This window comes from Notolepis coatsorum, assembly GCF_963971535.1.
Source record: "Notolepis coatsorum genome assembly, chromosome: 10".
NCBI classification, from domain to species: domain Eukaryota; kingdom Metazoa; phylum Chordata; class Actinopteri; order Aulopiformes; family Paralepididae; genus Notolepis; species Notolepis coatsorum.
In genome coordinates this window covers 31,541,898-31,613,986 of record NC_140174.1, presented here as the reverse complement: position 1 = coordinate 31,613,986, position 72,089 = coordinate 31,541,898, and the positions used below count along the sequence as shown (strand labels likewise).

The following is a 72,089-nucleotide window of genomic DNA, read 5'->3' as shown; positions in this document are numbered from 1 at the left end:
CAATTACATAATCCAACATATGTGTAAAGAAACAACATATTCCAGCCATATTAGACACATAGCCATAATTTAAGATATAGTTTATGCATTCACAAATATGAGAACTCTGTCATTGAAGGGGCTTGTCGCGGCTCATGCGCGGGCGTAAGCGATAACTAGCGGCGATGAGGGGTGTAACTGAGGGGTTACAAAACCCTGACTGTATTAAAGATTGTGATAGATTAAACCACTACTACATGTACTTATTATTACTTGCCAGATAGTACAGCTAATTATGGCAGACACTCAGAATAGACGGCACGGTGACAAGGAAATATCATTTATAGTATTTATTATTATGCAGCAATATACAAAATGGGAATTAATTGGTCGCGCTTTTATGGCGAAGAATATGATAAAGTCAGTGAGTAGCAAAGTCAGTTGGAATGAACAATTCCTAAGCTGGGTATACTAGATCAAACACCGCCTGGCGTGGGATGGCAATATAGGGGGGCAAACGAGGGTACCGCTGGAGACAGGGGATATCCTCCCAGAGTGGTAAGCTCTGGAGGAAGGAAGAAGGTTCGGATACTCAGTCTGTTGTGGTATAATATGTCCTCATGTAAATATATCCCCCTCCCCTGTGTCCCCAAACCTGTACCCCCCCCCCCCCATCTGACCTATCAAATGGGACCACACACCCCCTTTGTTGAACTATAAAGGGCTCTTCCCGACCACAATAGAGGCTTCTTACCTGGGTAATTTCAGCTGATCACCTGGGGCGAGAGCCTCAGCCATTCTCTCTATGTATTCTATCTGTTTGGTTAATAAACCTTGTTATTGTCCAAGCCTCGGTTGACTGAGACATTCTTCATCAGGATATCCACAAATATCCCACAATTGGCGTCTACGAACTTGTGACGGACTTTTTGCGTCCTCCCGGCGTGCTGTATCATTCAACTATACAGAGAAAAGTGAGTATAATAGGATGGTCGACAAAATGTATGGAAGGAATTAAAATCTTCCCGCTTTTCTCTGTGCCAGGTGAATATTACAGAATGTTGTCCAATATTGAGATCATGGCTGAGTAGAATAATGTGCATTAATATATCTGATCTGTATTGAGAATCGTTACCAGGGCGCGCATGCACCTGGGTCCTTTATCAGGCGGTTCTGAGAGGATGGGTTATAGTGCTATTCCCAAAAGTTTAGGCACAAAGGTTGAGGTGCTATTCCTGGTCGAGTCGGAGCCGACCGAAAGCTAAGGCACACACAGGTTGTTGGATTGCTACCCCTAGTCTAGCTGATGCAGACTAAAAATATAGGCAACAAAATAGATACGTGAGCTTATTATGATGTGATATCCTTGGAAAACGCTACTCTGTTAAAAACGTTCTGTGATTCCTTTGCAAAGAGGCGGGAAGTAGGACCGAGAAGCGGATAGAATCATAATTAGAAATTACCAGAGTAGCGTCATAATATTCATTGTTTCAACCTCAAACTAAGCCCACAATCTCATTCCTGAAAACGATGTATTTTGGATTAAATTAACCAATTGATCAATACAGATAGCGGGAAGATGATCACGCGATGTCCTATATAGTACATGATTACGCGATGTCCCGAGAGTACGTGAATGTACATTAAACGGGACATCAGTCGCGGAAAGTACATTAAACAGGACATTAATCGCGAGTTCAAGAGACCGAGAGTGTGATTAAAAGGTATATATAATCTAATATATCGCTGGTAAATTTCGAAGTCAGGTTCGGTCGTTATGATTTTAATAACGATGTGTAGTTATATATCAAGGGTATAAATGCCTTGTCGCAACAGATGTTGGAACAATACAGATGCTGGCCGACTAAACGAACAAGCGATCCAATACAGTCAGACATACACACACGTTAACTTATATGTATTATTGTTTGTTTGTCTGTTTAAGTCTCGTTTGTATGTGCACAAGTATTATAGGACCCGTCGCGTTGCTTTATTGAGTCAAGAACCGACTACGGATAGCGCGACGAGCATTGAGAGAAGAGTTACCGTTATACAAAGAATAACATTGAAGTGCAGTTCACGAGAACAAACTAGGATAGTAATTTCCGGATTCCGCAGAACACCGGCCCACGGGAACGGCCATTTGGGGAAGGATAGTTTTATCGTTTCAGTTTGTTTACGTTTCACATATGCACAGGCGCGTTCATTCGGTAACAAAACGCTGGTATAGGAATTCCAGGCTATTGAGAGCTCGTTGGAAAAATACTGTATGAATTGCAAAGCGTTATTTCCGAGGCGAATGAGAACGCACGAACGTCGCATGGAGCGATGACGTCACGCTATGCGCGCCGTGAAGTTATTATTTTATATTAAACTATCCATAAGCGAACGTAAAGTGTAATGTGCCCAAGGCCAAGGGTGCGTGAAATCCACGTGTAGTATATGTTTTATTTGTATATGTATGTGCGCGCTGCCATTGGAAAATGTTGAGTTGCAGTGACGAGATGCAGGTTGCACCATCCCAGACCACCGGAGAAACGAACCGAACATTGCAGCTTTCCCCGGTGAGTATGAGAATCATAAATATAGATGCTTTGATTGATTGATTGAAAACTTTATTAACAGATTGCAGAATGGGTACAATACAGTACAGCTCAATACACACAATTGTTAAGGGGATGCAGACCAGAGAGAGACTTTAGTCTTGTTTACATCAGGGTCCCCCATTTTCAATACCAGATTTGTTTACATCAGGGTCCCCCATTTTCTATTTATCAGGACATATTATGACATACATGACATACAGATAGTCAGTACTGCTACATCTGTACATTTATGACATACCAGATTTGCAAATTCAGTACTGTTTGTGGTACACAACTATCATCTCAGTTACAGTAAATTACAACTATCTCAGATCACTTGAGTGTTTATGTTGCTTTAATTTACACATTATAAGTCACATAAAGCTAATTACAATGTCTGTTTCAGAATTATAATACATCTGTGGGCGTACCTTGTAGTCCACATAAACAGCGTTAGATTAGACTTTATAAGCTTTCAATGTTAAAAAACTTGGGCACAAACAACATAGATCATGTTTAAAAGTAAGATGTTTAGGTTATATTCACTTAAGTTAATGTGTTTATCTAAAGAACCAATGAAAGATAACTAACCCTTTCCATTGTAAGACATTTTTAAACATGATTCAAAATGTGTGGGTCCACATTCATATGCTTGTGTACATATGCGATATGATTGATAAATGATAACACTATCATTACATCCAAGAACGGGATGGATGAGATCTAGCTAATGTTTGTTGAGCACACAGACAGTCAAAGAGGATTCACCCAGGTTTTAGAAAAGAGTGGAAAATTAACATGTGTTTGTATTTACAGATCTGGCTCTGAGGCGAGATGCAAAACAGTGAATGACTACACCCAAATTGTATCACAAAAGACAGAAAATCCAACAATTTGCATGTCAACCGAGAGACAGTGCAGAGCTGAGAGACAATCGATTGACCATTTGGAACAAATCTACATCCAAAACACCCACATGTAAATTTCTTCAGAGTGGGCACTTGGGAGACAAAGCAATGCAAATGCCTGCACTCGTGACCACAGACTTGATGAACTCACCTAGCGGTGGATGGCAACAGAGAACCACTTAATTAACATGAATTAGACACCGGTGATGAATTTGCAGTTATGAAAATCTACCTAACTCCCATACTAACAATAACTAACCAGTCGTTTTCATCATCTCTTTTCAAAAGACACATGAATTAGAGAAGTGCCCGAGATGAAAGATTAATGATGAAAACAACTACTTACAATCCCCTCCTTCTATTCTCTGTTCATAACCAATAACATGCATGACTTTCCTTAGACTATTCTTTTAACAACTAATACTCTCCATGATTGCAAAATTATCAACCACCAAAATTGCAGCACAATTATCTAAATGTACAAGATATCAACAACATTGATCATTTAGCTGACACTTTTATCCAAAGCGACTCACAGGTTCTGTACGACAGGACATCAGGCAAGGCACACCTCTATCAGCTGAGTAACAATGGTCATCAAAGTGTTGAGTGCTACAGTGTAGATTAGTTTATTAGGACAAATGCATGACAGTAAGGTTAGTTAAAACGTAGATGACAAAACAAATGATTGTTTTTCATGCAAAAAAAATTAACTGGCTACCTAGATTTTATGTTTTTTCCCCATGCTATGCTATGATGAGCCATACTGAGATGTGAAAAACGCCAGAGAAGTCGTGGCGAGGTAAGTATCCTGAGGCACACCCAACGCATCCTGAGGTAAGATCAACTTCAATTTAACACCACAGACTATTTTATCTGATTCAAGACTTTGGCCATTCATTTACAAATTTTATTTAAAGTGTAATGCTGGAAGATCTAGTTAGATACAAGATCTGATAAAATTGTAGTGAATGTGACCTTCTTGACGTAAGGAATCACTGCTAATGCAATTGGCTTGCATTTCCTATTGTCAATTAAGTGATTTTATTTAAAATGAATTGAATTAATCCCAAAATGATTTTCCACTTTAGCAGAAAGGCGTTGAATCATTTATGTGAGGAGTTTTCTAAGGCAGTGTTTATCACCCTCAGATCACGAATTGGTGAGAGGACAGGACGAGTGAGACGATGCGCGACCTGAACCACGAAGCTGCGGACACAACCAATGACGATTCGGACAATAAGAAGAGATCTAAAGACGATAAAGGGCGAGAATGTCTCCTTCACTATCGCAGCAAGCGGGCAGCCAGAGAGACGGTATAGGATTACTAATGCTTTCACCAGCCAAGAAATAGGCCTGTCGCAGTACACCTACCCCATCGCCAAGCTGATGGATAAATATGTGCACCTGCGTCAACTACCTATCCCGCTCATAGACGGTGCCACCCCGACCCTGCTGATAGGCTCCGACCATGCAGACCTCATAGTCCCGATAGACCGGGTCCACACAGGGCCCAGAGGCTGTCCTGCAGCAGTCGAGACCCGCCTAGGATGGACATTACAAGGCCCCCTCGCTAAGTCTCTTAACCGAACAGCAGCCACTAGCTGCCTCCACTCCAGAGTGACAGAAGAAGACACCACCCTCCTACAGCATGTCGAGAGGCTATGGACACTAGAGACAATGCCCTTTAAGAACGAAAAGAAAGACATTCGTTCTAAGGAAGACATTTACGCCATAGCACTCCTCGAGCAAGGGACAAAGAGAGTCAAAGTCAACGGAGTGATGAGATACGCAACTCCACTCTTGAGGCGAGAGGGTATGCCCACCTTCCACGCCCCAAAAGAAGCGACGGAGCGGTATCTATTGAACACAGAGCGGCACCTAGCCAGAGACCCCGCTCAAGAGACTGTGTACCGCGCTGAGATTAACAAGCTAATCACAGCGGGACACATAAAGAAAATTGACAACCAGAGGCGACGACAACAACCGTGAGAGAACCATCCAACCCAGCCCACAGACATCCCCAAGAAAGTGGAGCAGGGGACCACGAAGGAGACTGACCAAGGAGACACTGACGAAGAGGAGATCAACCTTTTGACAGCCTCCACCCCGGCACTGCAGACCAAACCCATCACCTGCAAACGGGAACTGAAGTCCCCGACCATCAAGGTGGATTCCCATGACAAGATTGTCATCCGTGTGAGAAAGAGCGTCCTACTGACTAGCCACTACACCGGCGGGCCCTCGCCCTCCATCAAGTGGTACCGCAATGACGAGGAGAGGACAGCGAAACCAGCACAACACATTCAAAAACGCCCTGACCACCATGTCTCTGGGCCTGATGGGGGCCAAGCGTGACCAAGTGGCAGACATGTGGTGGTGATGGAGAGCAGCGCAGACAAGTGACCCTTGACAGGGAATGGACGGCGACCAGTGAATATTCCCGACTGCATCGTCAAGAAGAGACACATAGCAAATGAGACATGTGGACCAAGAGACTTCTGAATACACATGGTCCAAAAATGTTATGTATGTATTTACTTTTTACTGTCTTACTGCCACACGACAGGCTCACATAAACATCAACTGAATGTACGATACGTTCAACACACAGCAGGTCACACAGAAGGACACATCCCCGACCGAGAACAGATGATCAACACTTCACAGCAACTGTCAGATTCACAAACAAGAACTGTAATTTTATAATGACAATGAGAAATGATCACAGAGTCACATTGCAAAATGGTATTGTTAAACAGGGCAGAACCAGTTGGATTGTTCCAAGACACCAAGTTTGTTTTGACCACAGAACAATGCATAACGATTATCATAATCACCTTTTATATTAACCACTAGGTTAACGGTTTTCAATTTTATTTTGACACATTAGCCACTAAGGTAATGTCTATTGTATGTATTTATTTAATTTTTATGTGTTACTGTTTGGCCCTGCCACACGACCGACAGAGAACACCTTGTCAACAACGACGCAACATCATTCAGATTAATACCTTCACAAGAAGGAAACTTTTCACACAATTGTATGTATCTGCAAAACGATGAACTAGGGATGTGATGAAAAGAAATCAATGAGAAAGCATTAACAATGGTTAGTAATAATGAGCTAAAATGTATTGCTGAAGGAAGAAGTGACCACATGATCACATTACATCACATTTGAATTACTTAGGTTACAAAATTGTATTGTCAGACAAGAAAGAATCAGTTGTTTTATTCTCTCATAGAAGAGGACATGTAACGTTGTTTTGCACCTATATGGTGAACCATTGATAGTATATGCACTAGAATTACATACAGAAGCGATGCATAAGACGTTTTATCTCCTCATTTATAGAGAAGAAATGGAGAAAATTGCCTGATTCTAAGTAAAGACCAACAAAGCTGAGGCAATCACTGATGAAAGTGACACTCAAACTCAGATTAAATACAACTGGATCCTAAGTAATTTCATCAAGAATCATCACAAAATATGCAAAAATATATATATATATTTGTGAACAGTTTCCCATAAGCAATCATGTTAGTTTTATTAACCACCAGGTTAACGGTTGTTAAAATGTTTTTGTACACATTAGCCTTATGTGTAAATCCTATTCCTAATAATTATGCAAACAATTTTGTTTTTTCACCCTGTGCACTCTGACCACACAGACAGTGCATGTATTTAATTGGTTTATTACGATGCCTGTATGCACAAACGATCACATTAGCTCCCCAGAGTCACGACATGAACGACTGAAGGTATGCCAAGATATTTGCACAGCGATAGCTTCAAATGATTATGTTAATTGTTGTTTGATATCAGAGATGAGGACCACTCATTGATATAGGTATTTTGAGCGATTAATAAAAGAAAAGGGTGATATCTAGTCCCACATCTCTGATATCAAAATAACACAGACCGCAGTCCAGTCGATCATGTCATGAATCATGTATGTAAATAATTCTATTAATCATGTATGTAAATAATTCTATTTTAAACTATTATCCCCACTTTTACCTGTTCCAAACAATCCTGGTATATTATACATTAATCTCACCCACATTATAAGAAAGAAAAGTGAGTATTGTGGTATAATATGTCCTCATGTAAATATATCCCCCTCCCCTGTGTCCCCAAACCTGTACCCCCCCCCCCCCCATCTGACCTATCAAATGGGACCACACACCCCCTTTGTTGAACTATAAAGGGCTCTTCCCGACCACAATAGAGGCTTCTTACCTGGGTAATTTCAGCTGATCACCTGGGGCGAGAGCCTCAGCCATTCTCTCTATGTATTCTATCTGTTTGGTTAATAAACCTTGTTATTGTCCAAGCCTCGGTTGACTGAGACATTCTTCATCAGGATATCCACAAATATCCCACACTGTTCACTTGAAGAAAAGGGGTTCTCATATGGATCCGGTCCTTATAATCCAAGTGCTCAGTAGCAAGGTAATAGCTGTAATCCAATGCTCGATAGCAATGATGATAGCCAGCCAGCTTCGGTCCTCGAAGCTAGCCCGAGGTAAGATCTTCAAGGTAGTTAATCCAAACGACAGTGGGTATTAACGATGCTCTTCTCCACGGTAGTACGTTCCACAATCACTATAATCCAACCAATACTGGTTCTATGATATCGCCGCTGTAGGTTCCAATATGCACATGTCCAGTAGTTCTGCGACTAGGCCCTCCTCGTGTGCTGGCACTAATTACTAAGTCCACACACACTTGCTAAGGTTTTACACTAGTTACTACACGAACGAACTGCTTGTTAATGCTGCACACCGAACGAACTGCTGTAATACGATTCACACTAAATGACGACTCTTTACTTCACATTAAGCTAGGTCGAACTTGACGTTACTGCATTAGATCTGACACTTTTACTTGTTCACTTCACAAACTCTAAGGACGAACTGCTTCACCGTTGTACTGATGAACTGCTACTGTTTGCGCCTTCCACAATATATACTTAGAGGGCTTTCTAGTGCGCAACCGAACCACTTGCCAGGAATCAATGCGCCCGCTACGGGCATGTCCGAACTTGTCTAAACACGTCTTTGAACCTGACTGAGGGCGAGACTGCCTGGCGCCGCCAACGTTAAGGGCATTATCCAATGAGGAGAGCGAATGATGCTAGGATTCAAAGAGGCTTAAAGGGATATAGCTTATATATATAAATAATATACAAGTTATATAAAACAATAAAACGTAGATTCTCAATGTTAATCTGGCCCTTCACAACAGCCGCCTCCTAATTAGTCCGCACCTAAATAGTTAAGGGAGCACAGATTAATATTAGGGTCCAGTCAACTTCTCCATACTTGTTGTGAGGAGTAGGGCAATCTACAAAGTCAGTGGGTCATGGTCGTCGTCAGGGGAGTCAGGGATCTCCGGCAACTCTATCAACTTCGCCACAGGTCGGGTGTAAGTCCGCCCTTGGACTATGATGTCTGCCGCTCTGACCTTCCCATCGGCACCAGTAATCACTCTGCTCACGCGGCCGGCCGGCCACGTAGCTCGGGGTAGTGACTGGTCTATTATCATGACGACTGTGTCCACCTTCAGGTTGTCCCTGTCCTTTACCCACTTCTGACGGGCTGGAAGGGATGGTAGGTAGCTTAGGAGGAAGCGGGCCCAAGACTGGTCGATCTGTGCTTGGTTGTGTCTCCACATCCTCCGTCCGTTCCTCTCGTTCTGTCTGTACACCGTCTGAGGAGGGGCCGGGTCCGGCCGCCCCATCAAGAGGTAGTTTGGGGTACTGGGTTCGAGGTCAGCTACGTCGCTTGGAGCGTAGCTGAGGGGGGTGGAGTTCGGAACTCCCTCTTCTTGAGCCCACGGTTCTCTCATGGTCATCTTCGTCCACTTCAAGAGTGGGGTTGCGTGTCGGAACACTCCGTCGACCTTGACTCTCGTAGTCTTTGGCTCTAGTAGAGCTATGGCGTACTTGTCCTCCTTGGAGCGAACGAGTTTACATTCGGCCTTGAATGGCATCGAGTCTAATGTCCATAGTCTCTCGACGTGCTGCAAGAGGGTAGTGTCTGTGTCGCTCACCTTTGTGTAAAGGCAGCGTGTGGACGTTGGTTGGCTGGCAGGCCCGGAGAGAGGGCCTTGGAGCGTCCAGCCCAGGCGGGTCTTGACCGCGGCTGGGCAGCCTCTGGGTCCGATGCGGACCGCGTCCGTTGGGACGATGAGGTCTGCGTGGTCGGAGCCTATGAGCAGGGTCGGTGTGGCGCCGTCGATGAGTGGTATAGGCAGTCGGCGTAGGTGCGCGTACTTCTCCATCAGCTGTGGGATGGGGTAGTCATAGCGTGACAGACCTATGTCGTGGCTTGTAAATGCCTTGGTGATGCTGTACCGCTTCTCGGGCTGCTCGACCGCTGCTATTGTGAATGAAATGTTTTCACCCTTTATTGTTTTTAGGTCTCGCTGAATAGTACGGATTGTCATTGTTTCCTCGGTACCCCGCAGGCCCAACTGGGCTGCGGCGGAAGCGAGGAGGAGAGTCTTTTCTGACCCGTCGTCGAGGACGGCGTAAGTGTCCAGGACCTTGTCCTCGTAGCTCAGGAGCACTCTGACCACCTTGATGAGTACTCTGGGGCTCCCACTATACACGGGGTCGATGTGGAGCACTTCTGTTGGTGAGTTGCCTTGTAGGGCTAATCTCCGCTTGGGGGCCTCGCACAGTGATTCACGGTAAGTGGCGTCTGGGGGGTCAGCCTCAATCCACTGGTCCATTTCGGCGATGGTCAGTCCCTTGAACGCGTCGCACTGTGCCAGCCAGTGTCCTCAGTGGCAGTAGTAACATGCGATCTTCCATTCCTCTTTGGCGGGGGGGTTGTGACTCTTCTGTGTCAGATAGATATTACATTCCTCTGTGGCGGGGGCGTTGTGACTCGTCTGTGGTGACACCGACTCAGCCTGGTACATCACCGTGATGGGCCTACTTTGGTTTCCTGGTGGGCGTTTATTGCTCTCGTGCAGTACTTCCAGGTGGGCGCCGTCACACTTGCCACACCGCTTCTTAAGGCGGCATTCTGCTGCCATGTGACCGTGCGTGCAGCGGAAGCAGCGGCGGTTATCCTTAAGCCACTGACTTATTTCGGCTGTAGTCAGTCCTTTGAAGGCGTCGCATTGTGACAGCCAGTGTTCACTGTCGCAGTACTGACAGGCAGCCTTCCATTTGTCCTTGGCGTGGGGGTTAGGGCTCGTCTGCCGTGACACCGCCTCGGCCTGGTGCATCACGGTGACGGACCGGCGGTTGTCGTTGAACCTTCTCGGTCTATCTTTAGGGTTAGAGCCACCCCACGTGAACGTGTCTATTCGTAGACTGCTGACCTCCCTGGCTAGGAAGTCAGCAAGGTCTAGGAGGGATGGTTCTGGGCCGTGGGGGCCACGGTGGTCTCTCTGCCGCCGAAAGCGCTCTTGACGGGCTGAGGGGAGCTTCTCCAGTATCTGCTCCACGTTGGAATTGGCATATAGTTCATATCTCCCCTTCTCCTTCTGTGACCCGAGCATCCCTACCAGGGATTGTACCTTGATAGCTAGGTCATCTAGGGCTCTATTGTCTTTAGCTGGGGGGAGGCGGTCGATCTCCCGTATTTCTTGAATTACATAATCCCATATGCGTCCATAGCGCGCGTCGAGGGCCACCAGAGCATCAGAATAGTGGGTTCTTGAGTTCGAATATGCCAGCGCTATGTTATGCGCTCTGGGTACTTTAAGGTGCTTGAGGAGGATGGCATATTTATAGGACTCGTCATGTACCTCGGACATAATAGTCTCTAAACACATGCGTAGTTCAGTATACTGTGCTCTGTCCTCACGCGTAAAGTCTGGGAATGTGGGTGTCCCAATGTAAGATGCCATGGATGGCTGTGACACCGATGCGCGTAGGGGGAGAGGCCTCCTTGGCGAGTCTCCCCGTACGTGGGGTCGTGGGTCAGTGCTGGGTGGGAACCAGAGGCCGGGCCCCCAGGTACTGCTCCTTGGTGCTGACTGTTGATTAAACTCACCCCTGGGTTGGGTCGGGGGCTCGTAACGCAGCGTCTCGGGGCTGAGGTCGGGGCTGTACTGTGCCTCCTGGTCCGAAATAGGTTCGTGCTGGGGGGCTTGAGGTTCTCCCTCGTCCTCCGCTAGGCCTTGAAGTTTCTTAGTCAGTTTCTCGGCGACGTAGGCGGGATCTTCCCGTTGGCTGGGTCCCGTATAGATTTGTCGGGGAGGGGTATGTGCCCTCGACCCGTGCCGTGATGATCTCCGGGAGCTCCGGGTGGAGGAGTGGGGAGTCGCCCTCTGGAGCAATTGCTCCATCATCTGCGCCTGCAGCCGGTCTCTTTCCATCTCGCGCTGTGCATTGGCGGCGTCGCGCTGTGCATTGGCGGCGTCGCGCTGTGCATCGCGTTGCGCGTTGGCGGTGTCTCGCTGCATGTTTTCTTCAGCCTGGAGGCGCCTCTCTTCCACTCGGATGTGTTCGCGCTCGCTCTATTGTTGCGCTTGGAGACGTTCTCTTTCCACTGCAGAATGTTCGCGCTCACTCTGTTGTTGCGCTTGGAGACGGTCGCGCTCACCCTGGATGCGGTCTCTTTCGGTTGAAGCTGTCAGCGTGGCGATCAGGGCTTGCGCTAGTCTCTGGTCGGCCTCGCTTGGGGATGATGCTGATGAGGGTGATCTGGAGTTGACAGGACTTGGCGTTGACCTGTTCTCTTTACGCGCTCCGAGGTCCATCTCGAGGGTGCTGCTTCTTCTCTTCTCCCGCGCTCCGAGGTCCATCTCTGAGACGCGGTACTCTTCTCTTTGGTGCGCGCTGAGGTCTATCTCGGGTGCGCGCTCTTCATCCTCTTGCGCTCCGAGGTCCATCTCGGGTGCGCTTTCTTTATCCTCTGGCGCGCCGAGGTCCATCTCGGTGGCGCTGTGGTCGTTGGGCATAGTCAAGTCATGTCCCGCTTGTACCCCCCGTGAGCTAAGTCGGTTTCGCTTAAACCCGCTTGGGTCTCTACTTGTGGGGCCGACAAGTCGATAAGGTTGGGCATACTTAAGCTATTAGTTTTATCCGTGCTTAACGTCTTTTTAGATAAGCTAGGAGGTAGAACGACAACGTAGTCCTCCAGGTGTGGAGGGGGCTGACGTGGGCGCTTAGTGCGCTCTAGTTTGGGAGAGCCGTTTGGAGAGTGTCCGCCGCTGGCCATATTACTATTAATATGATTAAGATTACTGATACGCTCCGGCTCGAAGGACCAATTGTAACTGAGGGGTTACAAAACCCTGACTGTATTAAAGATTGTGATAGATTAAACCACTACTACATGTACTTATTATTACTTGCCAGACAGTACAGCTAATTATGGCAGACACTCAGAATAGACGGCACGGTGACAAGGAAATATCATTTATAGTATTTATTATTATGCAGCAATATACAAAATGGGAATTAATTGGTCGCGCTTTTATGGCGAAGAATATGATAAAGTCAGTGAGTAGCAAAGTCAGTTGGAATGAACAATTCCTAAGCTGGGTATACTAGACCAAATGCCGCCTGGCGTGGGATGGCAATATAGGGGGGCAAACGAGGGTACCGCTGGAGACAGGGGATATCCTCCCAGAGTGGTAAGCTCTGGAGGAAGGAAGAAGGTTCGGATACTCAGTCTGTTCACTTGAAGAAAAGGGGTTCTCATATGGATCCGGTCCTTATAATCCAAGTGCTCAGTAGCAAGGTAATAGCTGTAATCCAATGCTCGATAGCAATGATGATAGCCAGCCAGCTTCGGTCCTCGAAGCTAGCCCGAGGTAAGATCTTCAAGGTAGTTAATCCAAACGACAGTGGGTATTAATGATGCTCTTCTCCACGGTAGTACGTTCCACAATCACTATAATCCAACCAATACTGGTTCTATGATATCGCCGCTGTAGGTTCCAATATGCACATGTCCAGTAGTTCTGCGACTAGGCCCTCCTCGTGTGCTGGCACTAATAACTAAGTCCACACACACTTGCTAAGGTTTTACACTAGTTACTACACGAACGAACTGCTTGTTAATGCTGCACACCGAACGAACTGCTGTAATACGATTCACACTAAATGACGACTCTTTACTTCACATTAAGCTAGGTCGAACTTGACGTTACTGCATTAGATCTGACACTTTTACTTGTTCACTTCACGAACTCTAAGGACGAACTGCTTCACTGTTGTACTGATGAACTGCTACTGTTTGCGCCTTCCACAATATATACTTAGAGGGCTTTCTAGTGCGCAACCGAACCACTTGCCAGGAATCAATGCGCCCGCTACGGGCATGTCCGAACTTGTCTAAACACGTCTTTGAACCTGACTGAGGGCGAGACTGCCTGGCGCCGCCAACGTTAAGGGCATTATCCAATGAGGAGAGCGAATGATGCTAGGATTCAAAGAGGCTTAAAGGGATATAGCTTATATATATAAATAATATACAAGTTATATAAAACAATAAAACGTAGATTCTAAACCGCAAACCGACACCAAAACCTGTGTTTAACTCAAAATACTACTCTAACAAGGAATTACTGGTACAAACTAAAGAACAAAGAATGAGAGAACGTGACAAGTCTCTGCTTCCACACTATTCTCCAGCCACAGTCAGGCTGCATGTGTGACTGAGAAACTAGCTTTAAGCTGCCAGGCATGTTTCCAATCAGCAGCAATCAGCTAATTAGCAGCCATCACCTGCCTGCAGTGACACAGGAGTAATCAAGCTCATGGTACATAACACCTCCCCCACCAAAATGGTTGCCCAAGAGGCAACCACTACACACCAAATCAATCAATCAATCAATCAAATTTATTTATAAAGCACATTTCACATGACGCGTGTCAACCAAAGTGCTGTACAGAGGGTAAATACACAAGATACATATAGACAACAATCACACTCTGTTTTATGGGAGGGCACACAGGCAAACACATAGAAAAACAGGGCATGAGTCAGTGAACGGGAAAGGCTAGTAGGTAGAAGTGGGTTTTGAGCCTCGATTTGAAGGCATCTATCGAGGGGGCGAGCCTAATGGAGGTGGGGATGCTGTTCCACAGTTCAGGGGCTGCGATAGCAAAGGCACGGCCCCCCCTGAGCTTGAGGTTAGACCTCCGGACTGTCAGGAGCCTCTGATCGGCTGACCTGAGGGACCTGGTGTTGGAATAGGGGGATAGGAGGTCTGAGATGTAGGAGGGTGTGTGACCATTAAGGGCTTTAAAAACAAATAGGAGAACCTTAAAATCTATCCTGTAGCGTACTGGGAGCCAATGAAGGGAGGCAAGGACAGGGGTGATGTGGTCTCTCTTGCGGGTTCCGGTCAACAGTCTGGCAGCAGCGTTTTGTACCAGTTGTAAGCGGGACAGGGAAGACTGGTTAATGCCTATATAGAGGGAGTTGCAGTAGTCTAATCTAGATGAAATGAAGGCGTGGATGACTCTCTGAAGGTCTGCAGGGGAGAGAAGGGCTTTGAGTTTGGCAATGGTGCGTAGTTGGAAAAAACATGCCTTTACCACTGAGTTTACTTGTCTGTCAAATTTAAATTGTGGATCAAAAATGACCCCTAGGTTCTTGACATACGGCTTGACCAGGGAGGACAGGTTGCCAAGGCTGTTGGTAAGGGTGGTGACCGCGTCTGGGGGACCGAAGAGGATTATTTCGGATTTGTTTTGATTTAGTTGTAGAGAGTTTTGTGCCATCCAACATTTAACATCATCCAGGCAGGATATGAGACTGTTAAGTAGAGACTGGTTGTTGGGTTTCAGGGAAACATAAAGCTGTGTGTCGTCAGCATAACAGTGAAAAGAGATGTTGTGCTTCTGAATGATTGGACCAAGGGGTAGCATGTAAAGGGAGAACAGGATCGGGCCAAGGATGGACCCTTGTGGGACCCCACAGGAGAGGGAGGTTGAGGGGGAGGAGCAGTTGGCGATGTTGACAGCAAAGCTTCTATTTGTGAGATAGGAGGAAAACCATGCTAATGCAGTGTCACTGACACCAACCCCATGTTGGAGACGATCTAATAAAATGGTGTGATCAACAGTGTCGAAGGCTGCACTGAGGTCAAGCAGCATTAAAATAGAGCAGTCACGGTTGTCAGCGGCGAGGAGTAGGTCATTTGACACTTTAAGGAGGGCTGATTCTGTGCTATGGCCAGTCCTGAACCCTGACTGAAATGTCTCCAGGATGCTGTTCTGGTGCAGGTAGGGAGACAATTGGCACAGAACAACCTTTTCAAGTATTTTTGACAGAAAAGGAAGCTTGGAAATGGGCCTGTAATTACTGTGCAGGGTGGGGTCAAGGTTTGGTTTTTTCAATAGGGGCTGGACTACTGCATGTTTAAAGCAGGATGGAACAGTACCAGTTGCCAGGGAGCTGTTAATAATGGAGAGGATGCTGGGACCGGTTGTGTGAAAAACCTGTTTCAGGAGAGCAGTGGGAACAGTGTCAAGGGGGCAGGTTGCAGGTTTCATAGAGGAAACTATCTCTGTGAGGGTGAGTAGACTGATGGGCTGAAAGCAGGTCAGTGTAGATGAGCAGACCAGAGGGACAGCTACATTACATGTGGGGGGTGAGATGTTCCTTCTGATATTTTCAACTTTGGTGGTGAAAAAATTTGAGAATTCCTCACACTTAGCTGGGGACACATCCAGGCAGGTGCTGGGGGGGGGGCTAATGAGAGTTGATGGTAGTGAACAGGGTCCTGGGGTTGTGGGAGTTGTTGATGAGGTCAGAAAAATATGTGATTCTCGCCGCTTTAACCGCTAGCTGGTAGTTAATGCGACTGTCCCTAAGCATTTCAAGTGAAACTTGAAGTTTGTCACGTTTCCACTTCCGCTCTGCCTTCCTATACTCTTTTCTCTGGGCTCTGGTAAAACCCGTAAACAAAACAAAAAAATATATATTGTGACCCATTAGTTGTCAGGGCCCCTACCACAACAGCGATAACGGGCACCACAATCCAGTGGCGGCTCGCCACTAGGGGCGCTCGGGCGCCGACCCCCCTGGTTAACCCCGGTTAAAAGAGAGATGAACAAGACATTTTTTTTTTTTTTTTTTTTAGCCATATAAATAATATAAACATGTTTAAAATGAATAATATTTACTCATTTTAAGTATGTTTGTGTTTCCAATGCACAATATAACGTTAATAATATCAAATATAAATAATCGTTTTCCTGAACAGGAAGTGACTCACGTTCCGTTACCATAGCCTCATTTCTCCTAGCCTTATTTCTCTCGTCTCGGGCTAGACGCAATAGCGCTCTGAGTGCGCGTGCATGCCGTGCACTGTTTCATCGCTGTATCCGTCGCAGCCAATCAGTGCGTAACGCGCTGTGCGTTGAAATATGATGTTTATGATGGAAGCCCGGCGCGATTTGAAGCGGTCTAATGGCGCTTTTCCACTGCATAGTACCTACTCGACTCTACTCTACTCTACTCTACTCGCTTTAGGTACCTGGTACCATGTTGCTTTTCCACTGCAGGTACTAAAATAAAGTACTCAGTTTGTCTCCGTGTGGGGAGGCGGGGCTGCTGGTGATCAGCATGAGAGCTCACTGAGTGAATCCACAGTCACTTGATCCTCAATAGGAAACCAACCTAGATTTACCCTGAAGGACTGGTTCTGGCCGAACTGTTCGTTATACAAGTATCACAGAGACATTTCAAATGTACTCACAGTTGCATGAGGGTTTCGGACAGAGATACGGGATGGTTTGAAAGCTCGGCGTTGCTAATAAACATTTTAAATATTTTTTATAAACTGCTCAAAACGGCATTATTTCCGGCGTTGGGTGCATGATGCGCATGCGCTGTGATCACACCAGGCAGCCAACGCCGGAAATAATGCAGTGTTGAGCAGTTTATAAAAAATATTTAAAATGTTTATTAGCAAGGCCGAGCTTTCAAACCATCCCGTATCTCTGTCCGAAATCCTCGTGCAACTGTGAGTACCTTTGAAATGTCTCTGTGATACTTGTATAACGAACGGTTCGGCCAGAACCAGTCCTTCATGGTAAATCTAGGTTGGTTTCCTATTAAGGAGCAAGTGACTGTGGATTCACTCGGTGCATCACAGTCACGAAAGGGGCTATGAGCTTGGCAAGCCAGAGTAAAACACAGTTTTCAATCAATCAATAACAACATTAACGACTCTCGTTGTGTCTATTCTGCTAACGCTAACGTTACCCCTCATTGTGTCTATTCTACAAGCGTTAACGTCAGCTAGGCTGTCTATATATGCTAACGTTAACGTTAGCATTAGGCTAACAACAACGCTGTAACGTTACCAGTCGCGTCTATTTGCTAACGTTAGCATTAGGTAATAACCGGTTTAAAATGGATGGTGATTACCTCGCGTTGTGTCTATTCTACTAGCATTAACGTTACTCATACAAACAATCAATAGCGAGTTATATTGATCCCGCTATGTACGATAGCCATGCTAAAACGCTAGCACAACAGAACATTCCTTCCACCGTTGTGGAGCTTAAGCCTTAACAAGTCAGCGATTTTTTTGCGAGACTAAACTCTCCGCTTGGTGGCAAATTGTGTTGATGTCGGTTTTGTTTAATCAATAAATGAGGCAGAATACACAGTGACTGTATCGTTTGTTTATTGAACTTGTGCCTGCTGCAACCATAATGAAATCCTATGCGAGACATTAAAGATGGCGGCGTTCTGTTTTCGTTCAGACCAGTTCATACTCTCCAACTAGTGACGCGTCTCTCTTCTGACCAATCAGTGGTCTGCAGTGTTTCACGTGACTTTTATAGTACCAGTTCTACCCGCTTGGCTCGCGCTTGGAACCAGACTCGAGCAGGGACTAAAAAAGTACCGAAAAAGTACCTGGTACCAGCCTGGTACCAGGTACTTTGGTAATGGAAAACCGAAAATACCGAGTAGAGTAGAGTAGAGTAGAGTAGAGTAGGTACCATGCAGTGGAAAAGCGCCATAAGCCAGCAGCCTTAGCAGCGTCTATAATTTCCGTAGCCGCATTTCGCGGAGACGCTCTCTGATTGGCCGACGTCAGTTTTTTTCGTAGCCGCATTTCGCGGAGACGCTCTCTGATTGGCCGACGCCAGTTTCTGTTGTGTAACTTGTGTTGTTGTGAGATGCAGCTATTTGTCATAGAGCGTGAAGGCAAGTTCTTTCGACGGTTAAGCTTAGGCACTCTTTCAAAGTTGGTTATGGTTAGAGTTTGTCTTAGAGCATGGCGATAGAACGCCAGGTAGTTTGCAGTCTGTTCGACACGGAAATGGGCAAAGAAATCATCACAGTACTTGTGTTGTGTGGTGCTAAGCTAACACTTGGCTAACAAGAAGCTATAATATGGCGGATGCAGTCTGGACAGTGGTCTGGATATACATCAACAGTCTGGGACTGTGGGACAGTGGATTATACACTTTATCAAGCCCTCCTGCCCTGGACGTTTCGACTAAACAGTCTCTCTCTCTCTCTCGCTCTCTCTCTCTCTCTCTCAACACAGCGATGCTGTGTTCCTGTGTCTCCGAGAAATGCAGCTACAGAAAGTATTGACGGTGCTGCCTTGCTGAGATGATAATAGCGCTTCAAAACGCGCTGCTGTGTTGTGAACTATAACATTAATTTCGCTGCTGCTGATGTATAATGAATGAATGGTGAGTTGTTTAAAATGACAACATATACATGTGTTAATTATTTTATTGGATTGATCCGAGAGACAGAGAGAGAGATTGCGCCAGAGCATTTATTATTATGTATTATGTAGTGACTGCTCTACATGCACCTCCGAGGCCTTGGATCAGTTATTCACCGTCGTCTGTCCGTGGTCCTGTCAACTGATTAACAGTATTAACAGACTGTTAACAGATTAACAGTCAACGCGGTTTCATTGCTGGGTTAAGTACTTCTATTCTATTCACATAATACGCTTACTTCATATATCTACTCCATTCACATATATGCCTACCACTTGTATCTATTGCTATGTCCGCCCACTACAATCTCATGAGCTGTCTAACGCCTGTCCCGTCTCCCTGTCCCCCTATGACTTGCTGTCCTGGAGTGTTGACCGGAGTGTTGGACGTCCCGTGATGAAGGCCGGGAGGTTGCGACCCCCTCTGCGTGCCCCCCTGTCTCCGGAGGTCTCGTAGTGGTGACCGGAGTGCCGGATGTCCCGCGATGATGTCGGGGAGTTCGCGACCCTCTCTGCGCCGCCCCCTATCTCCCTGTCTCCGGCTGTCCCTGAGCAATGACCGGAGTGTTGAATGTCCTGTGACTAAGACGGGGAGGATGTGACCCTCTTTGCGCCGCCCCTGTGCCTCAAATAGATCCGCTATCAGCTCTATCTTTAATCTTTCAAAATGTTCAGTTGCTATCGCTATTAGCTCTATCTTTAATCTTTCAAAATGTTCAGTTGCTATTGCATGCACTCATCTGTGTTTCACTACACACATGAGTGCATGCTTACCAACTGTCCGTCTGCAACACTACTATCACCAACATCTAAGAAGGGAGATCCCCCCTTGAATGGCCCTTCTAAGGTTTCTCTCCTCCACACTGCCTGTGGAGCTTTTTTCCCTATTGTTAGGTTTTAGTGAGTTTTTCCTTACCTTCGCGTGGGGTATGTCTGGGAGTGCTTGCATTCTTTCATTTATTTGCATTCATCTAAAAAAATGTGGACCTTATGGTGTTCTTGTTCTGTTCTTGACTTATTGTTATGTTTTCTTCTTGACTTGTTTAAAGAAGACCTGTACGGCCCATGGGGACATTAACGTGTGTTGTCGGGCCCTATAAATAAATTTGATTTGATTTGATTTGATTAACGTTACATTTTCAACTCGACCTAACGTGAACCCTGCGACCACCCAACAGTAGATAGTACGGGCCGCCACTGCCACAATCACCGGTACTATGACCGTGAGAGGGCGTCTGCCAGCACGTTGTCCCTCCCACGAATGTGGCGAATATCCAAGTTATACGCTTGGAGGAACAAACTCCATCGCATCAAACGATGGTTCGAGTTCACCATGCTGTGAAGAAAAACCAAAGGGTTATGGTCTGTATACACAACAAGGGGCAAACTGGATGATCCAACGTAAACATCAAAATGGTTCAAGGCAAGAACCAAAGCGAGCGCCTCCTTCTCTATAGTAGAGTAGTGCAGTTGATGCTTGTCAAACTTTTTAGAAAAGTAGCACACTGGATGCTCTACCTCTAATGCATCCTCTTGCAGGAGGACGGCTCCAGCACCGAGGTCACTAGCATCTACTGCTAACTTGAATGGCAGTTGAAAATCAGGAGCTGACAGAACTGGAGCACTAATCAGAATGCCCTTGATGCTCTCAAAAGACTGTTGACAGGTCTCAGTCCACACGAAAGGTACCTTAGGACTGAGCAGATTAGTCAGAGGGGCAGCAACAGAAGCAAAGTTCCTACAGAAACTCCTATAGTACCCTGCCATACCTAGGAAGCGCTTCAACTCCCGCCTGGTGATGGGAGCCGGGAAGCCCACTATAGCCGCCACCTTAGCTGCAATGGGGCACACATGCCCACGTCCAACCACCTTACCCAGGTAGGTAACCGTGGCTTGTCCAAACTCACATTTTGCAAGGTTAACCCAACCGCTTGAACACTTCCGCCAGATGCTCCACATGTTGTGACCAAGAGGAACTGTGGATAACCAGGTCATCCAGGTATGCTTCACAGAACGCTACCCCTGCCAGGACCTTGTTCACTAGCCGCTGAAACGTCGCTGGGGCATTTCGCATGCCAAAGGCCATCACCGTATACTGGCAGAAACTCTCTGGTGTGACAAAAGCGGATATCTCACGTGCACGCGGAGTAAGCGGAACCTGCCAGTATCCCTTTAGCAAATCCAATTTACTTACAAAGGCTGCTGAACCCACCCGATCGATACAGTCATCCATCCGAGGAAGAGGGTACGAGTCCGGCTTGGTTACTGCATTAACTTTACGGAAGTCAGTACAGAACCGATGAGTGCAGTCTGGCTTATCAACAAGCAGGCAGGGGGAGCTCCATGCACTAGAACTAGGCTCCGCAATGCCATGTCTCACCATATAGTCTACTTCCTTACTCAAGATCCGTCGTTTTTCCGGATTCACCCTGTAGGCATGTTGCTTAATTGGCCCTGCACTACCAACATCAATGTCATGCTCGAGTACATTAGTACGACTAGGGACATCAGAAAACAAACGTATATGCTGTCTAAGTAGGCGCACCACATCCGTACGCTCATTCAGGAAGTGGCAAGTACGACAGGTGGGAGTCCAAGTCACCTAGTATCTGAGTGTTTGGCAACCTGCCCTGAGAAATCTCCTTCGACACAGAACAGTCGGCTACAATAGGAGATGCAGAAATCGCTAGAACAGCCACAGGCTTGACCTCTGACTGGTCAATCTGAGCCCTATCATTGTACGCCTTCAACATATTGACATGACATAATCTACTCTTGCGCCTGCGGTCGGGAGTCTTAATCAAGTAGTCGACCTCACCAACTTTGCGCTCAATGGAGTATGGCCCACTGTATTTAGCCTGTAATGCAGAACCAAGAATAGGCGAGAGAACCAACACCTTGTCTCCCGGTGAGAACACCCTATCCTTGGGCTACCTTTAGGTTCTCTTTCGCTAGTTCACATGCTCTACTAAGCTTAAGCCTGAAGTTACACACATAGTCCAGCAAATTAGTAGAGGAAGGAGTCTGGTCAGCCAACCACTTTTCCTTCAGCAGTTTCAAAGGACCCCTCACTGTGTGGCCGAACACCAGCTCAGCCGGGCTGAATCCAAGAGACTCCTGGGTTACCTCCCTAGCAGCAAATAGAAGCAAAGGGATTCCATCATCCCAGTCTTTTTCAAACTCCGTACAATATGCCTGCAGCATTGTTTTGATAGTCTGGTGGAACCTCTCCAGCGCCCCCTGGGACTCTGGATGGTAGGCAGAGGAAGGGCAATGCTGGATAGACAACTGTTGGAGGACCTGAGCAAAGAGACGGGACATGAAATTAGAACCTTGATCTGATTGAATAACTTTCGGTAGGCCAAAAGTCGAAAAAAACCTAACCAGAGCCTTGGCTATAGCTGGGGCTGTGATCTTGCGTAGAGGAATGGCTTCAGGGAAGCGGGTCGCTGCACACATAATAGTCAAAAGGTACTGGTTCCCTGTCTTAGTTCGAGGGAGGGGACCAACACAGTCAATGAGGATCTGCTCAAAAGGTTCCCCAACAGCAGGGATAGGCTGCAGAGGAGCCTGAGGAATCTTCTGGTTTGGTTTACCAACAACCTGACACACATGGCACGAGCAGCAATATTGTGCCACATCTGACTTCAAACCAGGCCAACAAAAATGTCTTAGCACACGATCATAAGTTTTCCTGACTCCCATGTGACCAGCAAGATCATGATCATGTGCTAGATGCAGTATATCAGGACGATACACGGCTGGAACAACAATCTGAAACACACTGCCCCAGTCATCCAGACTGGACAGGTTAGGTGGTGTCCACTTTCTCATGAGCACGTCATTGCTAACAAAATATCCTTGAGACGTATCTATCATTGCATCCTCTAAAACCGCCTCTTCAAAGAGGGACGACAAAGAGACATCCTTGTTTTGCTCTAGTACTAGCTGTTCATGAGACGGTATCACCTTACCAAAACCCTCATCAGGGCCACTTTTCAACTCAACAAAGAACGTGTCACTAAGTGTCATATCACCATCTGAGTTACCAACATCATGGGTGTCACATTTGACCTTTGACATTGCGCGTGTTACAGCACACACAGGGAACACTCCTGGATGTTTCTGTGCCAGCTCATCAGGAACCTCAGAAACTACAGGGATGGGAATTACAACTGGAGTAGCCAGCACTTTGCCACCGGCCAAATCGTTCCCTAGAATGAAGGACACACCCTTTATGGGGATGTGAGAGCACACTCCTACAACAACATTGCCTGATACTAGGGGAGAGCTTAGCGAGACCTCATGCAAAGGGGTATTCACAAAGCCTCCTCCAAAGCCCTGAACAATGGCACCGGAATGCAACAAAGACTCTTCCGAAAATGGCAAAATCCCATCCAGAATGAGAGACTGAAAAGCTCCTGTATCTCTCCATATTGTAATAGCCTGCTTTGACCCTAGTGCACCAGCCAGGGAAACAAATCCATTCATCATAAATGCTGAGGAGCCCTCTAGCTCCCTGTCCGCACCTTTGACACTTCACACCCCACCCTCTAATGCCGTCATAGGTGTCCTGCCTATGGTTTCTACCAGAGCCACAGTTTTTAAATTTTTCTGCTTAAGCACAGGGCACCCAGCAACGATATGACCAGGCTCCTTACAGTAAAACATATAACCCCCTCTGGGAATGCACTAGCAGAACCACCTTGCCTAGGAGTCAAAGTAAACCGACCAGCAGACACGGGTGCCGGGAAACGGCTCCCCTGAAAAGGACGCCTACCCCTGGACTCAACACGGCCCTCCTCTACAAAGACAGATTTGTGTGTTAATACAAACTCATCAGCAGCGTCGCCTATCTTCAATACCTTTACGCTCATTCAGATGCGTGGAAACGGTATCAGGAACACATCTTTTAAATTCCTCTAGATGAATCAACTGCCTAAGCTGCTCCCTTGACTCTGCTTTCTGAGAGGTGCACCACCTGTCAAACAGGTTCTCCTTCTCTTTTCCAAATTCAACATACGACTGTCCCTCCGACCTGCGATAGCCTTTAAAACGCTGACGATAGGCCTCAGGGACCAACTCATAAGCCCTCAATATGGAAGCTTTAATAAGCTCATAGTCAGCACTTTGTTCAAGGGACAGAGCAGTATAGGCTTCTTGTGCTTTACAAACAAGAACACACTGCAGCAGCAGCGTCCAGGCCGTACCAGGCCACTTCAACGTGGTTGCCACCCGTTCAAAAAGGGGAAAATACCTTTCCACATCCTTCTCAACAAAAGGAGGCACCATCCTAATATTCCTGCCGACATCAAAACAGAACGCGACTCTGAATGCAGAGCACCCACCTGTAAGGCAGCATGCTTATATTCAAGCTCCTTCTGTGCACGATCGTGCTCCAACAACATTTGTTTCTCCTGTCTCTCCTCTCTCCTCTCCTCTTGTTGTAGCTGTTTCTCCTTAAGCTCACGCTCCTCTCTCCTCTCCTCACGCTCGTGCTGTAGCTGTCTCTCCTTAAACTCTAACTCTCTAAGCCTCCACTCACCCTCCACCACCGCAGATAGTAGCGGAGACACGTCAGACAAAGGAGGCTCCTCCACCCTCGCCACAAGCACCTGCTCCCTAATGAGTAAAACCCTCAAAGCACTCAAGGCAGTTGGCTTCAAACGTTTCTCACTGGCAGTAAGCTCTACCTTGTAGTGCACAGCAAGCTCCAGAAGCTGTTCCTTGGAAAACCTCTCCAACATGTCATGAGAAGGGTGATCAACAAAATCTTTAATGGAAGCCATCTTTACTGCACCAGCGCCACAACCTGCTCACTTTAGAGTCACCAAAAAGCTGCCAAAAGCACCCTAGCATACACACAATCTACCTAAAGAACCACTAAAGAACCACCAAAGAGCCACTAAAGAAACACTAAAGAACCACTGAAGAACCACGAAGAACCACTGAAGAACCACTAAAGAGCCACTAAAGAACCACTGAAGAAACACTACAGAACCACTGAAGAACCACTGAAGAACCATAAAGAATGCTAATGCCAATACTAATAACCATAAGGAGACGCGGTGGAAATGTGTGCTCTACTGAGCGCACCTTTCTAGTTTGCAAAAAAAATTAAAAACAACCACCCTGAAATAAATAGATGTGTCATACGCGCAGGAGGTCAGGTGCTAACAGGTAGGCTAACCAAACACTCAAAACAAACAAAATAAATACAACAAACAAATTCAAACAGGTGCCCCTTATAACCTGATACGACTACTTACGCTTCTACATCTAAACTGCAGTCAAAAACGGCCCACCACATGTCTACCCTAAGAAACACTAAATCAGGCCCTACCATACTACCTGTGTTTTCTGGCCCCCTATTCTACCTACCCTTAAGCGAATGCCCTGTAGACCTAACCCTCTTCAACCACACCTGCTACCAGCCAAAGATCATATTGACCATCCACCTGTCAAGTATATGGTATGGTACAAGACAAGTAGATGGTGCTAATCACTTCTCTGACTGCCCCAGGAGTATGTGGTGCACAGGAAGCTAACAAACAACCAGAAAATAATGTCCCTACCTACATGTGGTGTGCACTAAACTATATATTTTAACAGCATTAAGTAGTCACATCAAATTACAAACAAATAAGGGCATACTCACCTGTTTGATGAACGGCTCAAGCCCCCACGTTACACAACATACAAACGAACACCACCCACACTATAGCACCACGACACACCATGTAAAACAAAAAAAAAACCAAACAAATTCTTGGGGTATTTCCAAATTTACTCCCGGACGAGCGCCCAACTGTTACGACCCTGGCTCAAAGGCATGCAACCTATGTGCAAACCGACACCAAAACCCGTGTTTAACTCAAAATACTACTCTAACAAGGAATTACTGGTACAAACTAAAGAACAAAGAATGAGAGAACGTGACAAGTCTCTGCTTCAACACTATTCTCCAGCCACAGTCAGGCTGCATGTGTGACTGAGAAACTAGCTTTAAGCTGCCAGGCATGTTTCCAATCAGCAGCAATCAGCTAATTAGCAGCCATCACCTGCCTGCAGTGACACAGGAGTAATCAAGCTCATGGTACATAACACTTATTTATTTATTTATTTAACCTTTATTTAGCCAGATAAAACATTGATCTGGTCCAAGAGGCCCCAACAGGAGTACAAATATACATACATATATACATATATATAATATATATATATACATATACATACATACACACACCAATAACAAAATAAAAACACGGTTAAGAATCATACACATAAGCAAATAAACAAACAAACATATGCACAGCCTATGTACAAAAGAAATAAACAGTTAATCTCTAGTCTTTACAGTTTTCTTCGATTGCATAAACACTCAAATCAAAAGTATTACACAATTATCAAAACCTTACACTCAAGGAGAAAAACATAGGCCCAGATTTGCACCCCTATAAGCACAATGTCAGCCTCACACTTTTTGCAAAACAATACACACAGTGATTTGCAAAACACTAAACACACTTGCATTACATTAGACACAGAATGTCAAATTACCACACATATGAGCCAATTGGTTAAATACAGCCATCAGATGCACACACACACCATTGCTTAATTGTAGATACACCAATCAGGTATAAGCACTATAAAAATGCAGCAGGTGAGTTCACCTGTCTTCAACCAAAATGGAAGGACAGTGAAGTACTGTACACAGAGAACGTGAAAATATACAATTCACCAAACACTACACAAGACAACCAATGATGCAGACTGATGAAAATATACATTTTCTCTCCATATACCCAAATCAACATGTCAACATGGAGAATCACAACAAAAAAATCTCTTGCCAGATCCAGCTAGGCAAAGAGATAATGTCTAGTATTTTCTGTATTCTATTTAAGTTTTTGTTTTACTGTAATTTTAACCTGTACTGGATACAGTATTTTATGTTTGTCTGATATTTGCTGAGCTTACATTGTTATGCACACTGTAGTAGCATGAAAACTGGGACATATTTTGTTGTGATTCTCCATGTTGAAATGTTGACTGATTTGGTTATATGGAGAGAATTTTTTTATTTGTATCAGTCTGCATCATTGATTTTGGGTATATGGAGAGAAAATGTTTTTTTTTTCATCAGTCTGCATCATTGATTTGGGTATATGGAGATAAATAAATTATATTTTCATCAGTCTACAGCATTGGTCTTGTGTAGTGTTTGGTGAATTTATGGTATATTTGCACATTCTCTGTGTACTTCACTTACAGTATACTCTAATCATTGAGAAGTAGAATTGCTAAATGTGTTTTAGGTTAAGCACAGCAGTGTGTAACTGGTTCAAACAGAATTAAGTCATATGAAACGTGTGTTTCATATGGTAACAAAATGTCGTTTTTATAAATTAGTGTATAGTTTTGACAAGAGTGTTTAATTTAGCAAAGGATCTGAGGTGTTCTGATAATTGTGTGTGTGGTTGTGCTAATTGTGTGTAGTGTTTTGAAACACCGGGCCCTGTTTTCAAAATCGTGCTTAAGCAATCGAAAAAACATTATATACATATGTTTCAGTCTTCTCGTAAAAAAAATATTCGATTTTTGGGTATTTTCCTGCCTTCGGTACACTTTGCATTCACATCTCAAATGAACCGCAGCAGGGTTCACTTGCAAGAGTGAATGAGCTTTCACACCACCCCAAACCAACCGGACTATCCGAGGAAATAGGGTTCGATTAAAGCTTATTATAGTTTATCATAGTATCATGAGCATGTCTTTGTCAGTGGACACTGGACATGGGTATGGATGGCTCCAGGTGCTGCTGCGTTAAAGTGCACATCTTCAATACCTATCTGTACTATTTAAAAGCACAGTGCAGGACACACTCAAAGGTTATCGCACCTCAGAGATGGCAGTGGACATGTATGACAGGACAAAGGCCCTATGTAATGGCCTTGGGATTGAGGAACATACTACCAGCCAAAGGAGGAAGCAGAAAAGGATGGACGAGTATGTAGTTGAGTCATCTTGTGGCACAAGCTCAGACCTCAGCTCAGGAGATCAGCTGAGACAGAGACTGTTCTATCCAGTCCTCGACAGAATGCTGCAAGAGCTTGAGAGCAGGTTCTCATGAGTTGGAGAACAACTTATGAGAGGCATACAGACATGTCATCCAGCCTCAGACCAGTTTCTCTCAGTGGAATTGCTGCAACCCCTCGCCACACATTACAATATCCAACAACTGCCAGAGGAGATCACAGTTGCAAAGTGTTTCCTGGCCATGCAGGACAGGCAGAGATGCAGTCCCTACTATCCAAAGTTTATTTTCCATCCTGGATGATAATAATAATAATAATAATGCATTTTATTTATAAGGCGCCTTTCAGGACACTAAAAAGAAAAGTCCACAAATTGCTGAATGAAAAAATTACAGGATCAAATGAAAACTGTAATAAAAATGTATGTTTAAAAGTACTAAAAACCAACAAAAAATACCAAACACTAACAAACATTCAGCACAGACAATGAGGATGCTCCCACAAAAAGAAAAAATTTAAACAATATATAAAAAAAAAAAAAAGAAAAAAAAATGTAAAGCTCCAGGGCTGGGCTAGGAGAAAAACATCCGGGGCTAAAGCCCCGGAAGCCCAGGGCTAACAACGCCAACTTGCACGGTGTTGAATGCACTTGAAAAGTCCACGAATACCATCCTGACAAAGGACTTGGGCTTCTCCAGCTCATAGCTGTCAACATTGGGATTTGAAAAAACTGGATATTTCGCCCCGCCCCCTTCCCCCCGGCCCCGCCCCCTCCCAATGTAGTCTCCTCCCCCCTGTATGTATATTATATATATATATACATGGCCGCCTAGTTATAGTTGAAAGTGGGGGTGCAAGATTATTAAGTGACAGGCAAGGGGTGGTTTGGAGGGCAGATTTTTTTTTATTTAATGAACACCTGTATGTGCAATTTCCTGCAATATAGAGCCTTCAATCTTGACCAATAAAGCTGCTCTTTTCACTATAAAACTCTGTTTATATTGCAGTATGATAGCCAATTACTATAATAATAATAATAATAATAATAATAATAATAATAATAATAATAATAATAATAATAATAATAATAATAATAATAATAATAATAATAATAATAATAATAATAATAATAATAATAATAATAATAATAATAATAATAATAATAATAATAATAATAATAATAATAATAATAATAATAATAATAATAATAATAATAATAATAATAATAATAATAATAATAATAATAATAATAATAATAATAATAATAATAATAATAATAATAATAATAATAATAATAATAATAATATATTAATTAGGGATGTCCCGATCGCGTTTATTTTATTTTGATTTTGAGTATCTGCCGATACCGATCTTTCCCGATCCGATCTTTCACATTAGTAACCAATTTGACGCATTTTTGTCAGAAACTGGGGGAGCTAGACAAGCCCCTCCGTTCACATCCCCAGCAGCAGTAGCAATAACAACAAAAACAACAACAACCATTCTTAAATAATGACCACGTCAACATCATGAAAGATTCACTGCGAGGGCTCTTTTAGCTAACGCTAGCTAGGCACGTAGCTATACATTACAGTAGCATCACTTCACTGTCTGCCGAGCTAGCGTTGGATAACAAGCAAGCTAACATTGACTTTAAAGCCAGCACTAGCTAATGGTTAGGTAACGCTAACGCTATAGCTGCAAGGTAGCTCATATATTGACGCTATCAATAGCCCCAGTCGAGCGCGGCAGCTTGCATCACGGCTCGCATCCCCATACGCAGGTTTGCGCATTTAGTATACAGTCACATACGTAATGATTTGCTCCATTTTGGTGTGAAACGCCGACGAATAATCCTCACAAAGTGAATGTTATCCAATATCCAGGTGAACTTTCTTCATTCAAACGAGGCATTAAAAACAGCTGTTTTCGCACCAGTCGCCTCCCCCATTCCTTTGCCGTGTTTACTTGCGGGAGCAACACGTTGTGGTACCATCGCATGCGCTCCTGCTCTGGGGGAGGGACCGTGGGAGGCACTGGATCAAACCATTAGATGTGGGGGGGCAGGGGGGTCACAATCTTTGGAAACTTAAAAACTTGCTATTAAGTGTCATTGCGTATTATTAATTTGATTGAAATTACGTAGTTATGGTTAGATTTATATATTGGGGGGGGATATATCATATTTTTTATATCAGCGGTTCTCAACAGGGGTTCCGCGGCACACAGCGGTGCCGCGGAGAGCTGCCAGGGGTGCCGCGAGATGCCTGGGAATGTTCTTTAAAAATATAGAATGACAACAGTCTTATTTTGAAAATCCTGTAGCGGGTCTCATTTCTGCCCAAGCGCAGCTCCAACTATAATAACTAGGCTCCGATAGCTAGCAACATTCAGGTCATTATGATACTCTTATTTTGAAAATCCGTGGTGTCGTGACTCATATCCGCTCCAGCACACAGCCAATAGAATGCATCTCCACACAGCAGTTCTAGTAGCGTCTCAGCAGCAGTCAGTAGCGCGTCTGGAACGTGAACACGCACATTGAAACAGAGCATGGATAGTGTTTTTGTGACCCAAAACAAATCCCTGCTGTTTTATTCTGCAACGGGTCAAATGCATATAACATGCTTTGCAATCCTTGCCATTCCTTTATTTGCCACGTCGTGTTTAAGACCGGAACTAACGTCCCGTTAGCATGAGCTAACAACAAGCTAAAGCCCTGTTCAGAGCAACAGAGAACAGCAGAGTGGGGACTTGGCATTCTCCCTCTGTGTGTGTGCGTTTGAAAAGATATGATGAAGTCAAGACGAGTATATTATATTGATAGTAAATGTACTGAGGGTGGACAGACAGATGATGTTGATATTTAAACATAAAAAATACAATACATAATAAATGTATGCATGATCATGCAACATAAAACAATTGCAGGAACGGTTTGGGAGAGGAAGGGGTTGCGTGTTCCAAAAAATGTCCTTAAAGTTTAGAGCTCAATATATCAAAATGTGGCACTTTATAGTGAACATGAGGTCTATTTGTATTAAAAACAATAAATAGTTTTTAATTTAAATGTCTGGAAGAGCTAAAAAAAAATGTGTAATGTAATTCCTTACACGTAACGTGTCTGGCTGTGTGACGTCAACTTGTCAGCATGAAAATGACAGCCAAACATGGCACTGCAACTAAATAACACAAATACAATAGGCACATTTGTGACTGTTACAAATATAACACGTTTTACGATTTTGGCCTGTGCTACAAACAAAACTATCAACCTCTGTAGCACCAGTGCTATGTGCAAAAAAAGTTAACGTACAGCCCTGCAACTATTTAACTAAACAAATAGTCTATCTAGTGCTTCATGTGTATACAATAATTGCCTAATCTAATAACATGAACTAAAAAAGAAATCGATCACACGTTTCGTAAAGTTATTATAGAAACTTCACCAACTTAACGTCGTCATTACTTTTACCAACAGATTTTCCAACGCATTTCCAGAGCAGTCCTATGTCCGTTATCAAGGAAATGCAAAGTGGCTATCGCAATCGTCGTTGTGATAATAATCACTAAATGCATTCAGTGCTGGATCTAATCAAATGGATTTATCGAGACACGTTATGGAAAGTTCAAGACCGGACCACACAGCTTACAAGTGAGTGTGTTATGATTATTATGATACAAAATGTAAATGAATGAATGAATGAAAACTGTATTTAACAGATAAACAGTAAAAGGCACTCTGCAGGGATGTGATGTCATAATCAAGAATAATAGAATAGAATAGAATAGAATAATATTTCCAACGTGAACCGCAAAGCTGAATTTTCACACAAAATGGACACGTTTTTAACTCGTCCATCGAAACAGGTTACAGTTACCAATACCAATTCAGTACCTTCCAGTACCAATTCGACCGCTGAGATTGCCCCAGTCAAACAGTGCAGCTGCAATGTTGTGTTCTCATGCTAAACCAGACTGGTATCATGTTGTGTGATCCTTTTCTGTATTTAAAAAAAAAATACATGATTTTCTGTTTGAGAAATGGTCACACTATTGCTATATTTATTTATACATTTAGACGCTGGATAATAATGCATTTATATAGCCTGCATATACACACAAATGTGTTTCCCGGTTTCAATGGGTTAAATAAACGTTATTTTGAAAGCAAGCACTTTTGTCATCATTGTAGCAAAAAAGACAGGACCGGAAAAGTCTTTTATCGTATGTAGGGGTGCCCTGGAATATTTTATTGGACACAGGGGTGCCTTGGCAGCAGAAAGGTTGAGAACCCCTGTTTTATATGATCAAAAAGTGGGGGTGCAAAAGCACACGTTTGCTCCCCCAAGTTCAATTGTGGGGGTGCAGCTGCTCCACATGATCCATTGGTCAGGCGCTAGTGTATATATATATTGTCTGCACTGCGCAGCCGTGGAATCGCGAGGCCATAGATTTAGAATAGATAGAAAGGGCACATTGTGGTGTATCATAATTAATTTGTTGAATACAATAGGATCTTTATAACGTTGACACAAATTTAAGAATATTTACACTAAGTTCTCTTTTACCTCTTATTTAATTCATTTATTAATTTAATTGTAGGCACTGTTTATATTGTACATAGTCCTGTGTGTTGTATATTGTGTCTTATGTTACTTTTTTTTGTCTCTTTCTATATACACCGTGGGAAGGGGGGCACGTAATTGAATTTTTCTGTATGTCTTGCACAAATTGGAAAATGACAAAGTTGACTTTGACTTTTAACATGTGTCTATAGTGTCAGACACTAATTGTAATGTTAAAAACGGATACTGCTGTAATATAAAGTGAAATTCTACCATGTCTCAATGTATCAACTTTAAACATACACTAAATGTTAATGTTAGAAATGTTAATTTCCATTATTTCCACCATTGTGCAACATTTCCTAAGAACAGCAATGTCCATTCTATCAACTCCAAATCTGTGCTATGAGCTCAATTCTCCCGGTGCATGCAGAAGTAGAATTGCTGTCTTGTTTTGGATGAATGAGTAAAAATGAAAAACGGAAATCTTCTTTTATTAAAGTAGTTTTGACATGTGATATAGATAAAGATATTATTTCATTGTGTATTGATTAACTTTACATTTGCGCTTCATTACTTTACAAAAGTTATACTGGCACAGTCTAATACAGCAATGGATTATGGGTAAATGCAACGTTAAAGCAGTGCCAAGTAAGACTGACTTTACATTAAACGAATGACAATAATATAGTATAAAGTAGGGTATTATTTGGACTAAAGAATGGTGTTGTCTCACCCTACTCGCATGTTGAGGGAGAGCACCATACATTATACACTGACAAACCAGAGTGAGCTCTCCGGGAAGCGTCTATACTTCCCGCAAGCAAGTTGTCCCTTTGCGCGATCTGATTGGCCACTGATGTTTCTGGTCATGTGACATGTGCGCCCAATCGTGTGACGGCAAGTTCTTTGGACGGTTAAGCTTAGGCGCTCTTTCGAAGTTGGTTAAGGTTAGAGTTTGTCTTAGAGCATGGCGATAGAAGGCCAGCCCTGATTCCAAACTCTAACCTTAACCAACTGCGAAAGAGTCGCCTAAGCTTAACCAGTGATAAACTAGGCGTTAGGTCGTTTGCAGGCTGTTCGACGCAGAAATGGGCTAAGACAATGCTCATCATACGATTGGCGCACATGTCACATGACCAGAAACGTCAGTGGCCAATCAGAGCAACACGGAAGGACAACTTGCTTGCGTGAAGTATAGACGCCTCCGGGAAAAACCCCACTTTGCCGGTATCGCTTCTCTGCCTTTTGTAGGTAGGTAGTTGTAGAATGTAATACATTTCGCGCTAAACCCCTCCTTTATTCGGTCGCTGGTCTTCTTCTTCGGGTCGCAACCGTCTTCAGGTCTGACTTCCTGTGCTAACGTTCTAATCTACACTGCTGCAACTGTCGTCACGGAGGGGAATTGCAGCTATTTTGTAAAAAAAAAAAAAAAAAGTACGGTGACGGTGGGAAGGAAGGTTGAAATACAGTACAATCCCGAGAAAAACGGGATGGTTGACAGGTATGCTCCAGCTGTGTATAGGTGTGATGCAGCAGGGTTATCATTGCATCATCCACACCTCTCTATTGCTTGTGTTAAGTATATGTGTTAATATGATTGTATGTAACTGCTTAACTGTTCCACAAGAGGGCGCTATAGGCGTAAGGAGACGCAGCTGTTGTGGTTGACGTCAGGTAGAGGGTATAAAAGGGATTGTTCCCTCCCCCTCTGTCTCTTCCCATCTACCTCTCACAGAGAGAAGGTCTCGTGGTACTTGTGTGCAATGTAAATAAACCACGCCGGTTAAAGGCTAAAGAAGGACCTTGTCGTCATGACCATATTATTGTTGCTCCCCAGGTGACTGTCAACAGCTTGTATGCAAACTGGAGTGGGTCTGTGTACCCACTAACCTCCCTCTGTAGCTGAGGTAGAATGAGCCTTTCAAAGCTCTTCATCACCAGAGATGTTAAAGCTACAGGGCGGTAGTCATTATTGCAGGTGGGGTTAGTTTTCTTAGGGACTGGGCAAATGACGGAGGACTTCCATATGGTTGGTATGGAGTGTTCAGACAAGGATCGGTTAAAGAGGTTACAGAAGACCTCAGCCAGCTGCTCATGACAGACCTTCAGCAAGCGCCCACTGATGTTGTCAGGACCTGGGGCCTTATGAGGGTTTGTTCTCTTGAGCACCCTTTCCACCTCCCTAGGGTGAAACTCTAGGTTGGTGCTAGTCACTGCTTTACACAGGAGATTGGTGGTCAGCTCCTCCCTCTCTGATATCTCTCTCTCTGATACTGATATCTCAGTATCTCTGAATTCTAATTACCCTTTTATGCAGTTATTTCTTTATTCATAACTTTTCTCTGTATACTGTATATGACTAAACTGTAATTACAGATGTGTCCTGGCTTCTGAAGTCCTCTCTTGAATACGAGATATTTTTTTTTATCTCAACAGATAACCTGGTTAATAATATTTATTTATTTAATAAAATGTATTTAACCTTTATTTAACCAGGCAGGTCAATTAAGAACAAATTCTTATTTACATTGACGGCCTGGCGAGAGGACAAAAGGGCCTCTCGAAGGGTAACAGGGAAAGGGGACAAAAAAATATAATAAAATAGAAAAGAGACAGATGATACATACATCACATAATAACGGTTAAATAAAAGCAAATGTGACGTTGCAGATGTGACACAAGGCATCTATTTAAAGCATTTATCTTCAACATCATCCACAGTATTAAACAGGGTCAAAGTGATCACGATCATAGTGGTTAGACCTTGACCCGTATGTTCCGTATCGAAAGCAATTACACATGCAAAAAAAACTTGGATCGGACTCAAGAAAACATGAAGAAATATGCTGTGATGAAAGTGTCAAGGAATGTATCGTGCTGTACGTAGTTATTTTGAGCGTCTGTGTTTTCGATTTCCGCTGGCCCCCCAAAGTTGACCGCTGTTCTGGGAAAAAGCCACTTCATGAAAGTGTCTGTCTGTCACTAATCTCACGGTTTTCCAGCGCGCCCCTCATTATCGCCGTCCAGTGTTTACAGTGTCTTCATTAGCAACCAATCCCCCAACGATAACAAGGCCTAGGAGAAGGCATCAATGGCACAGATAAGCATGGCTGTGCTACTATTTTGGTTGACATGAGTTCCCTGTTTACTCTGGGAGCATGGGAGAGGACCTCAGGACGGCGATCCTAGCACGGAGAAATCTAAATTTTCGAACGTTGTCGCCCCAAAGGCAGTTTTAAAGCCCAAAGAGTGGCAGAGGACAGGGTAAAGTTTGCGTCTGTTTGGGGTTAAAAATCTGTGTCGGGTCGGTCCAAATCTAAAACCAAAATGCAATGTTCCAGATCGTTCCTGTTCCAGCTGTGTTTGAGTCTGGTGGTGTCCACCGGCTCATGTAGCTGCAAACCACTCAGTAACGTCATTGAAAGCGAGGAACCTGACAGATACTACTCCCAGCTGTCAGAGCGGGACCTTCTCGGGGAGGAAGATACGGTTTCCAGGTTAGAGAACCTCCTAGGGAACGTGAAGGAGGGATTTCTGAGGCAACTCAACATGTCAGATGTTCCACAGGAGCAGGGGAAGATCTTCCCTCCTCAGTTCATGGTGGAGCTGTACAACAAGTACGTCTCCAACGCCACCGCGGTCCCAGAGTCTGATGTCATACGGAGCTTCACCATCCAAGGTATATATAGATATCTATATATATATATATAAGAGAAGAGGACGAGAGGAGTATAACTTTGATGAGCAAAAGATAATGGGCAACCTTTTCAATTAGGTGCTTTTCTGTCAGTGATCCCAACATTAATTTAATTGAAAAACGAATATGCATCTCCCTCCGTGCGATGTCTATGCTTGTAGCTTAATTAAGGGTTTGTCGTGTCATCTTGTAGATATGCTCACATTTGACAGCAATGTATCTCAACTCCTCTCTTGAATAACACTGATCATTTCTCACACCTCGCCTACAGACGTCAGCCACTCCGCAAGAAACGGCACCAAGTCAAGACACAGACTGCTGTTCAACATCAGCGTGCCCCACTACGAGCAGGTCACCATCGCGGAACTACGGCTGTTCACACGGGCCGATCCAGGGTCGAGGGTCAATTACCACGGGGTCAAGGCCACTATCAAAGTCTACGGGGTGGATTACGAGGAGCCCGAGCGGTTGACCCACCTCCTAGACGGGAAGGAGGTGATCGGGTTGGGAGGCCAGTGGGAGGCATTCGACGTGACCGACGCTATTCAGCGCCACGTCAAGACGGGCCACGGAGCCAGTGAGTTTGAAGTGGTGGTGGACAGCAAGCACTGTGCGCCTGCGAAGAGTGGCGGAGGAGGAGGATGTCTGGACGTGAGCGCGGCCGTCGGAGGTAACACCTCGGCGGCTCTGATAGTCTTCTCGGACGACCTGGGGAGCAGGAAGAAAGAGGCCAAGAAGGAGCTGAAAGAGATGATTCTCCACGAGGAGGAAACCATCCTCTCCTCGGGGCCCGGCTGGCACGGGGGCGGCCAGGCCTCGAACGAGATCCTGGTGGATAGGCAGCCGAGGAGGAAGAGGAGGCAAGCGGACGGCAACTACTGCCGGAAGACCTCGCTCAAGGTCAACTTCCGAGACATCGGCTGGGACAAGTGGATCGTGGCGCCCCCCGAGTACGATGCCTTCGAGTGCCGCGGCCTGTGTTACCACCCGCTGACGGACGAAATGACCCCGTCCAAACACGCCCTCATCCAGACACTGGTCAACCTCAGGAACCCAAAGAAAGCCAACATGGCATGCTGCGTCCCGATCAAACTGGACCCCATCACTGTCATGTACCAGGAGAACGGGCAGATCACTATAAGACACGTGTACGAAGAGATGAAGGTGGCGGAGTGTGGTTGTAGGTAGTGAGAGAGAGAGGTGGTGCCAGTGGTGACTTTTGTACAGGTACTTTGCCTTATTGTAAATCTGTACATTCTAATTGTAAGTGGTATTTTGATCGGTTTATTAGGTATGGGATCACGAAAGCGCACAGTCATTATAACATATCAGCAAAATAATGTATGGAATTTTCAGCATTCAAGCCTCCCCCTCTTCATTCTTTTCCATATAATGATGTTGTCATTGTAGTTTTTTTGAGTATTTTTTTACATGCTTGCTACATTGTGGCGACCTTGTTGCTGCACCACCAAGAGGAATGACATGGGGGGGAAAAACTGCAGTCCGGCTACATGATAGATGCAGGGTGGGGGAGACTTCTACAAGGTCTGTCTTGCATTTCATTTGAAACTAGCTACTATGATGTGAAAATGTAAATTTTTCTACACAGTTGTTGATGTTTTCATGATGTTCCAGTCCTCTTTATTCAAAAGCACATTCCCAGCATTAGAAGACATGGTTGTGACACTGTTTTAAATCACACTGTATACTTTTGTCATCAATCTTCGCAAAACAGAGACTTTGAATGCTTACAGTACAGTTAACATGGTCGCAGTTAAAACATTATGTTAAAGGAAATGGTTTGTAGCAGACTCTCTGTGAAATTGATCACTCTATTTAATTTGTAGAAGAAGAATGCAAATCCTTTACTTAAGTAGAAATAGGCTGATAAAATAGCCCTGAGGTGGTTGTTATATTTCAGTGATTGGGATCATTCAGTCTTGCATCTACTGTAAATTTATTTAAGGAGCTGGTGGCTCAGATCGCTTATTACAGTTGAGTTTAGAAATTGGCACAATCTTCTTATTTATTTTATTTAATAAGATAAGATAAGATACGATAAGATAAGATAAGATATTCCTTTATTGATCCCCTTGGGGAAATTTGGGCATCATAGCAGCATGGAGGTGGGGCGAAGGCAGGCACGTATGGCCAGGGTAATAGTAGAAAGACATAAATATAGGCTATCAAATTTGATCTGAATATAATATGAGAAAGATAAACAGTACAAAACAATATTATGTCTGAATATAAAGATATGAGAAAAATAAACAGTGTGTAAACAAAGGTTCAGATGAGGGTCGGTATGCCCTATCGGTTATATTATACGTTACAATAAATATAGGCAATAAAGCATTTGAATCTGAATATATATACTATGAGTAAAAGGCATTTTTATAGAAGCGTTTCAAGGTGGAATTAAAAAGAAAATCCCTATGTGTGAGTGTGACTAAAGAAGCGAGCATTTACTTTATACTGTAGGCCTATGTGTCTTTTCAGGGATTGCTCTATTAGGGCTATTTTTACACACCTTATACACACAGGTGCTGATTTGAAGGCAGATTTGTTTTAATAGCATGCACCTGTAGCAATGTTGTGTTAATGCCAATGGTAAGGAGGAAATGTAAAAAAGTTATAAGAAAGTAGTAATAAACCAAAGACAGGATGCGTAATTATTTAAGGTAACCAACTTGCGTCTTGCCACGCCCCCGCGGCGACGCGGTAGCAGCAGAGCGGAGCACCAAGGCAATTGACAAAAAGCAGATTGTGGGTTCCTGATTACGAGGGCTAGAGTTAGCCGTTGAACTGCGGAGTTCTAACGCTAATGCTAGCTAACAGCCAAAGACGATGGTCAGCCAGACCTTTCGCATTGTGAGAGACACAGGCAGTTTTCGATGGCTTCACACATGGGGCCAGCCTTACGTAATGCAGTCCACCACTGTATAAAGAGCATACTTTACGATAATTTACTGTAAACGTGTTAAATTGTGTTAAATTGTTTTATATCACTATTCACTTTGATTGTAACTTCTCTATGACTGTTATTTATCTGAATGTATATTTTACATGAAGTAAAGAATAATGTGTAGCTGCATGTATGCTCTGTAACAAATGATAAATGACGGAAAACAATAAACATACATACAAGACATGCACACAGAACAAGAGCTCTCATACTTTAAACTCCAAACCCCACCCCATTACATATTACAATGTAAAACCAAAAACAAGAAGAAGTCGATTTTAAATAAACAAGCAATGAAATCATAAAGATATGGAAAGAAATCATTTAAATTTTTCACTTTGACTGTAAACATGTTAAATTGTCTCAGATTGTTTTATAACACTTTGATTGTAACTTCTCTATGACTGTTATTTATCTGAATGTATACTTTACATGAAGTAAAAATAAAAATAAAAAAAAGATTATAATAAAAAAGTGTAATAGCTCTTGTACGCTCTTCTTAAATATAGTAATATGTTATAGATTCTGATTCTAACACCTTCTGGGACTCACCTCAATATACAAAGTAGAAGTCATGTCTTTCAATTTTAGCAGTAGCACCAATTTTCAGCATTCAAGCATCCCCCTCTTCATCTTTTTCAACAATGTGGTCATTGTAGTTTTCTTGCTATATTGGGGTGACAAAACATAAATATATTACTTATACAATACTTAAATATAACGTATAACGTACATTATGTACCTTTTTCCTGTGGTTGATTTACATATACGATGTAATTTATTTACATATTTTAAGCGTAAACTTTATATCAGGCTGTTTTTTCTTTCTTTCGCAGATACGAAACGTAAATATATTACTTAAACAATATGTAAATATGTCAGATATTATCGGCCTACCGATATTATCGGCCGATATTGGCATTAAAATGTAATATCGGAAATGATCAGTATCGAAAAAATAATAATAATAATATATATATATATATATATATATATATATATTTTTTTTTTGTAACCTTTATTTACCCAGGCAAGCAAGTAAGCACAAATTCTTATATACAAAAGCAGCCTGACCAAAAAGCTAAATCCTTTTGAGTAGGGATGCTCGATATTGGCTTTTTTACCGATACCGATATTCCGATATTGTCCAACTCTTAATTTCCGATACCGATATCAACCGATATCAACCGATACCGATATATGCAGGGTTTCCCACCCCAAAAAACGGAATAATTTCAGGTAACTAATCATTTCACTGGATATATATATAACAAATATTGTTATTGTTTTTTTCTTTTTTTAAACCGATACCGATATTTTCCGATATCACATTTTACTGCCGATATCGGCCGATAATATCGGTCGGCCGATAATATCGGACATCCCTACTTTTGAGGGAAGGGGGGGGTGGGAGGCTGCAACAAAAACAAGGTTATGTACATGCATACAAGTGAATAAATAGTATACAAGGAAAATTACATATATCCGTATCGGTTGTTATCGGTATCGGACATTTAAAGTTGGACAATATCGGTATATCGGATATCAGTAAAAAAGCAGACTCTCTGTGAAATCGATCGGCATCTTTCAGTTGTGGAAGTACAAATCATTTGTATTTTTCACTTTGACTGTGAACATGTTAAATTGTCTTAAATTATTTATACAGTATCACTTTCATTGTAACTTCTCTGTTATTTATTTATTATTATTCTGAATGTATATTTTACATGAAGTAAAAGATAATGTACGCTCTTCTTTTACTATTTCATTAAGTTGAAATAGTAATATGTTATAGATTCTGATTCTAACACCTTCTCCGACTCACCTCAATAGACGATTCATCAAAGAGAAGCAGGCTATTCTCGGTCCTCGCTCCACAATGGTAGAACGAACTCCCCACCACAGTCAGGACAGCCGAAAAAACACACCTCTTAAAACAATATCGGAGTTTCAAGTTCAAGTTTTGTTTTATTTGTCACATATAAGGTACATGTAGATTACAGTGAAATGCTTGGAAAAAAAGTAAAAAGAATAAAGACCAAACACTATACAAAATATACAATATGCTAAACTAAAGTACAAAATGCTAACAAATGAGGTAGAGATGTAGTGCAAATATTTTATTAATAAATAAATAGATAAATATGGTGTAGTGTTAAAAAGTGTTTAAAGTATCTAAAGTGAATGTTAAAGGTGAATGTTTAAAGTGAGTGTGTGCATGTTGGATGTGTGTGCAATGAATGTAGAATGGATGGGTTAGTGTTGTTAGAGTCATTGAACATCCTGATGGCCTGGGGATAGAAGCTCCTTTTCTCAGAGTCTCTCTGTACTCTGTACCTTAATGCTACTATAAGTATACTACTACCTATCATGCTAATATGTCTATACTACTATGCACTCAAGGTAAACACTAAATATTTGGCGAACAATGCCACTGACCCTCAGCTGCCAGAGAGGTACCCCTCCTGCTCACTTGTTGTTCACAATTTGTAAGTCACTTTGGATAAAAGCATCAGCTAAATGACTAAATGTAAGTAGACAAAGTGGAAGTCATGTCTTTCAATGTTACAACGGTAGCACCTCCTCCTGTTATAACACAAACAAGAGGATGAGAGGGCATCGACACCAGCACTTCTTGGAAAAACAAAGATAACGCTTGTCTATACATAGCTCCAATAGCAGCACGACTTGTGGTCCCATTTTAGCCCGCTGACCTAAAATGTTTTAGGTCTGCCACGATTAGTTTGGTTGGTTTTCGTATCCAGAGGTGATCTAACAATCAACAGTCGGTTATCGGTTATATTATATGTTACTCTCATAAACATAGGCAATAAATAATTAGAATCTGAATATATATACTATATGAGTAAGAGTATACAGTAAACAGAGAAAACAGTATGTACACAAGGTGCAGTATACACAAGGTACCCTAACTGGCATGATGTACTATTTCACTCGTGTTAGTATCAAAAATCACTATAACTGACCTTGTAACTGACATGATGAATCATTGGCGATGGACAAAAGAGTCTTAAAATGAGATGCAAGGCCCTGATTGGTTCCCGGGGATTCGTCAGAGGGGATTGTGTATTATGTAAGACACAGGGTGGGGGTGGGGGTATTAAAAGTTAAGAAGTGAGATTAACAGAGCAGCGTCTCGCATTAGTTCGGAGAAGATGTCCGGTCGCTTAATTCTTGTTTGCAAAAATGCCTGCGCTGGAATCCTGTGTTGTACTCCATGCCGTGACTCAAGCCTACAATAAATCATATACAAAAGAGGTTCATCTTCTCATTTTTAAATAATAACAATTGTAATAAATAAATAAATACATCATACTGATTTGACCCTGGGGAAATCAGTATCTGAATCTGAATAAAAAATCTGAAGTCATTTTAAAAAGAATAACAATTGTTTTCATTGTTATCGAAGTGGAAGAAACAACATGCAATGAGGTAAGAGAGTGAGAGAAAGAGATAGAAAGATAAGATAAGATAAGATAAGATAAGATAAGATAAGATAAGATAAGATAAGATAAGATAAGATAAGATAAAATAAGATAAGATAAGATATTCCTTTATTGATCCCCTTGGGAAAATTCAGGCATCATAGCAGCATTGGGGGGGGGGGGTACAGGTAGTAGAAGACATGATACAGGTCATAGAATTATAGTACATTGGAGAAGTAAAAATAAAAATAGGCAGTGTAAACAATATAACAATATAATTAACTCTGGACATGCGCATAAGGTGCAAGATGAGGGTATGTATGCCCTGCCCTCTCAGTTATATTTGCCCTACAATAAATATAGTTACAGTATAAATATAATCTAATAGCTAATCTAATATATATATATAATCTAAAAATGCTAAATGCAAAAAATGCTAAATATATGCTCTGATGAAGTAAGTATACAGTATACACATAAGGTGCAGTATGCATAAGGTATGTATGCCGTGATATACTTCATACGTTATATATTGTCCGTTTACGTAGTCCGTTTAAAGTAGAGAAGTAGAGGAAAGTAGCTTACATGAAAATGTAATTCAACACAGCAAACAACTATTTTCAAATAAATCTCCCGTCTGTGTGTCACAGTGTTCACAGTGCAGTTTTCAGATTCTCTGATCCTGCCTTCGCTCTAAGACGGCTTTACCGCAAACAGTGTAATCATGTCACTGGCGGGGGAGTGACCCAGACATGACCCCTTAAAGCCTGGCTGCCTTCCCTCCACCTGGTCACAGTGCCACACAACACCACATTGGGGGGACTATGGGGGACTGAGGGGCGTATAGGGGGAGAGAGAGAGAGAGAGAGAGAGAGAGAGAGAGAGAGAGAGAGAGAGAGAGAGAGAGAGAGAGAGAGAGAGAGAGAGAGAGAGAGAGAGAGAGAGAGAGAGAGAGACTTTCACCAAGGGCTTTAAAACTGATCTGGTGGTCCTGAGCACATTTCATATTTGACCCTCACCCTCATTTCCTTTCCTAGACTACAGAGGGGGGAGCAGGATGGTGATATGATCATATCATATGATATGAGGTTGGGAATTTGCTTGATATGGTACAGAAGGGATACACGTGCATCGCAAATAATTGAAATCTGTAATTCAAGCCATTTGAATGTGATCTTGTTATTTAGATTCCAAACGCTACGTAACGGTGCGTGTGTTGTGCTAAAACATTCCCTGAAAACCCAGTCTCTAAAGGAAGCAGACAGCAGTGGAAATAACAATATTCCAAATAAACAAACAGAAACGCGGGGACCCAGAGAGCAGCATGTGACAATCCGTCAGAGACTTAACATCTCCCTTTTCTAAATTATTTTGTGCGTTATCGTCGCCGGCTGGCTGATGCACCACAGATAATGCGATTAAAGGTTTATTGGGCACAAAAGCCTCTTATGTCGATGTTGCCCGAAAAAACCTGCCCCGGTAAGAACATTTCCCTCCCCAACCAGAGCCGCTGTCCCCGTGCAGCAGACTGGATGGACAAAAACAGCAGGATAAAGCAGAAGAGTGCACAGAAAAGCGGCATTCGTCGGCGGCGGCGCTAAATAGGATGGCGGGGGGTCGGCTCACACCAGCTGCGCTGGCAGCAGTGCTTCTCTGCTTGACTCTCTCCGCCAGCTCGTCCTTCCAGCCTGCTCTGGTCCTGGACATGGCCAACATCCTGCTGGAAAACTATTGCTTTCCCGAGAACCTGCTCGGCATGCAGGAGGCTATACAGCAGGCCATCAACAGCGGGGAGATCCTCCAGATCTCGGACAGGAAGACCCTGGCCGCCGTGCTCACATCCGGGGTGCAGGGGGCTCTGAACGACCCCAGGCTGACGGTGTCGTACGAGCCCAACTTCGTCCCGGTGATGCCGCCGGCGTTGCCTTCCCTCCCCACGGAGCAGCTGATCCGACTGGTGAGGAACTCAGTGAAGCTGGATATCCTGGAGAACAACGTGGGCTACCTGCGCATCGACCGGATTATCGGGGAGGAGACGGCGGCAAAGCTGGGCTCCCTGCTGAGGGACAACATCTGGAATAAAGTGGTGGAGACGTCCTCCCTCATCTTCGACCTGAGGTACAGCACGGCCGGTGAACTTTCCGGGGTCCCGTTCATCATCTCTTACTTCTCCGATCCCGAGCCTCTCATTCACATTGACACTGTGTTCGATAGGCCCTCGAATACGACTAAGGAGCTATGGACCATGCCCGCCATCGTGGGAGAGAGGTATGGAAGGAAAAAAGATTTAATTATTTTAACCAGTAAACGTACTATGGGAGCCGCTGAGGCAGTGGCATACACGTTGAAACATCTCAAGAGAGCCATCATAGTTGGAGAGAGGTCGGCAGGCGGGTCAGTGAAGGTCCAGAAGATCAGGATTGGAGATTCAGGGTTCTACATAACGGTTCCCGTGGCTAGGTCTGTCAATCCAATCACAGGGCAGAGCTGGGAAGTTAGTGGTGTCGCTCCATCCGTCAACATCAACGCTAAGGAAGCCATTGTCAATGCCCAGAACCTATTGGCCGTGAGGAGCGCCATTCCCAAGGCTGTTCAGAGCATCTCCGATATCATCAGAAGGTTTTACGCCTTCACTGACAGAGGTCCAGCCCTCCTTTACCACCTGGAATCTACAGACTTTTTCTCTGTCACCTCCGAGGAGGACCTGGCTGCCAAACTCAATCAGGAACTCCAGGCCGTGTCCGAAGACCCCCGCCTGGTCATCAAACTCGCTCAGGACCATGCCATCATCACGGAGGACAACTCTAGACCGGAGAACATTCCGGATGATCCCGAATTCTTAGGGAGACTGGTTGATACTTTGTTCAAAATCCAAATCCTTCCAGGGAATACTGGCTATCTCCGCTTTGATACGTTCATTGAATCATCAGTGGCAGCTAGACTAGGGGAGTACATAGCTAAGAAGGTATGGGAGCCCCTAAAAGACACTGAGAACCTGGTCATAGATCTTCGCTACAACACAGGCGGCTCTTCTGCGTCCTTAGCCATAATACTGTCCTATCTCCAAGACACCTCGCAGAAACGCCACTTCTTCACGATATACGACAGGGTTCAAAACACAACAATGGAATATGACAACTCACCTGGGATCATAGGGCCGACCTACGGTACCAAACGTGGAGTTTATGTGTTGACCAGCTACTACACCGCGAGTGTCGGGGAAGAGTTCGCTTACCTGATGCAGTCCTTACATCGCGGCACGGTCATCGGAGAGATCACGTCCGGTACCTTAATGCACTCAAAGACATTCCAAGTGGAGGCCACTGATATTGTGATCACCATACCTTTCATAAACTTCATAGACAACAACGGGGAGTGCTGGCTGGGAGGAGGCGTGGTCCCCGATGCCATCGTGTTAGCCGAAGAAGCCGTGGATCACGCTCACGAGATCATAGAGTTCCACAGGGGAGTCAGGGCTCTCATCAAAGGTACAGGAGAACTCTTAGAAGTACACTACGCTATCCCCGAGGTCGCCATGAAGGTCAGCAAGGTGCTGTTGACCAAATGGGCAGAGGGCTCGTACCGGTCGGTGGTCGACTTCGAGTCGTTCGCGTCTCTGCTGACGACAGACCTCCAGGAGACCTCGGGCGACCACCGCCTGCACATCTTCTACTGCGACATCGAGCCCGAGTCGCTACACGACTTTCCGAAGATTCCCACCGCGGAGGAAGTGGGATTCATAATCGATGCTCTATTTAAAATAGAGGTGATGCCCGGGAACGTGGGCTATCTGCGGTTCGACATGATGGCGGATGTGGAGGTGGTCAAAGCCATCGGGCCTCAGCTTATTAAACTAGTATGGAGCAAGTTAGTCAACACTGATACCCTTGTGATTGACATGAGATACAACACAGGCGGTTACTCCACAGCCATTCCTCTCCTGTGCTCCTATTTCTTTGACGCCGAACCTCTACGCCATCTTTACACCGTCTTCGACCGCTCCACGACCACCATGACGGAGGTCATGACCTTGCCAGAGGTCTCGGGTCAAAGGTACGGCTCCACCAAGGACATTTACATCCTCACCAGTCACATGACTGGCTCCGCGGCCGAGGCATTCACCCGCACCATGAAAGACCTGAACCGGGCCACCGTGGTCGGAGAGCCGACGATCGGCGGGTCGCTGTCGAGCGGGACCTACCAGATTGGAGACAGCATCCTGTACGCTTCTGTCCCCAACCAGGTCGTCTTTAGTGCGGTCACCGGGAAGGTGTGGAGTGTGTCGGGGGTCGAGCCCCACGTCATCGCCCAGGCCAACGATGCTCTGGCCGTGGCACAGAAAATCGTAGCCGCGAGGCTGCAGAAGAAAGAGCAAGGGAAATAGTTATGTGTTGTAATTGTCTTTTTAAATAAATACTTTGTTTGCCCTGTGATAATAATAGTCCAATATCATGTCCTGTGTTTTAAGAGACATTTCCGATAACGTCGCCGAATCCCCAAACAAGCGAGTGGCCACTTGAATGGAATTACGAGGATAGAAAAGTGATTAAAACAATGTCCCAAGTTTATTGTTTTGAACCAAAATCGTTGTCAAACCTAAATGCCTCTTGGAATTAATTACTTCCTTTTTACCAATTGCACTTTTTTTTATTATTAATTTGGGCACCTTATAAATCCTCCATTGCACTTGTAGGAAAGCACATCCCACCTTAACTGTCGCAAAACTGGGATGCTTTGAGTGGCCTTTTTTGAATGTCCTTAAATCTGTCAGACTGTGTGGCTTAGGTTTATATGTTATGTATTAGTTTTCAGAGTAAATCCCCTTTGCTGACATGTTTTAATACCAAATGTATTACATTTTCTGTCCACCCATATTTTCTGTGAGGAAACAAGGTTTGTTGTTTAAGCATATATTTTTTTCCTGTTCTATGTTTCACTAAATGTCATTTTGAGTTATCTTTTAAATGTCAATATCATCAGAATATGTCAAGTATTTAGCTTTTCTTTATCTGCCTGTTTCTACAATTGACCCATCTCAAAGCCCTGCCCTCTTTTCTTGATCCTCCAATCACAGCCGTTGCATCCCTCCGAAGCAACAGCTGTGATTGGAGGATCAAGAAAAGAGGGCGGGAGCTTGAGACGGGTCAATTGATTGTTGTTCTGTCTCAGTTTTTCTACCTACTGCTAAGGACATAAGTCACCAGTAGAGGGAGCAAGTTCCTAACAAACTCCTGCTCTTCATCCTCCTCTTCCTCCTCCCTTCTACACAGAGTCCCCTCTCCACGGAACTGTAGATCTCTTCATTGCAATAAAATATTTACCACATGAAGAAATAACTACACGCCTCTGCATCACGTTTAATTACTATACAGTCATAAAAAGTTAAAAAAGTAGTGAATTCACTTTTATTTTGCTTGCTTCACATTCATCTATAAATACAAATCGATATTTGACTAGAGATGATCTATTTATTTTAATATTTTAAAATAAAAAATGTGTGTGTGTGCGCGTGTGTGTGTGTGTGTGTGTGTGTGTGTGTGTGTGTGTGTGTGTGTGTGTGTGTGTGTGTGTGTGTGTGTGTGTGTGTGTGTGTGTGTGTGTGTGTGTGTGTGTGTGTGTGTAAAAGGCTCTTGGGTTCAGCCAGCATGCTACAGTGTGGGAACTGGGAAGCATGGCTCTTGTTCTAAGCTTGTAGTCATAGTGCTGACTGAGACTTAAGTAACATACCATTCTGACTGAGCTGGAAAGAGGGAGTTTGCAAAAATGATGGAAAGACTGCAAGCTTTCACAATGTCAAATGAACTTCCACCTCATTTTAGAATGTGAATCATTCTTTTTATTTTTTTTTACTGTTAAAGGGTATCTCACCCCTTTTAAGAAACCAATCAGATTTGTTTCATTCAAATGTATATGTTCTATAAATTAATAAAAACATTATAATGGAAGTAAATGATGATCCAAGCCATGTCTCAGGTCACATGTAACCATAAAGCTTCCAAATAGCTTTCACACCATAGAAGGACTTACAGTATATTTTTCAGAGACTCTCTCCACTTACTTCCACTAGAATTGCCAACAATACTTATAGTTCCAATGTACAAAAACAAAAACAAAAACAACAACAACAACAACAACAACAACAACAACAACAACAACAACAACAACAACAACAACAACAACAACAACAACAACAACAACAACACTGTAGCAAATACTTTTTGGATGGACAGAACTGACTTCCAGTTAGTGAAAAAGAGTTGCTGCCACTAAGGGTCACTAGATACATCTACCTGCCGTAATCCCTCAGGGATATTTCTGTCAGACACAATGGTCACTCCACATGCCACGGGTGTCTTTAAACACGGATTTTTTTTTAAATGGTATATATTTAACACCTGTAGCCTGGGAAACATGTTGCTGTGTGCCTACTTGGCTAGCTTGTTATTGTCTTACAAAAGCACTCAGGATAATACGATTAGAGGTTTATTGTGGGGCAAATCCTCTTATGTGTGTGTGTTAACAGAACCCTTAGAGCCGAAACTGTGTCATTTGACAAAAGACCTCTTTGCAGAAGGAGGTTCTGCTGATCAACACCGGTTCATTTCGACGCAACACAGCAACAGGCAAAAATGGCAAAATCTGTCTTTTTGGTGACGACTCTTCTTGTCTTTGGCAATGTCTTCATCGTCCGCGCCACCTTCCCGCCAAGTCTCATCGTAGACATGGCTAAAATCCTCATGGACAATTACTGCTCTCCAGAGAAGCTGCTAGGCATGCAGGAGGCAATCGACGCAGCCAGCAGCAACACGGAGATCCTCAGCATCCCGGACCCCGAAACCCTGACGAGCGTGCTTACCGCCGGGGTCCAGAGCACCATCAACGACCCGCGCCTGATGGTCTCGCACGAGCCCAACTACGTCCCCGCCGTCCCCCCTCAGCTCCCTGCCCTGCCCCCGGATCAGCTCATCGCCATTCTCCAGCACTCCATCAAGCTGGACGTCATGGAGGGCAACATCGGCTACCTCAGGATCGATCATATCCTCGGGCAGGACGTGGCCGAGAAGGTGGGCCCTCTGCTGCTGGAGCTGGTCTGGAACAAGATCCTGCCCACATCCGCTCTGGTCTTCGACATGCGCCAAACCGGCAGCGGGGAGATGTCCGGGATCCCCTACATAGTGTCTTACTTCACGGAGGCCGAGCCTCCGATTCACATCGACAGCGTGTACGACCGGCCCTCCGACACCACCACCGAGCTGTGGACCATGGCCACGCTGCTGGGGGAGAGGTATGGCGGCACCAAGCCCCTTGTCCTCCTTGTCAGCAAGAACACCAAGGGCGCCGCGGAGGACCTTGCCTACTGCTTCCAGAACCTGAAGAGGGCCACCCTCGTCGGCGAGAAGACCGCCGGGGGCTCCGTGAAAGTCGACAAGATCAAGGTCGGTGACACCGACTTCTACGTTTCCGTGCCGACCGCCAAGTCCATCAACCCTGTCACGGGCAAGACCTGGGAGGTCACCGGCGTGACCCCCGATGTCACGGTCGACGCCGAGGATGCTCTCGCCACCGCCATCAAGATCATTAACCTCCGTGCCCAAGTCCCCGCCATCATTGAGGGGTCTGCGACCCTCATGGCCGAGAAATATGCCTTTGAGTCCATCGGCGCCGATGTTGCAGCTAAACTGAATGGCCTGTTGGCGAGCGGTGAGTACAGCCTGGTTACCTCCAAGGCTGGTCTGGAAGCCAAGCTCACTGCTGATCTGAAGACCCTCTCTGGGGACAAGATCCTGAGGACCACCAGCAACACCCCTGCCCTGCCACCCATGGTAAGATCCTTGTTTTCATTCATTTGATCGTAGGGTTATTTTGAAATTTTTACTTAGAAATACGTTTAAATGGTGAATGAAATTATAATTTCATTGTTGAAAATATTGCCTCGTATTTGTCTAAAAAAAGAAGCGGGTCAGTTCAACCACCTGCATATTTGTAATAACAAACAAATATCTTCAATTAATCGATATGTAATTACTGTTATGTAGTTACAATGTTATTACAAAGTAATTCACCAGACCAATTCCTTCAAGGGAAAGGGCAATGTAAAATTAGACGAGTGCCAAATTACATGAAACTAAATAAATTAAAGTATTGATTCTACAAGGCCTCTTTCTACTGTATGAAAGACATACGAAATAATTGCCTAGATATTTATGCTGGACTATGACATACTGTAGGATCTCGTTAATCAATACATGAAATGAGTGTTGAAAGACACTGACACTTACTCTATCCATGAGACATGCCTGCAGCCATGTTAAGTCTAATACTGTCATTTGCGTTTGAAATGTTAATGACATTTGCCTATTGTATTCTGGCCATGCTTTCTATACAGAATTGTGTGTTTATTGTCTGGTACTGTGTCGTGTGTGTGTTCCCAGGATTACTCTCCAGAGATGTTCATTGAGCTGATCAAGGTCTCTTTCCAAACTGACCTGTTTGAAAACAACATCGGATACCTGCGCTTCGACATGTTCGGAGACTTTGAGGAAGTCAAGGCCATCGCTCAGATCATCGTCGAGCACGTCTGGAACAAAGTCGTCAACACTGACGCTATGATCCTCGACCTCAGGTAGATCAGCTCACAGTGCAAGTCAAGGCGTATAAGAACAACTACTAAATTACGTAGCATGATCAAACAGTTGTCTTGCAAACCCTTGAATAAAGTAAAGTGAAGATATACGCATGAATGAATAACAAATGAACACAAAGACCCAATGAAGCGACTCAAGGGGAGATATTTTCCTCCCTATTTGTTGAAGCTGGACAAAATCCATCCAAATCATAACTCATAACTCCTCTTGGCTCCATTCACAAATCTACCCTGACGACATGATTGTATTTACAGGAACAACGTTGGCGGTCCCACCACGGCCATTTCAGGGTTCTGCTCCTATTTCTTTGATGCCGACAAGTCTGTCCTGTTGGACACACTGTACGACAGACCCTCTGGCACGACCCAGGAGATCTGGTCCCTGACTGAACTCACCGGTAAGAGAACAAAATCAAGTCACTTTATTATACTTTATTCTGCCGGACCCCAGGAGGAAGAGCTGACACTCTGGTGTGCAGCCAATGCAGATCATCAGTCATAAGGCATTACAGAATAAACGAGAAGAAGGCACTCAGTGGAGTGCAGACCTCTGCCAAGGCCTAACAATCTCCCCTCTCTATTACTTTCACATGCTTTCAACATTTTACTGGGTAGATGACAGAAATGTGCCAATATTGCAGTCTCAACAGACCGAGGCTGTAAATCCATATGTCCGCGCTAGAGGAAAGGTCAAGGGAGTCACCAAAAGTCACAGCCTATTCGGTGGAAAATGGGAAGTGTGGCATAATAGGGATATATTATGGGGTCATCAATAAATGTCTTCCTCTTGGTGTCATGAATGTGCACAGCATATCGTATGGCAATGCGGCCATTACTTTTTGAGATATCACTTATAGACATATTTATATAACCTGCTTGGCGGAGGTAACTATACTACCAATGTGTATGATATCCTAAATGATCTCAAGGGGTATTGACCTTTACTAACCTTACATGGCCTTGTTAGCTACTGTTGTTATCCAAAAGACAATAAATCTGTGTAGTCCAATAAATACTGTGGGTAATGAAAACTAGTCTCTACACAGCAGGACCACTGTCATGCGTCACTTGATTGGCTGTAACCTAGTTCTCTCGTTTTTAAACCGTCCCAAGTGGGTTAATCACAGAGAACTGGTGGCAATCCCCTGTGACAAGCATCATGATAACCACCTGCTACCGTTCCATAACTGACCTCGATCCGCTAACTCATTTACCACGTTACATCCTACCCTGTTCTCCCTACTTATCCTCCACCATTTTCATCATACATTTTTTCTGACACATCCCTCTCTCTTTCTCTCTCTCTCCTTCTCTCCCTCCCTCTCTCTCTCCCTCTTTCCTCTTTCCCTCCCTCTCTCCTTCTATCTCTCTCTCCCTCTCTCTCCCTCTCTCTCTCCCTCCCTCTCTCTCTCTCTCTCTCTCTCTCTCTCTCTCTCTCTCTCTCTCTCTCTCTCTCTCTCTCTCTCTCTCTCTCTCTCTCTCTCTCTCTCTCTCCTCCCACTCCATCCAGGAGCGAGATACGGCCCCCAGAAGAGCCTGATCATCCTGACCAGCGGGGCCACCGCCGGCGCCGCCGAGGAGTTTGTCTACATCATGAAGAAGCTCGGCCGCGCCATGATCGTCGGCGAGACAACCGCCGGGGCCTCCCACCCGCCCCAGACCTTCGCCGTCGGAGAGACCGGTGTTTACCTCAGCATCCCCACCGTCCACTCCGACACCGCCTCCGGGCCCGCCTGGGAGGGGGCCGGCATCGCGCCTCACATCCCCGTGCCCGCCGACGCCGCTCTCGACACGGCCAAGGGCATCCTCAACAAGCACTTTGCAGGCCAGAAGTGAACTCCCTGAATGATAAAAAAAAAAAAAAAGGACAGGGAGACGTTATCTTGTTTCGGCAGCCAAAGGGTTTTAGGGTTTAGGAATCTGGAGTTTCTTTAGGAAGTGAAGCATGTAGGGTTAATGTCCCAATGCGCTGGCCCTGTCATTCTCTCTACACCTAAGCCTTCTGTAGCCTCTCGGTAGAGTTCTTGCTTTTTATGATAGGAAAATGAGACACGTTGTAGCCTACAGCTTGATTGATTGATTGATGGAACATTTTATTAACAGATTGCAGAATGGGTACAATACAGTATAGCTCAATACACACAATTGTTAAGGGGATGCAGACCAGAGAAAGACTTTCGTCTTGTTTACATCAGGGTCCCCGAGCTGGATTTTAGATGGTTGTTACTCATAGTTTTCATTTCTCATGATATGTATTCTGATTGTAGGAGCGTAGCCTGTACGCTTGTATGATTTATCTCGCAAAGTGAGTGGGTACGGAGATGTGAGGTTCTTTTACGAAGTGGGTTCATGATCTATGAATGTGTCTGTGCTAAAGGTTATTTCGGCTATGACTTTGTTAAAAACAGCTTTACATTTTTTGGCCTTTACAAAAAGAACCTCTTGAGGTGTTAAGTGATTGAACAAGGAACATGAACGCTAAAGCCAATCAAAAGTGAAAAAGAATGTATCAAATCAAATGTGGGAATATTTCCAATAACAATTAGACATCGCTCGTTCCTTTCTGTGATGTGTTTTGATTTGGGACCTTTGTAAACGAATCAAGCTGTCTTTAAAAGGAAAAAGAAACTGTCATCACTGTATGATGTATAATGGATTGTGTCCCGTAGACAGTGACGTTCATGCCATGTGGGGCTACTTGGGTTGTATCAATTCCAGTGGTGGGACGGAAATATTTCAATAAAAAAATCAATTAAAAAAAGAAGCCAATCGAAACACGAAAATTGTGTGGGTCTTACTTTTTATATATATTATGTATATATAACAACATAATAGCTTGGGAATGGATTCAGACAAACCAAAAAGCCCATGTGTTTATATAACAAACACATTCTTGGCCCTATAACGCTATATCACTATCCCAGCCAGATTTTCTCAAGGTGGCAATTAGAACAAACCTCGGCACCCCCTCGGGGAGCGTAAGCACCAGGCATTGTTTTGCAACTTTACAATCTCTTGTTAATTGCCCGTGCCAACGAATGTCTTTAGATTAGTTTGTGATAAGCCACACTGCAAGTCTTGTGGTTGGAGAGAAGAATGTGGGTGCGATGAGTTGCACATCCATTTTGAGATCCGCGAGGGTGTTTCAGCGCCATGCTGGAGAACATTTCTTACATTTAAAGGTGCACTGTGTAGTTCTGAGAGAGATAATTGTTTACATTTGCAGAGCCTGTTACTGTAATGTCATTTCTTGAATTGATAATGATCTATGAAGTCTATCACATTTTATCATAAATTCTTTATTGTCATTTTACTTGCGTACAACGAGATTATGGACTTTAATTTAAGGTGCTGGTAATAGAAAATAAGCATAAAATCACACAAGTAATAAAAAAGAAAGATAATACCACAATACTATACAATATGATACTATACACACAAGTAATAAAAAATAAACAATGTCACAATACTATACAATATACAGAATATACAACAATCACAGTGTCAGACAGTAGTGGATAATTGCACTTATGAATATTGAAGGGTAGAATATTGCACTTGATGTTGGGAGGAAATTGCATTGAATGGTTATATATTGCACAGTGTGGGAGGAGGAGGTGGTAAGCAGGTGCTTCTTTGAATAGTAAATATATTTGTAAACAAGATTTCTGGCCCTGCAGTTGTAAACAAAAACAGTGAAATGGTCATTTTTCACGTTGCTTTCACACCTATAGTTCGGTAGACTGCACGATTCAGGGGTGAAGTTGCATTTAGCCTACATTGTTGCATTTTTCATTTGGTTTGGTTATCTTTCACACTGTACAAACACACCAATGTGATCACTGCCAACATGTTGCTGTGAAAAGGGGCTTCAAACTTGCAGGAATAATTCTTTCATTTGGGTAGTTTTGTCCATACATTTTCATCAGAGGCTGAGGCACTGAGGAGATGGTTCACTCTGGATTGCCAGGATGTGGAGTGTTACGATTAGTACGCTTCTTAGTCATGTTGGACCCAGATGGCAGAGTATGGATAGATGAGACCGGAGACAGCACTTGACGATTAACAGTTTACTTCAACACATACACAGGTAACATTTATCAGTGACCGCGCCCAGCAGGGCAGGACAGACAGGACTATATACACAAGACTAATTGACAAGACACAGAGGGTAATTTACAAACAAGACACAGGTGTGGTAGACAGAAACAATAGAGCACAGAGTACTGGGAAAACAATAACAAACAACCAGACTAAAACATAATTACAAACCACAGACAGGGAAACACAAGACTAACACAGTGGAGACAACAATAACAACAACAACACAGATAGTACACATAACAGACACAACTGACAATAAACAATAATGAGTTGATGTGTGAGCTGATGCCAGATCGGCATCAGCCCACCGGTTGGAAATGATGACTGAGAGTTATTGTTATTGATGGGAGGTTGTGAATATAAATGTCTGGATCCTGATCCCATAGGACCAGGACCGGAGGAAGTGTTACAGTGGAGGAATAATTAAACGTAATGTATGAAGGGGATAAAGTGGTTTATGGATCTAATCTAATCTGGTTAACAAAACCATTAATTCTTGTCACTATATAACTTAATTCAAAACCTTTTGGTAAACGGGAGATTATATTGTTACAAAGAATCTTGTGATCTCTCGAATCCAGCTGCATCGCAAGGTAAGAGATTATATATGTTTATATTAGAGGTGGGCATAGATAAACTTTTTTAATCTAGATTAATCTATCTGCAATCCTGGATTTAATCTAGATTAATCTAGATTAAAATGGCAAAAAAAAAAAAAAAAACTGCCGAAGGCATTCAAAATATGTGTGTTCTACCCAAATAATGACCAGAAGTAAGTCCTTACTTTTTCTTTCCTCCTTATGTTTCTCAGGCCAGGTGGCCCATTACACCATGAGCCCGTTTCCAAAATGCATTACAGACTGTTTGAAAAAGCTGTTTTGCTATGATAATTGGTAATGAAATATCAAAATAATGTTCAATAAGATGTACTTGTGTTTAATAAGTTGTTTTATACAGAAGTTAACACAAATAAATAATATTACCAGTACAGTACAGTATCTAGCACACTCTCAGGAGCAAAACAGAAAGAAGCATTTCAAACTTGAACTATGTGACATGGCTTGACTCAATCAGTCCAATCTCTATTTCTCCTTATTCCACCAGTCACTCAGGCAGACCAGCTTGTTTTATGTAGCGGTGTCTACTTATAGTGCCTATAATATTTTTCCCGTTGGGTGCCAGACAGGGCCAAACCCTGCCAATGCAAATCAACTGCTCCAGTGTAGTTGCTCAGTGGCCAATGGTGTCAACTGTGGTTGTACTGGGCAGCTCCCAGGTGTGAATGGAACTGTGTGAATGTGAAGCAGGGCGTTCCTGAAAAAGAGCATCTGTGCTCAGAGAACCTACCCTGGGTAAATAAAGGTAATTTGTAAAAGGTAAATTGTAAAATTATTTTTTTTTTAATTAAATTGATTAATGCAATTAATGCATTAAACGCAGCACGTTAACGCCGTTAACGGCCCAGCTCTAGTTTATATATATACTTTATATATTTTATACCCAGTTTAATCACCTGTGCATTGTATATTACTATTGCGCTTTAGACTTTACAGTTACATTTGCACTCTCGTTGGATGTCAAACCTATTTTCATTGCACTGTATACTTGTGCTGTATGATGACAATACATTTAAATCTAATCTAATCTAATCTAATGTGGATAAAACAATTATGCGATCTCCACCTTACACAAATGTTATGAAACACCATATGTTTTGTCCACATACCAATCATGCATGCAAGGTATTTGTTTAGTATCACAACATTATTTGGCTATTTAAGATTGACCAACTACGAACGTTATGATGTTGAAAAATCACACGTTTAGAAATATATGGAAAATGTCAACAAAAACTGTCCAATCAGCTTCATAAGATGTGTGATTTTTCAGGTATTTTCCTGCCTTTGGTCCCGTTTGTGTTCACACCTCAAACTAACCGCACCAGAGATGCACGTTTTCAGGCGGCCCAGAGTTGGCTTATTTGGTCTGCACCGACAAGCTTTGACACCAGCGAAAACCAACTTATCCGAGGTAAACAAACCAGGGTTTGATTAAAACGGACCAAAGATCTCAGGTGTTATGGTTTGTAACCGACCCCAATCGCACAACACAAGACAGGTATGATGGTTTGCCAAGAAACAGATATTTATTGAACAACAGGGAAATACAGGGAAAAGGGCACTGTCCCTTTAAGGGAGAAAACACAAAACACTGGAATAACGCCTAAGGGAAGGTTAAGGGAACGCCTTGGGACAGAGGAACTAGAGACTAGGTAAACCAGGGACAAGGAGAACTAGGGAGAGAGGACTAGGGACTAGGAGAGCTAGGGATAGAGGACTAGGGACTAGGAGAACTAGGGATAGAGGACTAGGGACTAGGAGAACTAGGGATAGAGGACTAGGGACTAGGAGAACTAGGGATAGAGGACTAGGGACTAGGAGAACTAGGGATAGAGGACTAGGGACTAGGAACTAGCTGGAACTAGAAGGGGGGAACTTGGGGAACAGAGGGAACAGGTTCTGGTGACAGAGGGAACAGAGGCCCGCGGAGGCGGGCTGGGGTACAGGGAGGAACTGGGGACTGGTGGGAAAACATCTGGGCCGCTCTGCAGGACAGAGGAGAGAGTTAATGCACAAAAGGGAAAAAACAGAGCAGGTGCAGAACAGTCCAAATAACAAAGTGAACAAAGTAATAATATCTTCGTGTGACAAACACACAGGGGGAGATGTAAAGTCCAAAAATACTATTCTAAGTGAGAACCAAAAACAGAGGCATTACGCTGGGAGATGAAATGTCCAAACTAACTAACAGAGGCAATACGCTGGGAGATGAAATGTCCAAACTAACTAACAGAGGCAATACGCTGGGAGATGAAATGTCCAAACTAACTAACAGAGGCAATACGCTGGGAGAGTGACATCACAATCAAAACTCACCCAGGCGTATGCGTAAAAGTACAGGAACAGCAGCGGGAACGGGGGCAAGAGACATTACGCTGAGTGAGTGACATCACAATCAAAACTCACCCAGGCGTATGCGTAAAGGTAAAGGGGCAGCAGCGGGAACGGGGGCAAGGGCACTACGCTGAGTGAGTGACATCACAATCAAAACTCACCCAGGCGTATGCGTAAAGGTACGGGGACAGCAGCGGGAACGGGGGCAAGGACATTACGCTGGGTGAGTGACATCACAATCAAAACTCACCCAGGCGCATGCGTAATGGTACAGGGACAGCAACGGGAACGAAGGCATCGCCACCGGGGCGGCTGGCTGTCCGAGCCGAGGGAGAGAGTGCTGGAACAGTGGCGGTGACGAGGGCATCGTCCACCGGGTAGCCGCTGTCGGAGCCGAGGAACAGAGTGCTGGAACAGTGGCGGTGACGAGGGCATCGTCCACCGGGTAGCCGCTGTCGGAGCCGAGGAACAGAGTGCGCGCCACACCTTGGTGTGCGCGTCGGAACAGGGAGCTGGAACAGTGGCGGTGGCGAGGATGTCGTCCACCGGGTAGCCACTGTCGGGGCCGAGGAACAGAGCGCGCGCCACACCTTGGTGTGCGCGTCGGAACAGGGAGCTGGAACAGTGGCGGTGGCGAGGATGTCGTCCACCGGGTAGCCACTGTCGGAGCCGAGGAACAGAGTGCGCGCCACACCTTGGTGTGCGCGTCGGAACAGGGAGCTGGAACAGTGGCGGTGGCGAGGATGTCGTCCACCGGGTAGCCACTGTCGGGGCCGAGGAACAGAGCGCGCGCCACACCTTGGTGTGCGCGTCGGAACAGGGAGCTGGAACAGTGGCGGTGGCGAGGATGTCGTCCACCGGGTAGCCACTGTCGGAGCCGAGGAACAGAGTGCGCGCCACACCTTGGTGTGCGCGTCGGAACAGGGAGCTGGAACAGTGGCGGTGGCGAGGATGTCGTCCACCGGGTAGCCACTGTCGGAGCCGAGGAACAGAGTGGCGCGCCACACCTTGGTGTGCGCGTCAGAACAGAGAGACGCCTCGGGGTGCGTCTGCCAGGAGGAGTGTGCCAAGCACGAAGGTCTGGAAGATGCGCGTCGGCGTGCTGAGGTCTGGAGAGCGTGCCAAGCTCGAAGGTCTGGAAGATGCGCGTCAGAGCGCTGGTACGGAGGAGCGTGCCAAGCTCGAAGGTCTGGAAGATGCGCGTCTGTGCGCCGGTACGGAGGAGCGTGCCAAGCTCGAAGGTCTGGAAGATGCGCGTCAGAGCGCTGGTACGGAGGAGCGTGCCAAGCTCGAAGGTCTGGAAGATGCGCGTTGCGCGCTGGTCTGGAGAGCGTGCCAAGCTCGAGCGTCCTTGGAAGATGCGCGTTGCGCGCTGTGGACTGGAGAGCGTCTGCGCTGGTCTGGATGTGCGTCAGGACGACAGCTGCGCGGGGGGTCTGAAGTGGATGACTGGGATGCCTCCCGTGGAAGTCTAGGGAGCGCAGACCAGTCCCACTCTCAGGCAACGGCGACAGCAGGCGAAGGCTGGAGCAAACATCTCGACGCCGGAGAATGGAACAGCATAGGCAGACAGAGGATCTCCCGAAAGAGTCTAGATGTTTAGAGAATATGACTCGGCAAGTATACAACACGACCCCACGCCAAAACGAGGGGAAGCGCCCTGGTATTTAAAGCCCACAGGGGGACTAATTAGCCTGCCACCACAGGTGCGAGAGATAATAGAATATCAAACAGGTGTGGCCACTAAGGGTAAGGAACGAGAGGGTGGGGGCTAGAGAGAGTGAGTAGGGAATTCCTAACAGTAGGCTTAAAGAAGACAGAGAATAGGGAATTCCTAACAGTAGGCTTAAAGAAGACAGAGAAAAGGTAGTGAGCAGCGGGCAAAACCTCACAGTATCCCCCCCTCCAACGGGAGCCACCCGGCGACCCAAAACAAATACAGACAGAGTGGCAGGGGGCAAAACAAGAGGTACTGGCCAAGCCAGCAGGGGAAGCCACCACAAGAGTGGGGCTAGCAAAAGAAACAGGGTCGCCGAGGGGTAACTAGGGTAGCAGAGGGGCAACTGGGGGAACTGGTCTAGAGAAACTGGGTCTAGAGAACTGGTCTAGAGAACTGGTCTAGAGAACTGGGCTAGAGAACTGGTCTAGAGAACTGGTTTAGAGAACTGGTCTAGAGAACTGAGGGGCAAGCAGGGTAGCAAAGGGTTAACCATGGAAGCACCGGGAAAGGGCTAGCAGAGGGAAGGTTAGCTGCCAGGGCACTGATAGCTACAGGGCCTATGCTAGCTGTACTGCTACATCAACATAGAGGCTGCGCAAGCTGCCGGAGCCAGGCTAGCAGAGGGAAAGGGTAGCTGCCAGGGCACTGATAGCTACAGGGCCTATGCTAGCTGTACTGCTACATCAACATAGAGGCTGCGCTAGCTGCCGGAGCTAGGCTGGCAGACAGGGCTGGACCAGCATGAGAGCACAAGCTAGCTGGAAGGACAGTCCTAGCTGTGTGAGAAAAACTGACCTTGCTAGCTGAAAGGGCAGTCCTAGCAGTGGGATAAACTACACAAAAAAAGTGGAGGCCATGCAGAGGGACCGGGTTAGCTGCTTGGGCCTGGCTAGCTACAGGGCCCATGCCAGCAGCAAGGGCTGCATAAACATAGAGGCTGTGCTAGCAGCCGGGGCCAAGCTAGCAGACTGGGGCTCTGCTGAGGGACTGGGTTAGCTGCCAGGGCATGGCTAGCTACAGGGGGGTCAAACAGGGCTAAACGGGAAGCAAACAGGGGAGCTAACCGGGGAGACTAACAAGCTAAACAGGGGAGCTAACAAGCTAACAAGGGAGCTAAACAGGGCTAACAAGGAAGCTAAACTGGGCTAACAGGGAAGCTAGAGGGAACAAGAAAAAAAAAGGCAAACTCAACATACACCGTCTGTGCTGGCTGGGGTCGTCGATTTGGTGGGGTCGTACTGTTATGGTTTGTAACCGACCCCAATCGCACAACACAAGACAGGTATGATGGTTTGCCAAGAAACAGATATTTATTGAACAACAGGGAAATACAGGGAAAAGGGCACTGTCCCTTTAAGGGAGAAAACACAAAACACTGGAATAACGCCTAAGGGAAGGTTAAGGGAACGCCTTGGGACAGAGGAACTAGAGACTAGGTAAACCAGGGACAAGGAGAACTAGGGAGAGAGGACTAGGGACTAGGAGAGCTAGGGATAGAGGACTAGGGACTAGGAGAACTAGGGATAGAGGACTAGGGACTAGGAGAACTAGGGATAGAGGACTAGGGACTAGGAGAACTAGGGATAGTGGACTAGGGACTAGGAGAACTAGGGATAGAGGACTAGGGACTAGGAACTAGCTGGAACTAGAAGGGGGGAACTTGGGGAACAGAGGGAACAGGTTCTGGTGACAGAGGGAACAGAGGCCCGCGGAGGCGGGCTGGGGTACAGGGAGGAACTGGGGACTGGTGGGAAAACATCTGGGCCGCTCTGCAGGACAGAGGAGAGAGTTAATGCACAAAAGGGAAAAAACAGAGCAGGTGCAGAACAGTCCAAATAACAAAGTGAACAAAGTAATAATATCTTCGTGTGACAAACACACAGGGGGAGATGTAAAGTCCAAAAATACTATTCTAAGTGAGAACCAAAAACAGAGGCATTACGCTGGGAGATGAAATGTCCAAACTAACTAACAGAGGCAATACGCTGGGAGATGAAATGTCCAAACTAACTAACAGAGGCAATACGCTGGGAGATGAAATGTCCAAACTAACTAACAGAGGCAATACGCTGGGAGAGTGACATCACAATCAAAACTCACCCAGGCGTATGCGTAAAAGTACAGGAACAGCAGCGGGAACGGGGGCAAGAGACATTACGCTGAGTGAGTGACATCACAATCAAAACTCACCCAGGCGTATGCGTAAAGGTAAAGGGGCAGCAGCGGGAACGGGGGCAAGGGCACTACGCTGAGTGAGTGACATCACAATCAAAACTCACCCAGGCGTATGCGTAAAGGTACGGGGACAGCAGCGGGAACGGGGGCAAGGACATTACGCTGGGTGAGTGACATCACAATCAAAACTCACCCAGGCGCATGCGTAATGGTACAGGGACAGCAACGGGAACGAAGGCATCGCCACCGGGGCGGCTGGCTGTCCGAGCCGAGGGAGAGAGTGCTGGAACAGTGGCGGTGACGAGGGCATCGTCCACCGGGTAGCCGCTGTCGGAGCCGAGGAACAGAGTGCTGGAACAGTGGCGGTGACGAGGGCATCGTCCACCGGGTAGCCGCTGTCGGAGCCGAGGAACAGAGTGCGCGCCACACCTTGGTGTGCGCGTCGGAACAGGGAGCTGGAACAGTGGCGGTGGCGAGGATGTCGTCCACCGGGTAGCCACTGTCGGGGCCGAGGAACAGAGCGCGCGCCACACCTTGGTGTGCGCGTCGGAACAGGGAGCTGGAACAGTGGCGGTGGCGAGGATGTCGTCCACCGGGTAGCCACTGTCGGAGCCGAGGAACAGAGTGCGCGCCACACCTTGGTGTGCGCGTCGGAACAGGGAGCTGGAACAGTGGCGGTGGCGAGGATGTCGTCCACCGGGTAGCCACTGTCGGGGCCGAGGAACAGAGCGCGCGCCACACCTTGGTGTGCGCGTCGGAACAGGGAGCTGGAACAGTGGCGGTGGCGAGGATGTCGTCCACCGGGTAGCCACTGTCGGAGCCGAGGAACAGAGTGCGCGCCACACCTTGGTGTGCGCGTCGGAACAGGGAGCTGGAACAGTGGCGGTGGCGAGGATGTCGTCCACCGGGTAGCCACTGTCGGAGCCGAGGAACAGAGTGGCGCGCCACACCTTGGTGTGCGCGTCAGAACAGAGAGACGCCTCGGGGTGCGTCTGCCAGGAGGAGTGTGCCAAGCACGAAGGTCTGGAAGATGCGCGTCGGCGTGCTGAGGTCTGGAGAGCGTGCCAAGCTCGAAGGTCTGGAAGATGCGCGTCAGAGCGCTGGTACGGAGGAGCGTGCCAAGCTCGAAGGTCTGGAAGATGCGCGTCTGTGCGCCGGTACGGAGGAGCGTGCCAAGCTCGAAGGTCTGGAAGATGCGCGTCAGAGCGCTGGTACGGAGGAGCGTGCCAAGCTCGAAGGTCTGGAAGATGCGCGTTGCGCGCTGGTCTGGAGAGCGTGCCAAGCTCGAGCGTCCTTGGAAGATGCGCGTTGCGCGCTGTGGACTGGAGAGCGTCTGCGCTGGTCTGGATGTGCGTCAGGACGACAGCTGCGCGGGGGGTCTGAAGTGGATGACTGGGATGCCTCCCGTGGAAGTCTAGGGAGCGCAGACCAGTCCCACTCTCAGGCAACGGCGACAGCAGGCGAAGGCTGGAGCAAACATCTCGACGCCGGAGAATGGAACAGCATAGGCAGACAGAGGATCTCCCGAAAGAGTCTAGATGTTTAGAGAATATGACTCGGCAAGTATACAACACGACCCCACGCCAAAACGAGGGGAAGCGCCCTGGTATTTAAAGCCCACAGGGGGACTAATTAGCCTGCCACCACAGGTGCGAGAGATAATAGAATATCAAACAGGTGTGGCCACTAAGGGTAAGGAACGAGAGGGTGGGGGCTAGAGAGAGTGAGTAGGGAATTCCTAACAGTAGGCTTAAAGAAGACAGAGAATAGGGAATTCCTAACAGTAGGCTTAAAGAAGACAGAGAAAAGGTAGTGAGCAGCGGGCAAAACCTCACATCAGGTGTGAAAGCAACCTCGCTGTCCCCGGGACCCAGTTTTTTCCTGAGCATAGTAGTAATGTGTATTTTCATATACCATAGAATTCTTCCAGAACACTTGAGTTGAAAACGTAAACCCCCAAAACTACATACTGCACCTTTAATGGATCAAAAGTATTCCATGTTTTTTGGGGCGCCCTCGTGGTGCATTCCATAGTGCCTCGCGCACCTACACGGCCGACCCGGGTGCGTCAGCTCCCGTCGTTATTTGTCGCATGTCCTCCCCACCTCTCCTCCCGTTCGCCCTCTCCTCTGTCGGTCCTGCGTGACATTTTAGCTGTAAAAATGCTAAAAAAAATAAAAAATAAAAAAAAAAGTATTCCATGTTTAAGTGTAAAAAATAAATAATATCAAGTCTTGTTCAAAATAATTAAAGTGCCTTGTTACACTATCCCCTTCTGCTTAAATTGTTAGGTAACATCCAAGTTATAAATATATTCTGAGTAACGCCAAAGGGATCCCCAATGCGTCTATTCGAAAGGCAACCGGTTCATGCTTCCGCGTTTGCGTTTTGCGCTCTGATTGGCCAATCGTGTGACGGCAAATTCTTTCGCCGGTTAAGCTTAGGCACTCTTTCGAAGTTGGTTAAGGTTAGAGTTTGTCTTAGAGCATGGCGATAGAATGCCAGCCCTGATTCCAAACTCTAACCTTAACCAACTTCGAAAGAGTCGCCTAAGCTTAACCAGTGATAAACTAGGCGTTAGGTAGTTTGCTGCTGGTCGAGGCGGAAATGGGCGCGTCACGCGATTGGGCGCACATGTCACATGACCAGAAACGTCAGTGGCCAATCAGATTCGCAAAACGCATGAACCGGTTGCCTTTCGAATAGACGCATCCCCAATACTTAAGTTTAGAGGTCACGATAATGATAGGAACTGTATAGGAACTAATGAGAAACGACTATGTTAACAAACCATTGATCTAGCTGTTATCAGAACTATTAGAGGGGATCTACTTATCAGGGAATAACCTAAGTGGACACCAGTACCGTGCTGAGCTTTTTAAATAGGGGTCAAGGGTAAAGGAGGAGTCCAAGACCCAGAACACGACTGACCCTGTAAAGGATGGGCTTCTTGGTATTTACAGTGTGGCCCCTTTGATCTGGATTGAGTTTCAGTGTCTTCCAGAAGAAAGAGGTGGACGGTGATCTCTGTGCAGTCAGGGGTCTACTCCTATACTGCCCTACTAAGGTAAAAAAAAAAACTTAACTTCAGTTACTGTAGTTTGCCTTTGTAGGGCAGTACTGATATTAGATTCAATTACATTAGTTTAGATTGGATTTGATTCAAATGTATTGTCATTATACAGCACAAGTACAGTATAACGAAAAGTTGGTTTGGCATCCAACCAGAGTGCAAATGCAACAGTAAAGTGCAATAGTAATATATGGAGGTGTACAGGTGATTAATCTGTGTATAAGATTTATAAATTAGTACTACTGAGTAATATTGCTAATTAGATGTATGTACAGAGTTGTAGTATTATTATGTACAGTGATACAGGTATAAAGAGGCTATGGTAAGTCGTACTGGCCAGCAGCATAACTAGTACGAGTAGGTAAGGGTTATGTACAGATATAGATATAATATCTACAGATATGTAAAAAGGATTAGGCTATATCCAGGTAGACAGATGTGGATAGATATATACGGTGAGAATAAATATATATATACGGTATATAATAATAATAATAATAATAACTTTATTTGTATAGCACTTTTCATACAGAGGTTGCAGTTCAAAGTGCTTCACAACAGTAAAAAATACAGGCATAAGCGAGCATAAAAAGATAGACAGGTAGAATCACAGTGTTTCACATTAGGATCTAGCATCCCAATAGGCTCTCCGCTTACAGTTTTCAGTAACACAAATAGTAAAAATAGTTTAAAATGATTCAGTTTAAAAATAGTAAAATAAAAATAAAATAGAATAAAATAAAAATTATAAAATAGAACGGACATAAAAAATACAGGCATGAGCGAGCATAGCAAGATATGGCAAGTGACAACAATGCATAAAGTTTACAGACAATCCATGCTGATTGATCTGCCATAAGCAAGTGAAAGTTTACAGACAATCCATGCTGATTGATCTGCCATAAGCAAGTGAAGATTACAGTCTGTTCTAACAAACCAAACTGCCATGTATTAAAGTTTACAGACAATCCATGCTGATTGATCTGCCATAAGCATATTACAGTCTGTTCTAACAAACCAAACTGCTACAGCCAGGACACAGTTAACCTGGTTCTACTAACAGCCAGGACACAGTTAACCTGGTTCTACTACAGCCAGGACACAGTTAACCTGGTTCTACAACAGCCAGGACACAGTTAACCTGGTTCTACTACAGCCAGGACACAGTTAACCTGGTTCTACAATGCTACAGCCAGGACACAGTTAACCTGGTTCTACTAACAGCCAGGACACAGTTAACCTGGTTCTACTACAGCCAGGACACAGTTAACCTGGTTCTGCAATGCTACAGCCAGGACACAGTTAACCTGGTTCTACTAACAGCCAGGACACAGTTAACCTGGTTCTACTACAGCCAGGACACAGTTAACCTGGTTCTACTAACAGCATAGTGTTTCACATTAGGATCTAGCATCCTAATAGGCTCTCTATTCAGTAATTAAAAAGTGCACTAACCGACGGACATAAAAAAATAAAAATAAAAAAAAATACAGGCATGAGCGAGCATAGCAAATAATAAGAATAGTTTAAAATGATTCAGTTTAAAAATAGTCATCAGTAAGAAGTAAAAAGTGCAATAACCGACACATGAATTTGATAGGCAGTGTAAAAGAGTAGGCAGGGTAAGAATAAATACAAGTTGTGTCAGGATATCCCTGATGTTTCCTCTTGCCACTAGGTGGTAGCAGATATCTATCAGTGAAATGCCTGAGCAAAGAGATAGGTTTTAAGCTGTCTTTTAAAGATGTCTAGCGAGTTGGCTTCCCTGATGTTTTGGGGTAGTTTGTTCCATAGTTTTGGGGCATAGTTGATAAAGGCTGCATTACCGATCCTCTTTTGACTGCTTCTGGGAGCCTCTAGTAGTCCAGCAGCTGATGATCGCAGTGTTCTTGCTGGTGTGTAATTTATTAGAGTGTTGGCGATGTAGCTAGGTCCCTGTCCATTTAGAGCTTTGTATGTAAGGAGAAGGACCTTAAAGTCAATTTTAAATGTTACAGGAAGCCAGTGTAAAGCGGCTAAGACTGGACTAATGTGCTCTCTCCTTTTGGTTCTAGTTAGCAGTCGGGCTGCAGAGTTTTGGATTAGCTGAAGCCTCTCTGTGGTTTTCTTAGGGAGACCTGTGAAAAGTGCATTACAGTAGTCTAGCCGGCTAGATATGAATGCATGAATTAGCTTCTCAGCATCGTTCTGATTAATAAATGGTCGTACTTTTGCTATATTTCTGAGATGGAAGAACGATGTTTTCGTCACTTTGCTAATATGAGAATTGAAGTTCAGTTCTGAATCTATGACAACCCCAAGACTAGTGACCTCAGATTTGATCCAAGGGGTTAGTCCCCCCAGGTTCTTTATTAATGTTTCTTTTTTAGTTTTGGAGCCGATAATTAGAATTTCAGTTTTGTTCTCGTTTAGTTTCAGGAAGTTCTTACTCATCCATTTATTTATTGCCAGTAAGCAGTCTGTAATGGAGCTAATCGCTGTATCATTTGGTTCAGCAGATATGTACAGTTGTGTATCATCCGCATAGCTATGGAAATCTACATTATGTTCTCTGATGATATCACCCAGCGGTAACACGTAAAGGGAGAAGAGTAAAGGACCTAAGCAACTCCCTTGTGCAACTCCATAGTTGTTGTCGTATATATCAGACATGTGATCTCCTAGTTTAACATAGAATTTCCTCCCTCTGATGTATGTTTTAAACCAGCCTAGCACATGGTCTGAGAAACCGACATGGTTTTCAAGACGATCGATTAGAATATCGTGATCGATTGTATCAAATGCTGCACTGAGATCTAACAGGATAAGGATGGAGATCTTATTCTCGTCAGAGTTTAGTCTGAGGTCACTGATTATTTTGGTGAGGGCAGTTTCAGTGCTATGATATTTTCTGAATCCTGACTGAAATTCTTCTAAGATGTTGTTTTCTTCAAGAAAGGAATTTATTTGAACTGAAACTATCTTTTCAAGTACTTTACTAATGAATGGTAGGTTGGATATTGGACGATAATTTGCCATTTCATTACTATCCAAGTTAGGTTTTTTTAGTAATGGCTTTACAACTGCTGTTTTAAAGGCATCCGGGAAAATACCAGTCCTAAGGGTGTTTATGATATCTAGCACAGGGCTTGAAACACTATTAAATACCCGTTTGAAGAAAGCTGTAGGTATAGGGTCAATGTCTGAGGTGGAGGAGTTACATTCTGAGACAGTTTTGCAGAGTACATCTAATGTGATGCATGTGAAACTTCTCATGGTTACATTGCACGGTTTGCCGCAATCAACTTTATTTCCATCATGAGTAATGCTGGCCCTGATCAAGGTTATTTTATACAGCATTATTGTACATGCAATCATACAGTGTTATGGGTTATATGCATGTGTATAAGTATGTATATAGAAGGATATAGTGGTAATAATGCATACACATTCAGAGGGATACAGGTGTAGTGGTATAATTACACATGTATGGGGGTACACTGCTGTACAAAGGCACACGGCAGTAATGGAAGTTAGTTTCAGCACTATCAAGATTTTAAATGGCTCCCACTTGGATGGTTATTATACGGTATTTGTAATGTGTAATTACTAGGGATGCACCTGTAACGGATGGTATTGTGAAGCGCAGTCAAGAAGGGCTGGGGTGAGTAGCGGTGCCAGGATGGTATCGTGAAGCACAGTCACGAAGGGCTGAGTTGAGTAGCGGTGCTATGGGTTAAACTCACTCTCACATCCTCAAAAGACGCATAGACACGGTACAAAGAAGTGAATTCACCTCTTGGTATAGCGGTCTGTGTTGTTGCACGTGGCGTGGCAGACCCTTGTTCGAATCTCCCTCGGGGCATCGAAGTTTGAGGTGACGTCAGGCACATGCACACATAGAGCCCAAGGGATGCTTGAGCACCTGCCCTTTTGTGCCTAATATTTCAGGATAGAATCAAAATATTAGGTAAAGAGAGAGAGATGCCCCATATTCCATTGCAGTTTGCACAGCTCCTCTCCGCGGACCTATATTTATGTATAGTGTGGGTGGTGATGATGATGATGATGATGATGATGATGATGATGATGATGATGATGATGATGATGATGATGATGATGATGATGATGATGATAGAAACCGCTGTGGCCCATATAGTTAAATGCTGGTATTACACTCACTGAAGGACACAAAGAAGTCAAGTCCGATGGGATTTGGGAATCTCAAATACAAATCGGGATTGGAATAAAAAATGCATTTATTATTATTATTATAATTTTTATTTATTTTTTAACCTTTATTTTACCAGGTAGTCACTTGAGATCAAATATCTCTTTTTCGAGCATTAAACAATTATTATTATTAAACAATACAGAATATATACACTTCTTGGGGTCTGTAGGATAAGCACTTATTCCCTCCCCCCTGAACATTTATGGAGATGTATGGGCCTTTTAAAGGCCAACTTGCAGGTTGTATTTTTGTTCAATAAACAATGTGACTAGGGTTAGGGTGACTTTCATGAAGAGGGGGGGAACAATTATCGAAATTGACCCAGTTTTAGCGTTTTTATCAAACATTTTGTCGACCAAACCACAGCCTCCACGCACATGCATATTTTAATCCATGGTTCATAACGTGCGTGTGTCATCTTAATGATGATGTCACACCAGGTACAGGGCAGCAGGGGCTCTGAGAGTCACAGCAGGTAGTGGCAGGAAGCAGAGCCTTGCTACTACTAGCCGATGAGTGAATGAATGAAAATGTATCTGTTTCACCTAACACTATTGCTCCGTGATCATAGCCATTCATCTCTAAAGCTAACCACTATTTGTAAACGCTACAACCACGTTACCATATTTGTAATAATGTAAATCATTGTGTTGTTGTACATATTGTGTATATAACGTTAGTAGCTAAGTTAGCTAGCTTGGTAGCCAGTATTCTCGAAACTCCTAACATGCCTCGATTTAAAATGGTTCTCTCCTCTTTGTACCTTTGTCCTCAAAAGTATTCTGCCAGGGAACTTATGGACACGACAATAGTAGTAGTTATAAGGTGTTTGAGCTTGTAATGTTAACGTTAGTTAGCTAATAGCTATCGTGGTAGCCCGTTTCGTGACTGTGATGCACCGAGTGCTATCCGAAGGGCTACTATCGTATCAACATGCCGTGACGTGTAGCTTGCTAGCCGGCATGATGCGTGTGCAGTGCTTTGCCCCACAGGTCTGAGAAGAGGACCTGCACATTTTACTCGTTCCCAAAACTCTTTTACATGCCCCGATTTAAAATGGTTCACGACAGTAGCCATAATGCTAACGTTAGCGGGGTAACGTTAGCCAGAGCCATATAGCCAGTAGTACTATGACCCGGACGGGGCTCAGGCATAAGTTGCCTGGAGTGACGTCACGGTCCTGCTAGCGTCTGATAAGCTTTTTGATTTGCTCCGTACATGTTATTTGTGCGTGGACCTTTTTAACCCTTTCTGAGTGGCATTTCCGGCATCAAATGGAAAAAAATAAATAATGAAATTAGATACCAATGATGTAAACTACCCGAGTAGGGTTTAACCTGCAAGTTGGCCTTTAAGTCCGTGATAAAAGTGTCTTTCAAGGATAAGTGAGCTCCTGCACTGATTATTATAGTTCAATATTCAATATTTGATCACCAAAACCCCCCAAAAAGCATAAAAAGGGGGCCCCCCCGCCCGAAAAGGGCCCCCAAAAACCGAGCTTGAGCACTTCACGTGCTCGGTTGTAACACTCACAGGTATAGTGCCCTTTTCAGCCTTTGAGCACCTGCCCCTCTAAAGTCCTGTGCACGTCCCTGGGTGACGTTGTCACAACCGTTACAATGGTGCCGTGACCCGGATGCCTTGGGTGGAGTGGAGTGAGTTTAAGGAGGGTGAGTGTAACGGATGGTATCGTGAAGCGCAGTCAAGAATGGCTGGGGTGAGTAGCGGTGCCAGGATGGTATCGTGAAGCACAGTCACAAAGGGCTGGGGTGAGTAGCGGTGCTACATCCTCAAAAGACACATAGACACGGTACAAAGAAGTGAATTCACCTCTTGGTATAGCGGTCTGTGTTGTTGCACGTGGCGTGGCAGACCCGTGTTCGAATCTCCCTCGGGGCATCGAAGTTTGAGGTGACGTTGTCACAACCGTTACACACCAATATGAACATAAACTACCCAAACGGTGGTTTCACCTCATGTTGAAAGGGAGGAGGGAGCCTTGGAGCGTTTCTCCAGTTTCTCCAGTATTTTGAAACGTCTTTGGTAAAAATCTTCTAAATCTTGTAGAAGATGACAGAAAGGCAGCCTTTGGTCGAGAAGAAAGGTAAAACAAATTCAGTCAAGCAGTAATTGTGTTTAATAATCGTGATTTAAATATCAATCAAAATAATTGTGATTATAATTATTATGCGTATGGTATGGCAGCCCTAACACATACACACACAACATAGCTAGACCGATAAATCATCAGTTGTTCACATCGGCTCAGTTTTACTCATCAGACCGATGCATTGAATAAAAAAAATAATATATGTTTGCCGATATA

General features: G+C 44.6%; 3 protein-coding genes across 3 annotated transcripts; all 3 read left to right on the top strand.

Annotated features, from left to right (window-relative positions):
- Window positions 1-36,099: 36,099 nt before the first annotated feature.
- Window positions 36,100-37,657, top strand: LOC311236302 (growth/differentiation factor 2-like; the record flags this gene model as incomplete). The annotated part of the gene is made up of 2 exons (XM_084323988.1): window positions 36,100-36,451; window positions 36,741-37,657. 2 exons carry the CDS (start codon window positions 36,100-36,102, stop codon window positions 37,655-37,657), a joined length of 1,269 nt encoding a protein of 422 aa, XP_084180114.1.
- A 6,829-nt stretch (window positions 37,658-44,486) lies between these two features.
- Window positions 44,487-47,264, top strand: LOC311235523 (retinol-binding protein 3-like; the record flags this gene model as incomplete). Its single annotated transcript, XM_084322991.1, has 1 exon — window positions 44,487-47,264. The coding sequence occupies one exon, from the start codon at window positions 44,487-44,489 to the stop codon at window positions 47,262-47,264; it is 2,778 nt and encodes a 925-aa protein (XP_084179117.1).
- A 2,245-nt stretch (window positions 47,265-49,509) lies between these two features.
- On the top strand, window positions 49,510-53,360 carry LOC311235522 (retinol-binding protein 3-like; the record flags this gene model as incomplete). The annotated part of the gene is made up of 4 exons (XM_084322990.1): window positions 49,510-50,703; window positions 51,313-51,503; window positions 51,780-51,922; window positions 53,035-53,360. The coding sequence occupies 4 exons, from the start codon at window positions 49,510-49,512 to the stop codon at window positions 53,358-53,360; spliced, it is 1,854 nt and encodes a 617-aa protein (XP_084179116.1).
- Between the last annotated feature and the right edge of the window lie 18,729 nt (window positions 53,361-72,089).